We start from the raw sequence: 70,522 nt of genomic DNA, 5'->3' as shown, positions 1-70,522 counted from the left end.
TCATTTATTGTTTATTCTTTTTCTCCAACTTTTTGTCAAAAAAAAAAAAAAAAAGTTGCCGACTAAATCTAGTCTTATGGATGTGGTTCACGTACTAATTTTCTTTTTGCAATGAATTTGACATCTGTAAAGTTTAGCCATTTACAACGAAATGCAGTCTAGTTGGTAAGACGCTTTATTTGAAATTTACGGGATATACGAGATCGAGTCACAAAGGGAGTAAGTGGCGAGCCACTATTAATCCTTTTCGTTATAAGAAAAGATAAAGTTAGCCCTTTACAAAGCTGATTGCTTTTCATATTTAATACAATTGCATTTTTAATTGAAGATAAACAATTGGAACTATCTGCATTTTTTTTTTAAACAATACTCCAACAAAAACTTAGAATCACATATTATTGTCCCGGATATTATGCATACTCTTTGAATCAATTCCTCTTCGACGCTGCAAAAAAAACCCTTTCCCACAAAAACTTTATGAAGGGTTGCAAACCTATTATCAACAAGTGGCATCAATAATGCAGGTGGACTGAAAAACTCTATGAAGGGTAAGTAAACTCTAGGCACGTCACAACTCCAGGAAGAGTTCTTGGGTCCTTGATGAACCAATGATGGAACCAATGTTTACAGCTGCACTAAGAAATGGGATCAAACCTCATTTTCTTGTACTATCACTTTTTTGATGAAGAAGCTTGGAATCACGTCCGTTCAATCCCAACTGTTTAATGCTTGAAAGTCAAACAGAACAAAGCTAAAGCTTTGGGTCATTATTAACAGCATTGACATGGTTGAGTGGACACATGGCATAGTCTGTAGATAATGTGGGAATAATAATGAATTCACAAAATCACGAGGAAAAATTCTAGTGTCAATTTGTCTCTTTAGAATGATGAAGTTGCCTAATCTTCAGCTTTTTAAGCCCTTAATTTATTCTTCTTTTCGCCTTTTGTCTTCAAAGTAAGGTCAAAATTTTCAAGGCATGTCAAAAAGGAATTGGATTAACCATGTTGGACGTGACAGCTTCAATCCATATTCCATAAGATTTTAAGTCTCGTAACCACAAAGTCCTTTAGTGGAGGGACAAAGACTGGCTATAAATGGAATTGTAGAGGGCTAAAGTTGCTGCATCAATTTGAGTCCAGTAGCCGATTGAGATTCAGTACCAACCAATAGACAACACTTGTATACAATTATACAATATACAATGTGACATTTTTTCTTTTGTTTTTGATGAATTTTGATCAAAATCGTATAGTATATGATCACAAAATACCATGTAGCACGATGGCCATATGTTTCCAAAAAGCTTGTATCAGCTCAATCTCCGCTTATACCATCTAGCACGAGAGTTTTGTTCAGTACGCATGTAAGTTGTCAAAGAGTAATCTAGCTAGGTAGTTACGTCTTGGGCTTTATACTACTTCTTTCTTAAACTCTTTGTATTCATGCTACTGGTTAATAAAATTAGGGGTTGGCATCCCCACCCTGTGTACAGGATTTGCCGCAAAAAAAAAAAAAGCTTAATCTCCGCTTAATTGTCACTTGCACGATCTGAAACTAAAATAGATACCTAATGGTAAATCATTACTAAAATAGATATCTAAAAGTAAATCATCTAAGAACTATAAGTTTGTATACCACTTTTTATCTGAGTCAGAAAAAAAAGAAAAAGAAATGTAGAGATACAATTGAGAGATAGTGACGAAAAGTCCTCCTAAGCCAAAATTTCTGTTTAAGCTTGAACCTCAGAATCTTACAGGAACTTCAGATTCCCAGGCCAAGAGGTTTGACCCAATATTTTGCCAAGCCTTTCCTGTATGCCCCAGAAACATAGTTGGTCCTTATTCTAAAACGAGGAATATATTCCACCATGTCGCACGGTGACAAGTGGTTTTGAAAATTACGTTTTTAGGTCAACAGATGTTGAGAAATGAGAAGGAGATGCAAATGCTGAACGAGTGTCAATTGGACTAATGGGGAACGAACCACCATGCTGCGCTTGGTAATGATCTTGTTGGCTCATTTCTGCCTATAAATACCTCAGCATTGGTAAGCAGAAATGCATTGCTCAAATGGGGTGGAAGAGATGTCTTGTATGGTCATCAAGAGTCTTGTTAGGTAGCCAAGGATGACTTGCCTAAAGCCAACTCAAGGGTTTAATGCCCTTTTTTTCTTGTTAGTATATACTGCTCAATCTCACTGTTTTAGCTGTGCCCCTCTGAATCCAAGTGTAGGATCCAATGATTGAATTAGGAGCCCTAAGCTTGTTTCTAGGCGTCATCCTTTGGCTATCCTGACTGGCTCTTATTGATCATGCTAGACTTTCTCTTCCATGGATGGAAGCAACTTCTGGAGCAACCAGTACCTTCTTATGTAAATTCTGCTCTTATTAATCAGGTTTTAATCCATCCTTTTCTTTTCTTTTTCGCATAATTAATGTCATTCAATTTCTGTTAAGCTCTGCAGTTTAATAAATTGCAGCTCACAACAGAGGTAAGTCCCATTTGAAGTTTGTCATAGAGTTTCTCCAACTCTGAGCACAGATACCTTAATTTTTTTGATCGTCCAAAAAAAAAAAAAGAGTTAATTGGGTTGATTTTTATTTTTTTTTTTTAAAAAAAATTTTTTAGTAGGTTTTATTTTTTAATTCAACATACATTTTCCTGGACAACCAGGATATTTGCATGAAGCCATGAACGATATTTCATGCATAAATAAATAAATAAAAAGTAAAATCCAGAAATGGATGACTAATGGCTTCTTGATTATCTTTGGGCCTGCATCATTACCCATTGCCAAAGTGGGCCTGGTTGTACGGGTTGACAAAGTCAGGGAACTGGGAATATCAGCGAGCTCGTTTTGGGTTTTCCATTTTTTTGGTCATATTATTGAAAAGAATAACTTGCTCAGCCACACAAAGAAATCTGTTTACAAGTATGGTAGGAAGATTTTTTTTTTTTAAGAATAAAGTGGGAGGTTTTGAATCCAGAATCTCCTGCTTACAAACATCTTGCATCAAACAAACGAGAAATTGAGCATTTTAATTGGCATTTTTGTATCATCTATTTCGTAAAAGTGTATCCCTAATGAAATGAATCACATAATATTATTCTAGATTGCAAATATTTCAAAGTTTGATAATTAATATCATTTTTAAATGGAAACATGTAATGCATTGAATACTCCTAAATTGTTCATAAAAATTCTAGTTTATTGTCAAGTGAATATTTGTCCAGAAATTTTTTTTTAAATATATTTTATTTCACATATTCATCACTCCTATCACTACTGCTCTAACTTGATCATAATTAAAACGAAAAGAATGGATACTACACTTTCTACATACATGGTTAATCTCTCTCTCTCTCTGTTTCCCAACTTTATATGAATAGTCTTGCAAGTTCTTTGTCTGTGTGTGTGTGTGTGTGTTTCTTTCGAGTTTAACTTCCATTAACAACAGGTTTTATGCAAGCTATCCTATTATGGAAGTTTCATATCCTGTTTTACGGTTCTATGAATTCTATTTGATTTCCTGGGTTCTGAAAGCATTCCATCCGAAATGGTTTATGAATAATTCTGGATGAGCTTCGGTACGTGAATTTCCATGCATCGTGGGGGTTGACCAAAAAAAAATAAAAAATTTTTTTTTTTCAAGAAAAATATATCAAATCTCGAGGTTGTACTTTTCTAGCACTTCTATTTTCTGAATAAGATCCACCCTTCACTACAAGGTTATTATTATTGTGTTCGAATCTCAAATAATCTGACTTCAATTGAATTAGGCTTGTAATTTTGTTCTCCCTGTAAAGAGACATAAGAAAGTCTGCCTTAGCAGAGTTAAACTAGTCCTGACTTTTCTAGTCTAGATTCATATTTGCCAAGCAATGATTTAGTGATCTTGCTACATTTATTCAGCCATTAAATGGGAAAAATGACTTTTTTTTTTCCTATCACTCGTTCTCTTTTGAACATCCAAGAGTAGGATGAGCAAAGTTGATGCAGATCAAGTATGTGTCATCTTTAATTTTTCAGACCTGGTAATTTTTAAGATCTTTTGGTCTGTTGCATGTTTGATATATTTCTGCCAATAATCTGCATTTGATACAGTGGAATTATGATGATTATATATAAAAAAAAAGTATGTCTCATCTTTAATGAGTTCGAAAATTGTATTTGAGGTCAACTTATTTATTATTTTTGCCAAGTTTACCCCAGCTTGTAATGGAAATATATCATTGTCCAAGCTATTTCGCATGTATAGTTACCTTTTTTTTTGGGAGATATTACATAAATTAAAACCGGGTATGACTAATTTATTAAAATGGAATTGCGTAAGACCTACTTGTTTTTGTACGAGTTCTTACACTATGGTATTACGCTTCATATTTCAGCACTTTGTTGATTCTTTTAGATTTGGGCAAATTACACTTTACTCCCCTGTGGTTTAGTGTTTGTTTACATAACCTTCTTATGGTTTCAAAAGTTATATATAACCCTTTCATGGTTTGTATTAAAGTAACGGAATTTGCAATCTATAATAGAGTCAACTAAAATATCAAAAATACCATTATGTAAATTTGAAAATTATTTATTAATCACAGGGAGGTTATGTATATATATTGAAAATTATAAGGGGCTATATGGTAAAGTACTAAATCATAAGGGAGTTATATGGTAAAATATAAAATCATACGAGATTAGAGTGTCATGCATATTATGTTTATATATTTTGATTATTTCAGCCATTTTAGTTTTTAAACAAGATAATTTTGATATTTTCATAGGTTCCATTACGAATGATTATTTTCGTTACCTTGACACTTTAATTCAAACTATGAGCGGGGATTATTTAAAACTATAGGAGGATAATGTAAAAATTAGCTATACTACAGGCGGTAAAGTATAATTTGCCCTTTGAATTTCATGCGGATCAATCGAGTTAAAAAACTGTATAAACGTAATTTTATCTGTAAATTCCACTCAACCTACTGATATTTGAGGAAAAAAAAAAATAATCCAACTAAGTTTTTGCCCATGTAGAATTCTGATTCACTATAGCAAATTCTGCAACCACTCTCTCAATTCCTTCAATATAACTGCTGTCACTTTATGTTTTACATGTAAAAGGTAGGGATGTGTCATCTCGTAGCTACGTACAAAAAAAGTATATAAGCGCCCTTGATACCATATATGTTGCTTCTTGTTTCTCCAATTATTCATACGTAATCTTCCTTTCTCTTTGGTAAGGGGAATTACACTGCTCTGGTCCAACCATAGCCTCCTTGAGACCTATTCAGTAATTCAAATGATGGGCAAAAAAAATCAATCATAGATTTAAGTAATTCACAAGAAAATCAACTTCAAGATAACTCCATAATGCCTCCAAAGCTAGTGATATTTTTCATCATACAGAATTCACATCTATTTTATTGCTCCCAAGATATATTGTACGTTTTACCTAGGCAGTGCACAACTTTTGGTCAGGACAAAATTACTGGTGCACATTAAAGATGGCAACACCAACATTTTCGACCCAAACATTAACAGAATTTTTAGCATTTTTCACCAATTTGGAATGCATGGGTAGCATTAAGGCGTACCATTGATAGTATTGAGAGTGAAAGACACATATGACTCTTAATTGTTACTCTCCATCGCCTGATATTTAGAAAATCGGATGAGAAGATGTTTAGTTTACGGATTAAGCAAATAGTTTAGCGGCATTAAGTAATAAGGAATAGTTGACTGATGTTTGTAATTCAAATACGGTTCATACCTCCCAAGGTGTAAATTGTCTGAGATAAGAGTTTTGGGCACTGATTATTTGCAAGATATTAGTTGAGGGGTTTTTCCAATGTCTGCAAAAATTCTTCACCATTATTCTTTTTTGATAAGTAAACTTTCACCAACTTACCATGAAAGGTTTACAACTAAAGATCACCAGGCTTATTTCTTGAATAGACTCGACGATTCAGCAGGAGTTGGGTTTGGATTGACGATGTGGCTTTTAGACCCCATTTTTCCAATCTCACATCCAGATGTGGACTGGATGTGATTGTACCTGCTGCAGAGTGGAATATATTCCCCCATGCACAATGGGATAATTGCATTATTGTCAACTGTGTTATGAAAACTGAACCAAATAAAACAATGACAGGGCCAAGTGAGCTCAATTTGCGGCATTTCGGATCTAATTTCTTTGCCTTTTCGCCCATATATATAGTCAGTTATATTATACCACTATTGCAAGGGTGAGTGCAGAGCTTGAAAAAAGAGGAAGAGAAGTCTTGTATGGAGATAAAGAGCCTTGTCTGATATCCAAGGATGACTTGCCTAATTTACTCAAGGGTTTGGGTTGGCAAGACAAGGTGTCCTTTTTCAAAATTTTTTTTTCTTTTGGTTATATCTTCAAAAAAAAATATATATATTTTTTGATGTGTGACGAGGAGACTAGGGAGGTTATCATTTTCGTATAAATCAGAGTTTAATGGTCTTTTAGTACTCAAACTGAGTATTAAATTGTCCACAAAACTACAAAAAGCCGAAACGGAACATAAATTTAATCGAAACGTAATATTAGCAATCAATTAGGAGCCATAAGGCTTACCCCAAAAAAAAAAAAAAAAGTTAGGAGTCCTAAGGGGCTTTTAGGGCCTGTCATCCTTGGCTATTCAAACCAGATCTTATCAACCATGCTAGGCTTTCTCTTCCATGGATGGATCATGCGGATTCCTGACTGGGAAGACAATATCTTGATTGTACAGACAGGTCTTACTTCGCCATTTATTTCAGAAGCATATCTTAGATATGTAACTTGCTGTTGTCTCACAAATTGTACACACAAATACATAGATGTGTTTGGCTCCTGCATGTATCGAGAGAGATGACATGTAGATACAACTTATGTTATAAATGGGGCATTTCTGATTCCTAATATTATTCATTTGATACACCTTTCTTGCTTCTCTTTGGTGAATCAAGAAAGTTGGTTTCTCTTTTTAACACATCATGCAAGTAAAAATCTTTAACAGCAGAAGTTCGACTCCTTCTTAACCACCAAACATTTGATCGAACTTAATTAATTAAAAGGTGGGATGAATAAAGAATGTGAAGAGCTTCAGGAAAATGTTTATGAACATGTAGAAGAAAGGAAACAGCCAAATCACAGGTTGAACCGGCGGTTCCATTCAGGTCAAAATGCTCAAAATCCCTTGAGAAAAATTGTACATCCAGTCCAAAACTGGTTTTGATTTGCTTATCCGATTCTTGTCTGGTTCATTGACGATCTTAATTAGTTGAAATTACTACCACATCTGATGCCTGTTTACCGCAGGATCAGCCAATTTTGTCTGCTTGAATTCCTGTGCATAATCATATTTCATTTTCTTCGACTTTTAACAAAAAGGAAAGTGAAATGAAAGTATGTACATAAATCCTAATTAGATAAATATGTAGTCTTAGGTGGTTAGGGACCCATCATACCTGATGGAAAAAAGAATAGAACGAAAAGATTTGAACATCACAACATATCTGTTATGAATCATTACTATTATTTTTAACCATACTACATTTGATATTATATTCATCTCCACTCTTATGATAGAATCAGAAAATTTCTTTTTTTCTTTTTTTAAACAATTGTTAGTGCTTATAGTGCATATAACACAAGCAAATGAAATTTGGTTTATTGATCAAGATTGAGGCCCGAATATCTAAAAATTTGGTTTATACATCACGGCTTTTTACAGGTGTTCTTGCTTAATTGGACAGTTTATAGAGAAGTATCCCTAACACAGAAGAGCCAGCATGGAAAAGAAAACATTTCGTGTTGAGTAAATTTCTACCTAGAACATGTACAAAACAAAACCATGCTCGTACTAGACATGCACAGGCACCCCAATTCTGCATTAGCACGCCCCAATGCATCCGTCCAAAGTATTTATATGACATCAATCATAACACAATTTTTAAAGTCAAACATTTTTTGTCCCTTTCCCAAGTACTGCAAGAAAGTTAAAAGTAGTTATTTAATCCTGACTACTAAAATTCCGTTTGGGGCTGCGGTGCATTTATAAAAATAAAAATGCTTTTAAATACTAAAAGCACTTTTAGGGTGTTTGATAACTAATTTCTCGTAATTTAAGGAGTCCAGTTTATGTTATCTTAAAAGTAATTTTGTTACAAAAAACTTGTATTAGAAGTGCTTTTTTATAAGATACTACAATGCCAAACGGGATGTAAGTCACTTTTGGTTGATGATATAACACTCATTTTGGGTTGTCATAACACCATCGGCTTTTAATTTATTTCAAAATATTGGATTGAACTTCTAGTGCACTGCACTCCGAATTATAGACAGAGCCGCAAAATTCATCTCGAGAGAGTATACCTAAACTTTTTATGCATAACAAAAAATATTTTTAAGTTTTTGTGGGGGTGAAACTTTAAATATATAAAGAATGCTCTAAAAATTTCTAATTTTAAAAGGAATAAAAACTGGAAAAGGGGAGGGCCCCTCCTGGTTTCCCTGGATCCATTACCTCTCCAAATTCCATGTTAATGCTTTACAGAAAACAAACATTTTGATAGCAAATGACAAAAGATCTGATGTAAAACTTGAGAAGGGAATACTATATCTTCAAAAGCCCAAGAGTTCCTTGTAATGAACGTCAAGAGAGTCCTAAGAAGCTTCCATCACAAGGTAATATGGTATCCATATTCATTTGCAATTTTTTTTTTGGTGGTGGGTATTTAGCTGATAATTACAGGAACAGATTAGTGCTAAAATTTAGTTCTTGGATGTTCTACATCAGCGTCCATGCCGATCGATGTGGACATATGTATTGGCAAAACCGGTACCGAATTAGTTCAAAGCCAAGAGTTGAAGGCTTGAAAGTGAAGCAAAATAATACTAACCAATGTTTGCTTACTACTTGGAGCATTGACATTTTAAGTCAAGTGGACATTTGTGATGGATTTTGATTGCTTGGGGAATATTGATCAACATATATGAGAATAAAATTTCGAATGTCAAAGCAGAAAACCAGATAGAAGTCGACAGATCAGAATGTCAACCATCTATTATCTATAGGCTCTAACTGTTACATTGATGGATTTATAGATAGATAAATTGAGCAAAAACAACATCCCACAATTTGTTATTTTATTTCTCAACTTCTATAACTAATCAAACTTGGCTTCTTTTTTTCCCTTTTGTTATAAAGTATTTTTCTTGGATAGTCTTTTTATAATGCGCAAGAATGGGATTCAACCAAGTTGGAACAAATAAAGTAGTATATATATGTTGCTTTCCCACCAAGTTTTTCCAATCTGGAACCGCAACTGGACATGGTTCTTCCTTTCAAGAGCGGGCACATATTCATCCCATGCATATGGGGATAATTATACAAGAAAATTTTGAAAACCATAAGAGATAAAAATTTTCTGGTTATGGAGCCAAGAGGGCTCCTTGTGTGGATTCTCGGATCTCATCTCTTTCACTTCTTATTGCCTATAAATTTCCACTTCTATCTTAGCATTATTTCTAACTTCTAAGCATCATTTGGAAATAGAGGAAGGAAGGTCTTGTATGAAGATAAAGAATCATGCTGGTAAGCCAAGGATGACTGGCCTAAACCCACTCGGCTAAAAATGTACCTGCTTCATTTCTTGCATTTCGAAGTGTCTAATTACCTTATAAAATTGGATCTTAGGTGTCATCCTTGCCTTGGCTTAACCTGATAGACTCTTGTCAATCATCCTAGACCTTCTCTTCCCATGGTTGGTCAGAAATCAGGGGTGCTTCGGAAGAAGGCTTTATGGATGTTATGTCAGGAATTTAAGACATCAATTTTATTAGAATTTAGCCGTGTGATGCATATAGAATTGTCTTAACCTTCTTACTCTACAATTTTATATGTACGTGGGTATAATTTTTAACCTTCAAATGATGAACTTGGCTCCCATAATTTTAAAGCCAACGCTTAACTGAAATTTCAACTTAGTTTAAATAGAAAAGCTAGATTAAACAGTAAGATATTTGCCTCCTAAGAGACTTTTCTACAAGCCTCTAATCTATGAGGAGTAAAAAGTAGAACATGGGGAATAACGTTCACACCTGTAACTTTTATGAATAAAATGAGAAGATTGTACATATTCCTGCGGTTACTTATAAAAGATTTAATCATTCGATTTTTTTTCACTGTAGATAGTTCATGATGGTGTACCAAAAAGTGTTTTCTAAACGTTATTTACACTATTCCATTGAAATGATATTCATAGGTAATTTTTAAGAATTAATCTTTCCTACGTTATTAATATATGTTGATAGGTTTATACATATGCCATGTTATCTTAATTTGAATTTGAATATCAAACTTTGCATATGCTATGCCCGTATCTCTTTGCATATGTGACGTGCATTTAGATTCCTCAGTGTATAAGATTTATCCAATTTTTAAACTGAACAAATAAAGGGTTAATATTCGTTATATGTGTCCTAATTGATGGAAAAGAAAATGTTACTCTAGAATAATTGATAAAAGGATAATTGTATAAATCTGTTCATAATTAATATAGAGAAAGTAATTATAATATTTTCACCTTGATGGGCTCTTAACGAAAATAATTTTTTAGTATTAAGAAAACTTTAATCAAGACTTTAAAGAGGTACATGTGTTTGCATTTAAACTCATGATATAACATTTTCTTTCTGAAACTAGAAATAAAGAACTTCTGGAAACTTGAAAGGTAAAAATAACTAAATGCCAAAGGGCAATAGCAGAATCTTTGCTAAAACAGAGAAAAAATTTTAAGGAAAAAAGTGATTTTGGAAATGTCTTAAGCAATATAAGAACATAATAGAATTGCATGTTAGATCTATCTACAATTTAGAGAATATATTTGTCCAATAAACACATATATTAGACAAAGAAATTGGGCATGTGTAATGTCTTGGTACCAATTTCATAAGAAGTTGGTATGCGTAATTAAAAAGGGTGGGCTTTATACATTTTTTTCCCATTTCTCTTCTTCTTCATTATTCTTATATTCTGTCAGCAAAATCACCAGTATTATTAGTCCCTAGCCTCCATCATGATCAAATGTCAAAATAGTAATTTTTTTTTTGATAACTTTAAATATCTTCTTATTCTTTTTCAGCTCTTATTTGTTTATTTATTTTTTTGATATCAAACTCAATAATAAATAAAAAATAAATGGGCCAAAATCACTAATAAACTATAATAGTTCTACCACTTGACCAATCCACAAACTTTAAAAAAAATTATGGTGACACTTTTTTCTCCATCTTAAAAAGAATCTCTATCTTTAATAATGCACTATTAAAAGAAGCTTATCCTAATGAAATTTATCTTTGTATTTTATTATCAAATAATAAATATCGGGCACAAAATACTTGAAACTCATTTCTTTGTAATTGTGCTAAATTACAATTAATTGTTTAGAATAATAAATTAGACTTTATTAGATGAGAGCATTTTAGGGTATTCATTAAATTTTTGACCTATTTTAACGTTTGGTCACTAAAAGTGTCAAATTAGAGGAGGTGAGCATAGTTTTAAAATCTTGAAGGAGCTTCGTGAAATTGCTAGAAATTTTAGGAGAGGTTTCTAAAATTATCCCTTTTTAATTCAAGACAAGCTATTGGAACCATCTCATTGGGATAATATGATACTCCAACAACCTAAACTTTTCTAAAAAGGTTTGGAGTTTCAATCATGTTGTCCCGGATATTATGTCTCTTTCAATCAATTCCTATCAGACGCTGCAAAAAAAAAAATAAAAATTTCCAACAAAAACTTTCTGAAGAGGAGGAAACCTATTCTTAATGAACAAGTCGCATCAATAATGCAGTGGGACTACAAATCAAGGGTAAACTCAAAGGTACGTTGCAACTCCATGGAGAATTCTTGTGTCCCTGGCGAACCCATGACAGAACCAAAGTATACAACTTTTATTCAAGAAATTAGGGGATGGAAATTCATCTCTTCCATCACTTTTTTGATGGAGAAGCTTGGAATCACGTATTCAATCCCAACGGATTGAATAATTAAAAGTCAAACAGAACAAAGCTAGATGAAGCTTTTGGTCATTATTGAGATTTAAAGCGTATTGGCATTGTTACTTGTTGATTGGACAATGGACATATGGCATAGATTTCCTTCGATGAAAGTGGGAATACTGAACTTACAAAATCAGGAGGAATATTGCAGTACAAGGGTGCATCAATTTGTCTCTTTAGAATGATGAACCTGCCTAATAATCAGCATTTCAAGCCCTCAATTTATTCTTCTTTCCGGGTTCTCCTTCAAAGTAGGGTCAAACTTTTCGAGGCATGTCAAAGGGGAATTGGATTGACCATGCTGGAAGTGACAGCTTGGATCCATAAGTTTTGTCATATCCACAAAGTCATACTATTTCACTATAGATTGTGTAAAAAAAGTATTGCTGAACGGTTCTTAGTGAAGGACCGAAAACTAGGATAAATGGAATTCTAGATGGCTCAAGTTGCAGGCTTGCAGCATCAATTTGTGAATCGATTATTGGATTGAGATTTAGTCCCAAATAATACACAACACGTATATACAATAATTAATGTACGTAGATAATGAGTCACCTTTATAATGAATTTTGATTTGAATTGTATAGTATATGAGAAAATACCATCTGGCCCAATCAACATATGTTTGTTAAAGGGTTATATCAGCTTAATCTCTGCTTAATTGTCAGTAGCACAATCTAAAATTCACCTAGATATCCAAAGGTAAATCATTTCAGACTTAAGTCTGTATGTCACATCTTTATTGTGCCAGAAAAAGAGAAGAAATGGAATTCGGAGACACTGTCCAAAATCAAGATTATATCTTCAGGCAAGTTTACAGTAACAAATTACTAGACTATCCTAAATCCTAAGCCAATAATTTTGTTTAAGATTGAGTCTCGAAATCTTTCACCGACTTCAGATTCAAAACAAAGTTAAATTCCCAGGCCAAGAGCTTTGCAGCCCGATTTTGCCAACTTATTATTGCCTTGCCCTTTCTGTATTCCTAATTCCCCAGAAATATGATTGGTCCCTCTACAAATGGGAATATATTCCACCATGTCATATGGTAACAAGTGGATAAAATGTGTACGTAGGTCAGCCGAATAGAGAAATAAGAAAGAGATACAATTGCTGAACATGTTTCAATTCCTATAGGACGACTAATGGAGAACCACCATGCATGCTACTTTTGGTAATGATATTTTTAACTCCTTATTGCCTATAAATAGCCATCTGATACTTCAGCATTGGTAAGCAGAAATGCATTGCTCAAATGGGGTGGAAGAGATGTCTTGAATGGTCATCAAGAGTCTTGTTAGGTAGCCAAGGATGACTTGCCTAAATCCACTCAAGGGTTCAATGCCCTTTTTTTCTTGTTAGTATATACTTCTCAATCTCACTGTTTTAGCTGTGCCCCTCTGAATCCAAGTGTAGGATCCAATGATTGAATTAGGAGCCCTAAGCTTGTTTCTAGGCGTCATCCTTTGGCTATCCTGACTGGCTCTTATTGATCATGCTCGACTTTCTCTTCCAAATTGGCACAATTTAAGTATCATCAACCTGCACCATCTTATGTGAATTCGGTTTTCATTAATCAACTTCTCACTTTTCATTTTATTGTTTTACCTAATGTCTTTCAATCTGTAGAGAAATTGAAGCGTTATGAATGTCAACATTTCACCATTAATTTCACAATATCATGTATCACTAGAATCAAAGTGTGCTAAATTGGTACAACTCCACGAGTATAGATACCAGAACTTTTTCAGTCGCCCAGTAGAAGAGATAATTGGGGGCTGCCTACCATTTTTTTTTTTTTTTTTTGGTCATTTTCCTGGGCAACCGTTATATCTGCATTAAGCAATCGTCCCTCACGTAAAGTAGAATATGGACAATGCATGCATGATATAGTGGTTTCTTAATTATCCATGATTAATAGGTATATATCTGCATTAATAAGCCATGATTAGTAGGGTTGAGCCACATAATTAACTCAGTAAACAAGTTTGGCATAAAGAAATTGTTTTTTTGAAGAATACTATTATCACCCATGTATATTAGTTGGTACATATTTAGTTTTCTAGTACCTGAATACATAAACAATTTGCTTTTTTTCCATTCCTCTTGTCTTGTTTTTGTAAAAGTAAGCAATCGCTTTTCATTGCTCTAGATTGCATTCTTTAGCTAAACTGGGTTGTATACAAGGGTGAGCTATCATTCCAGTTCGGGTTGGGAAGGGTGTGGGGAGAGGTGGGAATTCAAAAAAAAAAAAAAAAGAAGAAAAAAAAGGAACTAACATTCATTAATTTTCTTTTGTTAATTTCAAATATGTAATGCGATTAATGCACTTAATTTGCTTATAAAGGGAAATTTGCCCAAAGCATTTTGATGTTATTTTACATATTGATCACCCCTGTCTTTGCTTATTTAACTCGATCTTAGCTTCAACTTTCTACCATGGTGAATTTCTTGTTTTTTCCCTCAACTTTATATGACAGTCTTTTTAGTTTAATTTCCATCTACTGGATTTTATGCAAACTATCCCTAGTTGAGACTTCCATACTCTTTTTATGGTTGATTTTTTTTTTTTTTTAATAAAGATTCCAAGCCAATACGGACTTGTCGGACCAAAAGCTCCTTGACTGGGCCCTAGAAAGGATAGCATTGGAATGGCGGAATATGACCAAAGTAGAATAATTCTGCATGGGCTTCCATACATGAATTTCCATTCATAAGCATTTCGAGAAATTTTTTTTAATTATTAAGGCTATACTGTTATTTCCTGAATAAGATTTACCCGTGATAACAAGGTATTTGATTCTTGAATAACCTGATAAAATTGAAGTTTGAAAACTGAAATATGAAATCTAAAGTGTGAATCGATTAAGTTATTGAATTGTTAAATATCAAATTTAATACATTTGAACGCATACCACATTCAGTGATAAGTGAATAGGTTATCACTTAATTTTGAGAGCATGTTTTGCCTAGAAAATTCAATGTCACTTAATTAATTCAGATGTTCAATATTTTGTTATCAAACGGTCTGAATATGTTAAGTTCTGAATCCAGTAAATTTAAGTACTGAATTGGATTATCCAACAGGTCCTTAAACTATAATTGAGCTTGTAATTCTCTCGGATAGAAACAAAAGAAGGACTACCTTCAACAAAGTTCTCGGAAGAAGCAAAGTTCAACTAGTCCAGAGACGTTTCAAGTCTATATATTTCCATTTATCTTTAAGCGGAAAAAATGCCTTATTCTTATCTACTATCACTTATTGGTTTTGAACTTTCACGATCCAAAGTATTTTTAACCTTTAGCCGTCGAGCTTGAAAATTGTATTGAAGTCAAATTCAGTTATTAATCTTTTTTTAATAGAGAGGTTAAACCTTATATGGAAAGGGAAATGAGAGGGTGTTAGAGTCGAGTAAGAGATTTCACAGTCATTTGATTACTGTAACTATCGAACAACGTCTTAGGGGTAATAACTGATTTATTATTTTTGAAGATGTTAATTACACCAGCTCTTAAAACGAAATTTAACATAATCCAAGGAGTTTGACAAGTATAATTATCCATTTTTCGCTAATTGATCGCGTTGGAAATGTGCTTGACTAATTTATTAAAGATGCACTCGCCTAAACATGGCTATCAGTACGTAACTCAGTTCCTGTCCAAGTCAAATTTCCTAATTATGGAAAAAAATTCTCGAATACAAAATTCAATAACCATTCTCTAAATTCCTTCAATCAATAGCTTTTCTGTTAATTTATCTTTTCCTTTCCTTGCAAAAGGTAGTGGTATGGCATCTCGTACCTACCTACGAACAAAAAACAAGAACATAACCCCCTGTACTATGTTAATTATTTCTTGTTCACCAATTATGCCTACGTAATCTTCCTGTCTCGTTGATGAGGGAAATCACCTTGTTCTGGTCCAACCATAGCCCATCTCCATGAGACCTGTTCAGCAATCCAACCGAAAGGCAAGCTCTATATGACCTAAAGAGAGCATCAAGTACCTCAACCATGCCCAACTCATTTCGGATAATTTTGTTCAGGCGAGTGTTTTTTTTTTTTTTTTTTCGATAACGGCACATCTAGTCTAATCTACTCCTACTCTCACTCTAACTTACTCTAGGGGGTGGCCCAACTAAATCGAGAAAATCAATGAGAACTGAACCACTATCAGATCATACGGGTGCACCACGCACCCGTATAGATTTAGAAGAAGTCACGTATATAGTTGCACATTGATAGGAGGTAAGGTAAGATTTAAACCATTGACCTCTTATCCCACAATATAGTGGCACAGGTGAGTTCTTTTTTGGATGAGACCAAAATTTGCAAGCCAAAGAGACTTATTAATAATAATTTGGTATGTATGACCAGTAATTTGCTGGATATCAGTCCACGGGTAACTTTTTCCCACCTCTGCACGACATTTTAACCAATTTAATTACCATGAAAGATTTACTACTAAAGAACACCAGGCTTAGCTCTTGCATGGACTTAAGATTCAGCACAAGTTGGATTGATCTTGTGGCTTTTAGACCCTATTTTTCCAATCTCAAATCCAGATATGGACTGGGTATGATTGGTCCCTACCGCTTAGTGGAATCTATTCCCTCATGCATAATTGGCTGATAGCATTAATGTCAACTGTGGTACGAGGTCTGAAAGCAAAGAATATGCTGAAAATGTGTCAATAATTATGGGGCCAAGTTAACTCCATATGCGTGCGGCATTTCGGATCTAATCTCTTTTCCTCCTCTCCCCTATATATAGCCAGTTGTATTGTGCTGCTACTTTAAGCATAAGTGCAGTGCTTGAAATGAGAGGGAGAGAGGTCTTGTATGGAGATAAAGAGTCTTGTTTGATAGCCAAGGATGACCTGCCTAAATCCACTCGAGGGTTTGCCTTCTTCAAATGATTTTTCTTTTCTTTTCTTTTTTTTTGGGGTAAATTTTAGTCTATATCTTCACAAACATTTGGATATGTGATAAGGTTGCATTTTAGTACAAAATTGTGTATAAAACATGTTTTAGTACTTTAGCAGTCTTACAAGCCGAATGTAACATAATTGACTTAAGCCAAATGTAACAAAAACGATTGGTTAGGAGTCCTAAGGTTATTTTTAGGCAGGTCATCCAAGGCTTCAGATTGGCTCTTATCAATCATGCTAGACTTTCTCTTCCATGTTTGGGAAGACAATCTTGGTGAAACAGAAGGCTTGGAGTTGTACAGAGGTCTTGTTTTTCTGTTTGTTTAAGAAACAAATTTTGGATGTTGAAGTTGCTGTTTTCACAAAAATGCTTATGAAGGTACACAAACGTTTATGTGTTTTTGCGCCTGTGTGTGTTGAGAGAGAGAACATATAAATACAACAACTTATGTTTTTTTTTTTGAGTAATATAACAATTTATGTTATATTTGGAGCATTAGTGATGTCTAATATTATTCATTTGATGCGCAATTTTTGCTGCAAAAATTCTTCATTGAGCAAAATGCTTGTAATTAAGAATTTTTCGTAATAAAATTTCAAGTTAGCAATTTTACACGGTAAAAAGTTGCAATTTTTCCTAACATTTGCCAGCAAAATGTTGTATAATAGAGGTTCAACTCTTTTTTTAACTACCAAACATCTGATCGAACTTAATTGAAAGGTGGGATTGATAGAGAATGTGCAGTTGTGAAGAGCTTCAAGCAAATGTTCTTTGAAGAAGAAAGGAGCCAGCCAAGTGACTCCTTGAACCAGTGGCTTCATTAGGTTCCAAAAGCTCAAAATCCCTTTTTTTTTTTGGGGAAAAAAAAGAAAAAAACCAAAAAAAAAAAGAGTGTATATCCAGTCCAACGCTGGTTTAGATTGCTCATCCGGTTCTTGACTAGTTCATCGACGATCTTGGTTGAAATCACTACTTTTAGGCCACATCTGGGACCTAGTTACTGCAGAATTGGCCAAATTTGTCCGACATCAACAACACTGCTTGAAGTTCTGTGCCTTCATCTTTCACTTTCTTCGACTCTTAACTGAAAGATAGGAGATATGGATATATGTAAACAAATCCTTATTAAACGAATATTGTAATATTAGTTGGTTAGGGAGCCATCGATCACACTAGCTAGCTTGACGGGGAAAAAACAAAGAAATCATTTGAACATCATTACGTTTCTGTCATCAATTATTGCCCTTCTTATTCTTAACCAACCTGCGAGTTCATTTGATATTAGTATTTTCATTTCAACTGTTATGGTAGAATCTTACAATTTTTTTTTTTTTGGGTAAAAAAGAAAAAGAAGCAATTGTTAAGTGCACATAACAAAATTAACTTTGAAGCTCATGGTTCTATAATTTCTCGAAATTAAAAGCTGTCCTAAATACGTTGAAAATATACCACCAACTCACTTCATCAAGATGGAAACTCCACAGCTCTTTAGATGTGTTCTTGCTGCTTTTATAGAGAAGTAATTAAACTTAACAGAATCGCAGCCATGCAAAAAATATATGGCTATGCTTTTGGCTATCAGCTCAACCATTCACATATCTAATAGTCACAGGCATTATTTTTTCCAACTTTTTTGGGAAGATAGAACATTAGGAATTGAGGTTGTGAAATTCTACCTCAAGAACCAGACATCCAACTACTGAATTATCAGCCCAAGCATTGATCAAAACTGCATTATCTAGGGTGCAAATTTGTGGCTACTAGATGTAGACACACACACATATAAACACACACAAAACAGCTTCGATTTTTGCATTAGTACGTACGTCTAAATGTACCCGCCTAAGGTATTAATATGAGGATGATCATACATATCAGAATTAACATGTTTCTGTGGTTTCACATATTAAAAGTTAGACATTTTTTTTGTCCCTTTTCCAGGTATTGCAAGAATGTTAAAATCACTTATGTAATAACTCATTTTTGGCGGATGATGTAACACTGATTTTGGGTTTTCACAAGTGCATGCACTTTATTTTGTTTCCAAGTTTAGACTGAACTTCCAACACTACCCTCCGAATGGCATATTAATATTTTAGAGAAAATAAACATTTTGATAACAATTGAAAATGGGATAACATAACGACGCTATGTAAAACTTGAGGAGAGGTCGTTCTATATTTGTATTAATAAATGTCAGAGAGAGTCACTAAAATTTTGCATCACATGGTATCCATCCTTATTCATTTGCACTTGATTTTTATCTCTTTAGCCGATAATTTTCAGAGCAGATTAGTGCTAGATTTTAGTTCTTGAATGTTCTGCATCAGCTTCCATGTCCATTCGAGCCCACGAGAACATCTTTGTTGGCAAAAACAGCTAATGACAAAGTGCAAAGCCAAGAGTTAGATGCTTGAAAATGAAGCAAAATAATGCTAAGCAAAGTTTGCTTGGTACTTGGAGCATTAACATTTTTATTCAAGTGGTCATTTGTGATGGAATTCGATTGCTTGGGGAATATTAATCAGCATGAGAATCAAATTTCGACTGTCAGAGCAGAAGTGTAGCAAGAAGTACACAGATCAGAAAGTCAACCATCCGTACATGCATGGGCTCTAACTGGGATGATGGTGGCTTTATGGATAAGAATATAAGATTGAACAATCAAAAGGAAAAAAAAAACCCCCAACAGTTTGTTATTTTGTTTCTGTTTTTTTTTATAAGATTGTTATGACACAATATTTAATGAAATGACTATGGATACTTACAACACAATGATATGACAAACTATTCCGCTAATAATGTCAAAAATACTAACGTATAACTATATTAAACGAAGATTTGAACTCGCATACAGTCATTTTTCTTCCTCCAATTGTTGGAATACTACAATCCACAAATCGTGCGACTGCATCAATATACATATACAGTGCATTGCAACTTAAGACTGTGTGAGACTAACATTAAGGTAATGTGGTACTGCAACTTATCCTAATGAGAGTTCAGACTGGGATCAGTCAACCAGTTATATTCAAAAGGGAGTAGCCATATCCGAACGTTCAATGAAATTTAGAAATTTTGAGTGATTAATTTCCCAATTAACAGTGACAAAAAAAATGGGGCATAAATGCGCAAAAATGGGATTCAGTACAAGTTGGGATAAACATGCTGCTTTTCCACCTCGTCTTCCCAATCTCATTTCACAATTTGGATATGGTTCTCCCCTTAAACAATGGGGAATATATTCATCTCAAGCAAATGGGGATAAAAAATCACAAGATAGAATTTTGGGGTTCACAGTGTCAAGAAAGCTCCTTACGCGGATCTAATCTTTTTGCCTCCTTATTGCCTATAAATAGCCACATTTATCTTAGCATTATTTCTATCTTCTAAGCATCGATCAATAGCAGGATTTAGAACTAGAGGAAGGGAGGTCTTGTATGAAGATAAAGAATCTCGTGGGTTAGCCAAGGATGACCTGCCTAAGTCCACTCGGCTCAGAATGTGTTACAATATTTCTTGCATTTCGATCGTGGTGGCTAACAATTACCTTTAAAAAAAAAAAAAAAAGTGGTTCTTCGGCAGCATCCTTGGTTGACCTGACTGACTCTTGTCAATCATCCTAGACCTTCTCTTCCAACTTTAATTCGAACGGCGGTCGAAGTCGGTCGGAACGATGCGGAAGAAGGTTTTCTGGATGTCATTAATCTTTATCATGAACTAGCCCGATGCTGAATGCAGAATTCTTTTTATTCTTTCTTCTTTTTTTTTTTTTTTTTTATCTAATTGTATAGTACTATGTATAATTTCATGGTTACGTGTATATATGAATTCTTCTATTTATGAGAATATAAACATATGGGATACATAAATCGCATAAACCGCAATGAAGTTATGGAAATTACAATTGCCTCTATCTCCCATAAGGTTTTGAGTCTGCCACTATTTGTATGTTTCAAGAAATTCCGTTCGGTTTTGATAATAGCTTTTAAGCCAATTAATGCTTAAACTGAAATTCCAAGTTAGTTTGAAGATTAATGTAGCAAGCTTGAACACTAAACTCTTATGAGACTTTTTTATTTATGAGACAAAAGTAGAACTTATAAAATAACGCTAACGGTTAATATGTAGCTTTTGAAAATACAATGAGAAGAATGAACACATTATTATAGTAGCTATCAAAAAATTTAGAAATTTACTTCACTATGGTGTACACAAAGTTTTTCTTTTTAACGTTATTTACATTATTCAAAATTTTAATTATTTTTAGATGCATGGTATTGTCCACTGTTAACGTTTGTTATGTTTGCCTTAACATAACAAACATATAAACTTTAAAGCACACATACACATACATATACATATATGCATATACATATATGCATATGCATATATATATATATATGTATATATATATTGTATACACACATATTTGTACACACACACACACACTCTCTCTCTCTCTCCCCCTAACCAAGCAGAATTTCAAGCAAGAAATCTGTTTACAATGAATACAATATATATATAGGAAAGCAAAGATATATATATTATATTGTAAAAGATATATATAGGAAAGCAAAGATATATATATTTACAAAGAAATAACTCACAGACACTACAAAAAAAAAAAAAAAAAAAGGAAAGCAAAGATAATGTCGTGAGGCAATAGTAGAATGTTTGCGTAGACAAATTTTCAGTAGTGAATTGATTTTGGAAATGTTTTAAAAAAATTAGAAACATCATAGAATTGAACGTTAGACACATTTTCTGAACATTTCGGAGTTTGTACACAAATCTCGTGCCAGAAAGAAAAAAGCTGATAAATTGACTGAATCACTAAAAGAGAAAAAAAATTTGGAGTTAAATTGTAAGTAAATGCTCAATTAACAAGGAATTATTTGTACCTTGTACGTTTTTAAACTTCACTGTGTAGGTTAAACCCAAAATTTCTTGGAATATATTGAGAGAATTTTCTTCGATTGTAAACTTGATTTCATGTCAGCTGCGATATTCTAGAAGCATGTCCTAGTGGATGGGTACACCTCTAATTTAATTTCTTATTTTGCATTGGTTCTCAATTTGGTCCAAAAAGTAGTCCAAATGTCAAAAATATTGGGGCCGAAACCTTGCAAAAGAACCCCCAAATTCACGCATTACACGACACAGAGCATGGTGATTAAAGTTTTTTCTCATATTAAATATTAGAACTATTTTCCAAGAAATGGAAGATCAAATTCCAAGTTCGCATTTTTCACAAATTTTGTCATTTGTGTTTGAAGATAGAAAGAGACAAAAAAAAAAATTGTGAATGAAGACTATTCATAATGTAGCTGGCATTTTCCTCTGGGTCTATCTAACGAATACCCAATAGATGGACTTCAGGTGTTCATAGTTTAGAATAGTAATGTTAATTAGAAAAAAAGTATATAAATATAAGATAATATAATAACTGTTAGTATGTGAATTCATATCATAAATTAGATGTGATCTAAGTGTACTATTCAGTGTTCATTGGGCACCTGTAAAAAAAGCCTTTTCCTCTACCTAAAAAATGGATAATATTGCAAGTACTTCAAAGCCCAATAGACCCCATATGCATGCCATTATATACACTTGAACCTTTTATATTCAGAAGAGCATTAATTATCAAAAAAAAAAAAAAAGAATTCAATTGTACTTTTCCTTTTAATGAGCCAAGTGAAGGGTTGACAATCTAGATATCGTGTTGAGTCGCAAAGATGCTTTTCTCCTATCTTCGCACCAAAGAATTGAATTCTAAAAGTCAAATAGGAGAAAAAAGGAACGGGAAAAAAAAAGGAATGTACATAATTGAGAGCATTGACATCGTTTCAAAGTGAAGCTACTTACACATGTGGCATATATTGCCGTAATACTGGAATATATTGATTGAGAGTTCCTAAAGAGAATTGTGATGGAGAGGGAGTCAACCTGTTTCACTTGGCCCAAATTTTCTCACTTGTGTACTTCTATTCCTCAAACGTGCTTCTTAGTTTATATTCTCAAATTTGTTCTCTATCTGATTCTTTCCCAAACAAAGGCCAAAATTCTCAAGGGTATGGTATTGTGAGATGTGACACAAATGGAAATAGATATGCTTAAGGCTCATATGAAAGACACTAGACAGTGTGGTCTAAGTATCAAAAAACCACCCATCCCTCCACTTGTAGATCGAAAAATTCTTTTTCTCGCATCATTATGCTAAATATCTTCAGAATAAATTATTGTAAAGAAAATGAATGAAACTTTTAAAGGTTGAGATCCCAAAAATTAAAGATTTTGGGTTCAAATCTCTCTTCTCCTTCCCCTCCTCCGCTCCAAAAATCCCACCTTTCCCCTGCTAATTTGTTTTTTCAAACGAGACTTTCTTACTATAGCAAAAGTGAATAATTAGGTTGATGCTATGAAAAGTAAAGAACTCGGCTCAAGTCTCGCTTGTTTGTGCATTATGTCTAGCACATAACATGTCATTACAACGTTATTAGGTGTATATTTATCAATCCAACAAAGACATAAATAATGGCAGATTATAAGATTGCACAAAATCTTAACTGAAGATTTAATTTTATCTTACACACCACTTTAAAGTATAACACATATAAGCTGTCTTGTTGATGTTGATTAAATTTGTGTTCAGCTTGATAGCACTTGCAAAATTTGTGTCCGGATTGATATATAGCACTTGCAAAGTTTCCCGGCCAATTGCTGCTAGTGTTGTATGAGTGTGAAGTCAATATCCGATTGTGAATCTACAATAAATGGGATAAATCTTAACGGATATGGTAGGCCCCTGGTAATAACTGGAATATATTCCCAGCCCCTAAAATTTTTCAAAAATTAATGTACAGAAAATTCTAAAAAGACTGCTAAATCTTATGGGGAGGGGGGCAAAAAGAAACTCCATCATGTGATAGTTGGAATCTAATGTTGTCTATTTAAAGCTCTTTTCATCATAGAAATTTCACCATTCCAGTCAAGAAAGTGCATTTTTCAACACGAGAGGAAGAGAGGTCTTGTATGGAGATAAAGAGTCTTGTTTGGTAGCCAAGGATGACTTGCCTACAACCATTCAAGGGTTCTTGAAAAGGCCAAACATTGCCACATATCTATCTTGTAGTAATTATCATATGGAACCTCAACTTGGTTTCTAGGCGTCATCCTGCGGCTATCCTGACTGGCTCTTATCAATCATGCTAGACCCTTCTCTTCCATGCACAAATAACCAAATGCAGCTGAAGCAGCTCCTCATCAGCTGGAGTACTAAGATAAGCATATATACTTGACTCTGCTGCAAACGTTTCTTCTCTTTTTTTTTTTGTTTTGGAAAATTTCTCTCAAAATTTTAATATTTTCATGTGATTAGGGTTTGGGTAGTTAAATTAGATACATGCTTATAACCAGATATAGAAGTGAAAACTGCAGCTTAGAAAGTTGTTTGAATAAGAATGAATAGGAATTGGTTTTGCTTGAAAACCACTAATTTATGAGCTTTTTTCAAGACGTCAAAGCCTTGTAGTCCTTACTACAAACGTTGAAGTGGATAATTACGGTTCTTGGTCACATCCTTTTTTTTTTTTGGTTGTTGGACTATAACAATCTGTTGATCTTCGAACATCCAACCATCTTACTTGGCTTATTTTCTTTGCATTGCAACTAGAGCTGTTAATCGAGCCGAGTATTTGGCTGCCGAGCTCGACTCGAGTTTAATTCGAGCCGAGCTTGACTCGAGCTCGTTAGGAAAACGAGCTTTAAAATGTGCTCGAACTCGGCTCGTTAAATGTACATGTGGCTCGAGCTCGACTCGTTTATCACAAACGAGTCGAGCTTCACGAGCTCGAGCTCGAGCTCGTGCAAATTAAGCTTAATAAAAACCTATAATTTTTAATTTTTATAATTTTGATTTCTAAAATGACAAATATACCCTTCATTAACGAGCTCTAACGAGCTACTCGAGTATCAAACGAGCCGAGCTTACTCGGCTCGTTAACTAAACGAGCATGTTTCGAGCTCGAGCTCGACTCGTTAACCAAAATTAACGAGCCGAGCTCGAGCCTTAACGAGCCGAGCTCTAACGAGCTTTCGAGCTACTCGATTGACTTAACAGCTCTAATTGCAACGTGCAACAACCGCTAAAAGAAGCCTTTCATGTACTATGTGCTGTCGAACACTACTTCGGATAAGCTTACCCAAAAAAAATAAATACCTCGGATCAAATGTGGATCATATCAAACCTGTTTAGCCATTGCTTAGTTATACTAAATTCAAGAAAAGAGTCCTTAAGGAGCGATTTCAAGAAAAGAAACCATCCCATCTCATCAAAGTACTTTAAGAGCGCCTGCCTCTTTTAAGACTTCTGAGCTTAATAAAACTACCTTAAAAGCTCTCCAAAAGAAAACTATGTAGAAGTACAGAAAGAATCAGAGAAAAACTTTCCAGGAAAGCTGAAGTCTACTTTTTGTTGCATCATGCATTTACATCACAACAAACTTAATTTTTTTTTGAAGAAATATAGGGTTAATTACATTTTATCCCTTTTAGGTATGGGCTATTTCTCACTTTACCCCCAACGTTTGTTTTTCCTCAGTTCATCCCCTCTGTCAGTCTAGCTAAGCAAATTCACCGTTGGAAATTTGAACATGCCGAAATTGCCACTGGAAATAGCAGTTTCCTTTGGATGACTAAGATACGCCTCAATTAGTTATAAAAGAGGGGGTGTCTGATGCTTCCATTCAAGTGAACTATTTTTTTCTCTTTTGTCTTAGCATATCCAGCAACACCTAAAATTTTTTTGTCAACCAAAAAGTATCATAAAAATGTCACAAAGTTCTTCAAATAACATTGAAAGATTGCCCCAAAAAATGTGTGGATGCAGTAAAAAGGCACCATTGTGAATCTCTTGGACACTTGAAAATCCAGAAAGAAGATTTTATGGCTGCTCATATTCCAATGTAAGAATTTTTCATTAATAATCTATTATTATTGTCTTTAATTTTGCTCTGTACGTGAATAAGCCAGAAAGAGTTTTAGACAGCTATATTTTCTTTTTATTCAGAACCGACATGCATGTGAACATTTTTCATGGATAGATTCCGAAGTTTGTAGTAAAGCAAAAGAAGTAAGTGCAGTGCTGTAATCTAGACTGTTGGAACAAAAGGAGAAACTAATGTACTTGCAAAGGGAGAATGAAGAATTGGCAAATGAGCATGAAAAATTGAAAACCAGATATGCAGCCTTAGAAACAGAAATCTGTGTTTTACAAGCTGAAAACCATGACCTGGAAGTCTTTGAAGTATTTGGAATTTGCATAATAAAAGTAGTTTTTAATGAGTGCAAGTGTAACAAATTCAGTTATAAATGCAAATAAAAAAGGAACTCACCATTGTAGAGTCAAATGGAATATATTTTACTTGTTGATACCCCTTGACCATTCCAAAGTCCAATGCCACGTAGTGGGCCATTGTTATGGTCCCAAACCCTACCCTTACCCTTGCCTCTACCTCTACCTCTCCAATTAGCTCTAGTTGAGCCTTTTGCAATAGTAGAATTAGTTATATCAGTACTCCTCCCAACACTAAGGAATCAAAACAGGTTCAACATTATTTCTAAAGTGGCCCCAACTAGCTCCCCTTCCTACATCTCTACTAGCACCATTTTTTTCACCTCTATCTTGTGGTAGAAGTCTAGCAGCTCATTTAGTAGGTCCTATATACCTTGCAACACATCAAAAAGTGACAGTTAGATGTAGATATAAAAAACCCAACAATATATATTTTAGCTTTTACCTGTGCATTCACTGGTTGTTTTTGCCTCACAAATGAACAACCAGTGACTTTGCAACTTTTGGCATTATGGTTAGTATGACCACAGTGAATTGGCAGCCCTATTTTAGACAGTTTTTCAACATGTCCTCTAATGAAGTCTTTCTTCACATTTTCTTAGGTCTGCCAGGAGCTATCCTCTTATGAGGTGGGAGTAATGAATCAAATCTATGTTCAGCCAATTTGCTTGGTCTGGTATAGGTATAGTAACTCTTGCATATGCCTTTTTATATGTTTCCACTGAGTAGCAATTATCAACATATGCATATGGATTTTTATTGTCTTGCACAAGTCCAGCACATGCATGGACACATGGAATTCCAGCACATGCATGAAGCGAATACTAGTTGTGTTAATGAAAGAGTACCCGTTAGAATAACCCTTCTTAAAAATAGTCTTATTGAAAAAAGTTACTCTTTACTTTTGGAAGTTGCATAAGTTACTGCGAGTACATAAGGTGTCACCCTTGACACGAGAGACTTTTATGTGCATGAAATTAATGCTTTATGGTTCTTTTTTCAATAAACTATCCAAAACTTCTATGGAAACATTTTTTAGACTTCTAGTATTACTTCCTTGCTCTGGCTTTAGAAGCTAATCAATTATTTAATCTATATCTATCAATATATATATGTATACTATATTTTTTCAAAAAAAAGTTGGACTTCATATTGTTGTTTTCTCTTTCCAATACCAACTTATGCTATATATGGAATAATCATAATTATGCTATGAATCCAGATTCAAACACCATTCAAACATTATTGAGGGTATTTGTTTATTTTACAAAGAGAATATGGAATAGAGTTAGATTTGGAAATGAAATTACGTTAAAGTAATTTATATATGGAGAAATTTGAAATTCCCAAGTAAATACCCATGATATTTTGTCTGGTGCAAAACTGTATCAACTGCTTAATCTTATGACTCAATTTGAAATTTATTTTGCCTTTCGTTATCAATTATAGACCTAATAATGAATTATTGTGATTGTCAATTCTAGTGAAAAAAAATTCATGGCTTGTAGTTCTTATTTCTTTTACCCTTAATCAAATTACTCAATTTAAGATTTTTTTTTGCCTTTTATTATTTTGTAGACCTAATAATGAGTCATTTTGACCGTCAGTTTTATTGGAAAAAATTCATGGTTTGTACTTATCTTTCAATTACTTCATAGATTAACGCTATGTATTAATCAAACCTCCTCCCAGAAACCGCGGAACATCTTATGTCATTGTTTGAGTTTATTAACTGATCGTTATGTGGAAAAACATGAAAAGATTCTTAGAGATGTTTTGTCTTTGTTTTCACCCTTTGTTTCTTAGAGATCTTTTGTTAATGATGGTTGTAGGGAGACTTGTTTCCAGCAATGGAAATAATTATAATAGGATCTGTATTGAAAAAGAAAAAGTTTGTTTCAAATGATTCACAAAACAACTTAAAAAAAGCTAAATTTAACCAAATGAGAAAACCTGTCAAGCAGGGACAAAAGTTGGCATTAGTGATCTCACGATGCCGACTGGAAGAGCGGTCGTTCAATGGATAAAAGTTACTCGCCAAGGCCTACTTCTTAATTTCCTTTTCCAAATACTTGAGCAATAATTTCATAGACCTCCCATGATGTTTCTGCAATTGTGGTCACTATTTTTGAAATTTGAAAAATTACACTTACCTTTCTTAGTGTTATGAAAAAACTTTAATAACCTCTGCGAAACTTACAAAACGAAAGTGAAAAAATGAGTTTAAAATATAATGAACAAAACTCTTTCATGCTGATTCATTTCTTTTAATGGACTTCGTACTCAATTTTACAAAGAGTCTACTAGCAATTGGGAATGCAGTTGACAAAATGAGCCTCTTCACAATTAATTTTTAAAAAGAAGTCAAAACACCAAAAAATGATGCATTCAAAACATGGCTCAATTTTTTCTACAAGGAACTATATTGAATCTAGCAAGTAACGGTGATGATTAACTTATTTTGACATTCAATTTGTTTTAAAGATCAGATAGATGCAATACAGAATATTTGTTAGACTTTTTATGCTTACATCACTAATTTTACCAAGACATACTTTTTAGAAAGTTTATACAATTTTTTAAATCTCAGGGGAGGTGGTTACAATTATCAGGAACATAAAGGGTGGTTATTTGAAATTATCTCAGTACTTAAACCCTATATCCTACTTTTTCTATGCTAAATCTCTCTTTGTCAGGGCATCACACAGCGTCAACAGAGAGTATCAAATCAATTTAGGAAATAGGAATGGCAGAGGCTCTACCTTCCCTACTCAGTACTCCTATTTTACTGCTCGCCCTCATACTCGTCGCGCTTTCCGTTTTTTGTGCCATCGCGCTTTCAGAAACCCCATTTAGTTTGGCCCACAAGAAGGCCAGTCTCACAAAGCTCAACTCCGGCTGTGAACGCGTCTCTGTCACCATCGATATCTATAATCGTGGACTGTCGTACGTTTATCTCATTTCCCCAGTCTTAATTTTTGTTTTAATCAAGTACAAATGTAACTCACCCTCGGGGTTGGATCGGCTGGTGCTGGGGATGCCGCCTTAGGTCCTAGTATTGTGTGGTTGCAGTTCGATCCCTGTTATCGCCTTGTGTCTTTTGGAGGGTGGGGGCACAAGCGGAGTTGGAATAGTCGGGTCCGAAAATATAATCCGTCGAATCTTGGATATCCACTACGTCAGAAAAAAAAGAAGTACAAATGTAACTCTTGTAATTGGAGTTATCTCTTTTTAATCAAGCTCGTGTTGGTGCCTTAGATGTCGTTCATCTAAATGAGACAACTCAAATGAGTATATTTACTACTTTATTGAGGATAAATAAGGACAACTAATTTTTTAAAAAAATTTACTCAACACTTGACTTGATAAAAATGTGCTAGGGATTCATAACAAGATTCAACTGTGTATAACTATAATGTAGATTTTTCAAGCCTAAATCGTGCTACGACTCTTCAAGCATAAATTGTAAAAAATTTACGTATAAATAAGATAAGGTTCTTGAAGTTGGCTCAACAGAAGAAGCTCGTTAGAGATTGCATCAACATTAATTAAGCCAAATAATTGATCCGCAATTTCTAAAATCCTTACGGATCCAATCGTAAATTTGAACAAAATGATGTTCACATTAGGTCGTTTAAACTTGTTTACCCATCTAGCAGTCAATTCAAGCAATTGGGATAACCATGTGGATATTATTAAGATTGGATGTTCTTGTTTATCTGCATTTTTACACCTCAAAAGATGGTGATTTGAGAGAATTATATGACCTCTCTTGGACCCTTTGCAGCACTGTATATGATTTAAGTGCTGCTGATGATTCTTGGTCTTTGGATGTCTTTGATGTGGTGACCGGCAACACTTCAAAATCATGGAAAACAGTTGATGGGTAACCTTCCCATTTCTCCATTGAATCATCTAAGTTATGTAATTATCTTCTTCACTATGTCTCTGATCAGTCTGACATGAATTTCGTCTGCAGGGGTGCCCATGTTTCCCACTCTTTTGAGTTGGAGCCCAAAGCAAAAAGTGTTTACCATGGTGCTGCTGCTCTGATAACATTTCGTCTTCCTACTAAGTCCAAAAAGTGTTTTGACTAACTTGTCCATATTGGGATGATTCTTTTTCCAACCTTCGTTGATAATTCACTGCTACATCATATTGCTCTCCTACTAGGCCTTTTTTTCTCTTATGATAATTTTCTTTTTGCAGAGACTGCCGGCAAAGCATGGTTCCCATATTTTAGTGATTCTCCTCGTGGGTTGTTTTGCACACATCATAGTTTCTCCATCAAAATCTAGCACTAGAAATGTAATCAAGAAAAGAAACTGAGGATGCTTATGTATGTTTTTTTTGTAACAGATTGAAATCATAGAAAACGTTTTATTCGAGATCGAGGGAAAATAAGATTTCGTAGCATCTCGAGGGTTGTATTGTCCAAATTTTATCTATTGTTTCTTTACGTTTGTAGTTGAGATTTCAAATTTTATTTGTTGTTAATTTCCACATAGGCTATAAGTCTGTTAAGAGTTTAGGACACATTATTGAAATCTAAACAGAAAAGGTAATTTGATCATTGAGAAGTTGGACGGGATAATTTAGGATTAGTGACAATAAGAGGGGCAACTTTGCAAGTCACCTAAGATAAAATGAGTATTTTAATAAATTTTTTTTTTTTTTAAAAAATGCAACGAAAACGACATCAGCGACCAATTGAACGACGAAGCACGTGGGCTGTCCAACATCTGTTCATCAGCCGCTAATCCAACTGATCCTAATCCTTAATGGAATCTTTACCTTGGATCTGGTGGGCCTCTTGCAGCCTAAAAATATATATATATATATTTTTATATAATAGCCCAAACAAAGTTAGATAAAGTTGTGAAAATTATGAAAACCATAAAAAATTTGTAATGATTTTGGCCTTTTTTTTTCTTTTTTGTAAGCGGAAGGTCATGAACCCCATATATAATGTACATAGACTAAAAGCCTAATATCACTATTAGGTTGTGAATAAAAAAAGATCTTTTAAAATCTTTTGTAAATCTAAATGATCTTTTAAAATCTTACTTTTATTTGATATTGAGAGGATTTGTCAACATAAATCATAGATGTGATTTTTAGCTGTCTTCTCTTTGAATTATTCTTGTTGTAGAATCAATTCATTCAATTGTTTGAAATTTCAAAGTATATTTCAAAGAAAAGTTTGCATATAACCATTGGGATTAGTTTAATGGTCAGAGGAGAACTCTTAGAGTACTTTTTAGTGTTAGAGTCATAATTCAAATCCTAAATGTGACGGTTGAAAATGGAAAATGCGTGAAGAGGGAAAAGGGATAAAAAAGAAAGAAAAAGAAACAGAAAACTTTGCACAATTTTTTAATAATTGGAATAGTTAATCCCCCGTTCTCCCTCACATCCTTCTTTATGCATTCAATTTGATTTCCATTAACCATATACACAACTCCATCAATGAATAAGACGACACTCAAAGTTTAATCTGTTTTTGAGTTTCTTACATAGGAATTACAAACTGGTCAAAACAAATCAAGAACTGTCATCATATGTAAACTTTGTTGTTTAGGTAATTACATGAATTCCACAAATTGTATTTGAATTCTAGACCAATAACTACCTAAGTTTAGCTCGAAGTTGATAAAAGTGAGTTGAGTTAATATAAGTTGATTAAATTGTATTTCATTTCTCATATTTATTGAGCTAATCCCAAAAGTTAACCATCAATATATTTCATTCAAATTCAGATTCATTCACGTTCCACGCCTAATTTTAGGAGACATGTTTGGATGAGGTATTAATTGAAATAATTATCGTAATAGTATTTTTTTGTGATGCAACGTGCGTGAAATAAAAATAATTAACAATACAAAAATTTTTTTTTGAAGCAACAAAAAATGAAGAAAGGACAAAAAAAGTTTAAAAAATGGTTTTGAATCATTATGTAAGTAAAATAATTTTGTATGGGGATTTATCTCTTGAAGTAAAAAGACAAAAAAAAGGGAAATTTCCTCTTCCAACATTGGAAAGTTCGACGGATCCGACAAGGGTAAATGCAAAATAACACAAGGATAACTGGCAAAAAAAAAAAAAAAACATTCCATATCTCCTTAAAAAAAGAGAAACCATAAAAAAAAAAAAAAAATCAGCAGGAAAGGAGGAAAGGGAGGACTGGTCAAACCCAATCCTCTCCCTCCTCTTTTGCTTCTCTCTCTCTCTCTCCCTCCTCTGCTGTTCTCTCATCGGAGATCTCTGAAACCATGCCAAAATAATCCCTAAAGATAATCACCGGTCCGCCCCTTCTGATCTCCTCCTTCTCCTACTCCTATTCCACCTCCGCCGCGGCGGTCCTGGTCGCCGTTGATCTTCCTCCATCAGCTCGGATCTTAACTGCTGGTCCAAAATGATTACCATTCCGTATCTGACCGCCTTAACAACTTACTTCAGCTACGGCCTCCTCTTCGTCTTCGGCCAATTTCGTGACTTTTTCCGTAAAATTGCGGATTGGTGGCTCGGCAGCAATCTTCAGGTAGCCGAAATTTTTGTAATGCATGTTATTATTTTGGGATGGATTTTAGTGTTTACGTATGTGAATTCTTTAATTTTGTGATTGATTTGGGAGAGCATTTATTGATTGAACCCTTTTGGTTAGGGATATGCCCCGATCTGCCTAGGGTTGGAGGATTTCTATACTCGGCGGCTGTATCTTCGGATTCAGGTAAAATTTGAGGAAAATGAAATTTTGTCTTTATTTATTTTTGTCTTCTTTTCTTTATGTGTTGATAATGTTGCATTTACTGCAGTGATTCATTGGAGAATTAAGAATTCAGTGATAAACATTTTAATTTGGCGACATGTTGAAACTGAAATTTATAATAGTCAGTGATGCATTAATCGTATGTGGATTCAACTGCGAACTTACTAAGATTACGTTGGTAGTAAGTGAATTTTTTTCCTGTTGGAAAGTGATTCGGGAGAACTTTGCATACGAGGTCGATATCTAGATATTTTTTGACTGTTCAGCATATGCAAAAGAGCTGATAGGTTAGTTTGTGATTATGCTTTAGGGCTTGTTTTTCTTTAAATAACCGAAGCTATTGTTATAATCTTGTGAAAGTCACTTTGACAACCAGTGATGGTGGGATAATGTAGTCAAGATTAAAATGGCATGGTAGGTTTTGTATATACATGTGGAGGGAGTTTCATCGATGTAAGGCTGGTGAGGATGGTAGAGAAGAGGGTATAAAGGTCTAGTTAACCCTTGGTCTATTTATTTTCGCTGTCATTAATTTATCCTTTATACTAACAATGGATGCAGTGAACTACCCAATTTTTATGTGACCTTTAGCTTGTGATGCTTTATGCTGACAAATGAAGTACTACTTTTGATACTTGTGTAATAGGATTGTTTTGGACGACCAATAGCAAGTCCTCCGGATTCTTGGGTTGATTTGGTTGAACGTGTATCCAAGGACAACAACAAGACGCTGCAGTGAGTAGTAAATTTGCTTAAAGTTTTCAGGATTGTTCCTTTTGTGTTCTGATTCTTTCTCTTGCTCCATTTGATATGCACATGGTTATAGCTTCCTATTTAGCACTTTCATTGAATGAACTGTTGCAAGTTAAATGGTAAGTAAGTGGAAGTTTTCGACCAGTGCACCAACCAAATGCATCTTGTGCAGGCGGACCGCAAAAATTAGTAGATGCCTTAACTTGGGATCATATAACTACCTCGGGTTTGCTGCAGCAGATGAATACTGCACCCCCCGTGTGATTGAATCTCTGAAGAGATTTTCCCCAAGCACCTGTAGTACTCGTGTTGATGGAGGTAGGCATGCTAATTTGCAATCTTCATCCCTGTTGAAAAGGGTGATAGCTCCGGTCCATGTTCTTTAACTAATGAATTTTCATGATCAGGTACAACAACGCTTCACAATGAATTGGAAGAGGTTGTGGCAAATTTTGTTGGAAAGCCAGCTGCTATTGTTTTCGGTATGGGTTACGTAACAAACTCAGCTGTTCTCCCTGCCTTGATTGGGAAGGTATAACAATTTTCTTAAAAATGGTACTTTCTGTCTTCTGTCTTCTGTAAGATGCAGTTATATGTTTTGTGCTCTTTTGTGTCCTCACAATTAACATGCTTACTCACAGGGAGGCTTGATTATCAGTGATTCTCTTAACCACAATTCCATAGTCAATGGTGCTCGAGGGTCAGGGGCCACCGTTCGTGTTTTCCAACATAATAGTAAGTTTCTGTGGGCACCTTTTGTTTTTCTTTTTGTACTGCATGCTAATATAGAATATATTTTTATGCCATACGTTCTATAGTGCCTGACCATCTGGAGAAAGTCCTAAGAGAACAAATTGCTGAGGGGCAACCAAGGACACATAGACCTTGGAAAAAGATTATGGTTTTAGTGGAGGGAATATACAGCATGGAAGGGGAACTCTGCAAACTTCCAGAGATTGTTGCCATATGCAAAAAGTATAGGGTAATGCATCTTTTTGATGGAACTCTTGTTTGAGATTTTGTGCTCTAGGTAGAACGAGGCATGAGAAGTCTTGCATTGTCTTGGCGTAAACAAGTCCGTTATCTGGAGAAAAAAAAAACTTTTACAAGGAATTGATTAGAAAATTTTTCTACCCAATAAAGTTATCAAGAAGTAGAGATGTGGCTTGTCAATAATATAAATCTTCTGGTTCATCGAAAGAGATCTGTTCTAGTTTGTTTCTGTTTTCTTGTTTTTCTATTTGTTGCATCACATTCTTTTTTCGTGATTGGTTGAGAACTTCTTTTAATTGCATCTCCATCTATACTAGCCTTTGTTTTTTTAATTTCTCTTTCATATGGTTAATTGTATAGTATTTCATCTTCTTGCTTTCTGATTCTCTTATATTATCAGTTTTACTGACAGTCAAATTTGTTCTACTCTTTGTTTCTAGGCCAAGGGTCAATTTTTTACTCTTTGTTTCTAACTCAATACTCTTTCAGGCGTATGTTTACTTGGATGAGGCTCACAGCATTGGGGCAATTGGCAAAACAGGGAGGGGTGTTTGTGAGCTATTGGGAGTTGATACAGCAGATGTGGATATTTTGATGGGAACTTTCACAAAATCGTTTGGGTCATGTGGTGGTTATATTGCAGGGTCTAAGGTTGGTTTTGAGCATCATTCTGATAGAGATCTATAACTTCGCACGCAGTGTTTGTGAGAACAAATTTCACTTCATTGAAGAATTAACCTGCCACATGCACATCAACCTCCCAGAGGGCACAAAATAAATCACAATTGCATCGTGAATGATTCTTGATGACGACTGTGTTTTAACGTAGTTGTCGAAATGAACAGAGTTAGACCATGGAAGAGGATTGATATAATTTTGTTGAACAAGATTGAGTCTTATTGTCCTAAATTATGCTTTCCATGGTTTTGTAGCATTATTAGAAAAAGCAAGTTTTCAGTCTTCGGGCAATATCTCATTGTATTATTTTGCACTGGTTGGTGCAAATATTATTTACTGTGTAGCAGGTTTCCTTTTTATGAAGGCTAACATTTCATGTTGTACTTGTAGGAACTTATTCAATATATGAAGTATTCTTGCCCTGCTCATCTGTATGCTACATCGATTTCTCCTCCAGCTGCCCAACAAATTATTTCTGCCATAAGGGTCATCCTTGGGGAGGATGGTACTAGCAGAGGTAGGAGACTTTCCTGCGCTGGATCATATCTATTGTCTTCTCAAGCTTGTTGCATCTGGCCATATTTATTTTTGGTAACTGCATTAATGTTGTCATGGCTCTTGTAGGCGCTCAAAAGCTAGCAAGAATACGCGAGAATAGCAACTTTTTCCGTTCTGAACTACAGAAAATGGGATTTGAGGTTTTGGGAGATAATGATTCTCCTGTAATGCCTGTAATGCTCTACAATCCGGCAAAAATACCTGCTTTTTCACGGGAGTGTCTCAAGAATCAGGTAGGGTTTTTTGTCCTTTTCGCCTTGGTTTATTGTGTAACTTTTGACATTTGTAATGGAGGTTTTGAATTGCAGCAACATAACAGTTTCAATGGGAATGCCACTTGTTTTGTGATTGTCCAATTTGCTTTACTGGCCATATTTGTTCTTATTTGCACTTTCTGTTATTGCAGGTGGCTGTTGTTACGGTTGCGTTTCCAGCTACACCTTTGCTGTTGGCTAGAGCTCGCATCTGTATTTCTGCTTCACACACACGGGAAGATCTCATCAAAGCCTTAGAGGTAGGGGCCCTATCTCTGAGATTTATATTCTTTTGATTTAGCACTATTAATACCTGCACCTGTACCTAGGACGATAGGGCACCTCATTTACAGGTTTTTTTTTTTTTCTTTTTGGGAGGGCTGTCGTGGCCTTAGAAGTATCTACTATCATCTCTTTCTTTTGTCCCCGGTCCCTTCACGTGTGTTTTTGCACCTGCTTTAAAAGTTTTAACTCTTAAAGCATTTATTCCTTTAATTTGCAAAATTATTGTGGATGGATCAAAATATGTGGCAATATTATGATGCTAAATTGCAGTGTACCGGATTTACGTATCTAAATCCTATACGGAAAACTCATTTGTCCTTTTTTTGTTTGGAAAAAGGTTTTCAGCAAAGTAGGAGATCTAATAGGCATTAAATACTTCCCCGCCGAACCCGATAAACAACAGCAAGATGATGGCAGAGTTAAGTTAGAGTGAGGGGGCGAAGGAGCTCTACAATTGCTCTCCGCAGTGCTGGCTACCACGATTTATGATTGGCTGATAAGTGATACCTTCGTGTGAGGTGCTAAATTTTGTCTATTTGTGTGTACAGGGTCCGTATCTTTTCATGTCGGATGTTCAAGTTGTACTTTTGGTTAGTTTTTTCTTTTTCTTTTTTTTTTTTTGGAGTACAACAGTGTTACTTTAAGATTAAATACGCAGGTTATGTATTGCTATAATTGGCGGTACGTCCAGATGATACTTTGGCTAGTGTGTTTCAGTTCTTGTGCGAGTTCAGACCTGGATCATAGACACACTCTTAAGTAGCTTTCTTGGGAGATCGAAATCATGCTAATGTTAAAACATTACTGTTCAAATTTACTATTGGCTTTTTGTAAGAAAAACAGTAAGAAAACGTCCACATATCGTACGTTTCCAAAAAAACTCTTTATCAATCGCTTGGTTGCCAATCTTTAAGGGATGATGTAGAATTTTGATTCGAATGGCTTCAGTAGATGACTCGAGTCACCAGAAACATAACACATTTTTATCTGGGACCAGACTTTCAGGTCTTTTCTATTGTTGTCTAAAATTGGTACCCCGTCCACGTTCTTAATTAATATTCTGGAAAATAACTACAGTATCACGTGTGAGAATAGTAGCAATAAGTAGACGTATGTATGTATGATGGATGATGCTTGCAATTTGTAAACAAAACAAATGTGCATGTGCAGACACAACACATGCAAACAAGTATTGTTCCATGTGCTGAGCATGAAAACGTTTAGATGATGGATCTTTATTGGTGTTGCATGTACAGCCTTTCTTTGCTCAAAGTCTCTCAAAAGAGAAAGAATCACGTCTCCGGATTGAAACACCAACGCAAGCAAAATTATTATTACCTGGGTTCACAATCTTTTGTTCAAGCAATAAAGTGCCCAAATTTCGGTTCATCAAGAACACATTGTTAAAAAGCCACAATGAGATTTAAAAACTGTAACCAGATGGTAACTGGAATACGATGCATCGATAGAAGAATACCTTAAAAAGCAGCCAAATCTAGACATGCATATCTAAGCAGAACTGAAGAGGCTATGAGGAGGTTTGAAGGCACTCATTCATATACAAACAAATTTTTTTTTTTTGAATCTCTTTTTCTTCCCTTGTCACAAGAGAAACGCATACCAGAAATTTAGGCAACAGTAATGCAAGAATGCTCCAAAATATTAACACCAATCCCAACTCACAAAGATCATATTAGCGCCATTTAGTAGCCAAAAGCAAATAATTGTCGAGTCTAGGAAGGTCCAATAAAACTCATCTATGTACAAAATTTTGTACTCGTTAGGTCTATTGGCCGTGGATACTTTCAGGCTTCAATATCAGAGGAATCCAATCATAAGTACACCCCACACTCATGCACCAGCACAATGAACCGGGTTATAGGGAAAAACAATAAGGCTTTCAATTTATATCCCCAGTTTTCTCAACTCATCACAAATCTGTAGAGCCTAGTCCAAGGCTAAACATCCCTTAAGCAGGTAAACATCCCTTAAACATCCCTAGAGCCTAGTCATTTGCTCTGTTATAACTAGTGGACATGAAAATTAGGCTCCCTCACTAGAATAGAATAGATTGCGGACGTTTTATTCTCTCTAAATTTGATTTCCAGCTTATGTTGCCCACAGAGCAACCAAATTCTAATTACGACAGAAAATCATAGAAGGCACCTCATTCATTTTGGTAGCAATAAATTGCAACCTGATCTTCAAGCCAAATTATTCTCCTAAGTGTGGTGCACACAACAATCACAAAGAAACTGAAACTGAACCACTTAAAAGCAGACAAGCAGCCGCTAGCTGAGCCAAGTAAGAAGAGGACTCTTTGTGAGCTTCTTTACTGCAGACAAGTTTGTAAGTTTTGTGTGTGTGTGTTTTTTTTTTTTTTTTTTTTTGTTGTTGTGGGGGAGGGGAGAACTTGCTCATCAACTTGCGCAAGTCATAATCTTGAAATATTCTGGCCTACACTGCTGTGGTCATAATGTGACTACAAACCGGAAAATGACAATAGTTCAAGATGCTATTAATTCTGGCCCAATCTCAATCATATTACTTTCAATCAAAGATTACTATATATATATGCATTAAAGGTACTCGTTTCTAGTGCTTAAGTATGAAATAAAAAGATTAGCAACATAAAGCATACTTAAGTTGAACAATACGCATAATGCAGAGGACACGCACTAGTTCAGAAGAAAAAGCCATCACAAGCACTAGTTCAGAAGAAAAAGCCATAAAAAGAGAGGAGAATTTTGTTGAAGCAAAAGAGAGTCTCATCACAGAAGTTACAGCAACTATTATCACATAAATCTATCATCACTCAGTTTGACCTTGCGGTTAAACAGTTATTGGCATACTCTTAACTATGAACTACCTCAGCAAAGTCAAGACTAACTAGAACAATATATACCATGAGCGGACATCGATTAGAAAAAAAACACAAAATCTAGGGAAATTCATAAAACAAAAACCATAATTCTGCAAAACTATTATGTTAGGCTGCAAAGAAGATACCCCCAAATGGTTGCTGACCGCCCAACCCTCCTAGTAAACTCTTGATGCTAAATCTTCTCTTTCCACATGCCAGAAACTTCATCATCTAGGAGAATCCCTTATTGAGCTTCTGAATTGAGCAATACATTTTCCTCCGCGTCCCAACAGCATTAATTCCCATATCCTTCAAATCCTCCAGTGTCAACATTGGCAAAACCTCATCATCCACCTCATGAATCTCGAAAACTGGGGCATATCTCCCTAAGCCCAACTGGTTCAACCAAGCCTTCACTCCATTTCTCTCTACCGAATCACTAGGCCCCTCCATTTCATCAGAAACCCTAGTAGTCACTCTCCTGTTTTTCTCCCCTACTTTCAAAAACCCTCTTTCTCTATCCACATCAATATCCGCATCATTATTCTCAAAAGAACGAATTGGGCTCTCATTTCTGTCCACCTCCTCATCAGAGTTTTCACGTGCAAAATCCCTATCCATCCCATCATCATTGTCCAAATGAAAACCCTCTTCCCCATCCCCTTCCCCTTCACCTCCACTGGTCAATAATTTCCCACTTTCATCAACTTTAGACGAAACCCAATTCGACCTAACCCTCTTCCTAATAGAACCCCCTCTCCCCCTCTTCGATTTCATCGACGAATCCCGAAAGGTTTTCCAGCTCCCAATAGCAACCCTATCCAAATCCATATCCCCTTCATTACCTTCCTCGCCTTCATTAACAAAACCCTCAATCCCATCTTCGCTATTGCTAATCCCATTCTTATCCACCGCTAGGGTTTCATTATTTCTCAATCTCGAACCTTTCTGCTGCTGCTTCCATTGATACTGCAGCTGCTGCTTGGATGAGGCCCTCCTATGTTGCTGGTGCAGGTGTTCATAGGCCGCCAGTGGTGGGTCGCCTCCAATGTCGCCTAATCTCACACTCGGCCTTCTCTGCCGCTTCGTCGCCGTCCCCACCATCGTCTCCCCATTTCCTCCTCCTCCTCCTCCGCCGCCGCCTCCGTTAATTTGTCCGTCAAGTGGGTTTAGCTCGGCCATTATTCTCACCTATAAAATTAACTCTTCAGCCTCCCTAATCTCTGCATAAAATATACTACTCCGGGAAAATGTTGACTTTAGATTAAACTGTATAGGACTGGGGTTCTGGGGTTTGATTAATTTAATTGGGATTTGTGGAAAAAGTGAAGAAATCGGAAAGGTGAAAAGTAACTACTACCAGTAGTTTGAAGAGGGAGTTATGCAGCTGAGATTGTGAGAAAGAGAGAGTTCAAAGAGGAAAGAGATGTATTGGGCAGCCTGAGGTTTTAATGTTAATTGAATGATGTACGGTGTTTTATTCATATTTATAGTGGGGGTGGTGATGTAATTATTGTTCAGTAAACTTTGGTAAAGGGGCGGATGACACGTGCTCTTGAAGAGAGGGGATAAGAATGAATGATTGTGAAAGAAATTTTTTTTTTATTTTTATTTTTTAGCCTCTTACAGCCTTCTGAGCCCCTTTTGCTACCTTAAAATTTCTCCCTAGCCGCTGGATCGACCCCGATAGTTAAATGGAGTGAGAAAATGAATGTTGTAAATTCTTAATTTTCTCCAATTAACTGATTGAGGGAATAATAAGGGTGACAGGTTGGTACTGGATTCTTGCACGTGTGTTTGGACAGAGCATTATTTGAAATAATTATTGTAATATTTTTTGTGACGTGATGCATGTAAAATAAAAAGATAATTATAAATATAAAAAGTGAATTAAAAAATATATTTATGATGTAAGCGAAATATTATTTGACAAATTTGAGCTATCCAAACATAGAACTTGCTTGCGATTATTTCACTATAGCTTATATCAATCTTGATGTTGGATAAGTTTACAAGGACTTATAAAACCAACAACCTCTTGGGTTCTTGGTAACCATTAAGACTTTAAAGCCTTGACAGAAGTGCGAGGTCAAGATTTTAAAATCACTTAATTGTGACTGTCACTTTCAAATGGCTTCCTGGTTAGGTTCACTTTCTCCCTAGGCTAGGTTAAAGTAGCTTAAACAAATATTATCATTGCGACTAGGAAAAAGAAAAAAAAATAAAACTTTACAAGGGCTTATAAGCATAACCGCGTAGGAAAAGAAATGTACAAAGTAGCTGAGTTCGAGTAGAAATTTGATTCCATCAAGTCACGTTAAAGTTCTAATTCTTGTATGTTCAATTGAAGCACCAACAAGATTTTCCCAGTCGCTGATAATCCCTGCAGTTTCAGCCAGGTGGTATTGGTTTAGGCCCTTTATGGTTTATTTTTCCCCCCAGAGAAGTAGTAAACTTGCTCTAGAATCAATAATATTTTGCTGTGTGCTCGTACAATTGCTTTGGACTACATTTGCAAGTGTTCATTGCTTTGACAGCTACAAGCAAATCCATTGGCGAGTAAATAACTCCCCCCTTTGTAATCCGATTGAATCAGATAGCGTCGAGTGAGAGCCTATAATTTGCCTTCAATTTGATCAAAGGGGAAGGTGAGATCTAATCCATGAAACTAAAATCCCAAGGCAGTAATTAAACATTCAACCTTTGACCAATCCAACAAAATAAAAATCCACATCGGGAACTAAGGGCAGTGTACATTTAAGATAGTACTGTGACATCCGTAAGTGTGAGTTTTACATGTCAGGCGTAAGTGTGAGTTTTACACGTCAGGCTGTTCGTATTAGTTGCAATGAACCGGCTATGCTAAGGAAACAATGGACGAATAAGGGTACAAGTATCAAACCTGTAACAACCAGTGCAACAGAAATCAAGCGCCAAAACTGAAGCAGTAGCCACCAACGTTCATCATATCCTTCCCTCTAATCATCGAAATTCTCTCCACAGCAAAACAATCTGCATTTCACTGACCAAAATGATCTGCATTATCAACTAGCGGTAGTGGGAGAGTGCCATGAAAAATAAGTGAACATGGCAGTTTCACTTCTGCAGCCTGTAAAAGAACAGGTAGTTCATTTTCCCGACCATCCAAATCTCATGCAGCGTTGTCAAAGCCTGATACGCAGAAGTCAACCAATGAACTCAATCTCTTGGAACTGTGCAAAGCAGACCATGTCCTGGATTATGTTCCAAAGGATACATAGTGGTAGCTTTTGCATATTTTTGATGCTCAATTACTGCACTTCTTATGCTCAAATCCCTTGTAGCCTTTCTTGATGATTGCTTCTTGATAATGGAACACCCAGAGAGTGGATCTCCAGATCCTGCCCCAACCCTCCTATTCACATGAGCAATATGCTGAATTACAGAACTGCTGCAATAACTAGTTTGAAAGCATTTGATTTGTAATGAAAGAAGTAGAGAAACAAGAGGGTATAGGCATTCAAAGAGATCCAACTGAGTTCCATGGTTGATAGCATTAAACCTAATGTAACTAGAGAAAATGGTGAAAGAAGGGAAATATAATAAGGATCCTTGGCACATAATACAGAGCATACACCCTAAACCAGTAACAAACTTTCCGTTGTCAGCACCCCTAGTATATTGAAAGTATTAGCACAGACCTTGTCAGACAAATAGCAAAAGGCCCGTAGAGAGCCATTTAACAAGAAAAATGCTGATGCCTTCCATCATTTTCTTCCAACAAGTCCTAAAACTATGAAAGATAGAAGAAAAGGTTCAACTGCAAAAACTAACCATAGAGATGATAAAGAGAAGGAAACAACTGAAAGTTAGGTTACCTCAATAGTTTCTCTGATGCAATTCTGGCAGCAAGTATTAATCTACGGTCTGGTACCCACTTCACAGCACGATTAGGATTGGCACGCATTGGTGAATGAATTCTGATAAGCTTACATAAAAAAAAAATGGAAGTGATCAACAAAGGAATATCCTCGAGAAACACACATTAAAGCATGACAGAGTGATAGATATGATTCTGGTAATCATGTTCATCTTCCAAGCAAGCAGTTTTCCCTGGAGAATGATTCACTTTGCCCAGTGTTGTTTGGCATTCACGCATTTTAATTCACAGACCACACACTATTGGCAAAAGTAAACAGAATAACTACATATGATACATATATGAAGTCTATATTGCAAAAGCTTGAAAATTAAAACATATCTCAAATCAGTTTGATTGTCTTAAGGCAATTCTTTACTTGGAGGGAAAAGAACTCGAATTTAGAAAGATAAAGAATCTATAGACTTACTCCCAGACATTCCATCATTTGGTAATAAGCCCTGCCCTGGAGAGGAGTATGACCTTGTCGAGACTCGGAGAAATATCGCGTCCTAAAATGAAGTTTGATATACTCATGAGTTAATACTATCTTACGATTGTTAAAAATCAATGAACTACCAAATTCCACTCTTACAAGTGTCTCAGTCACAACATACCACTCTTTATAGCCAGGATCAACAGTAAAACCATACATGTCTACACTATCACAGATGGAGAGTGCAAATTCGAGTGCCTTCAGCCCTGTACCTTTTGCTGCTGAACCAAAGGATGCACCCAACATGAGATATATTGGGTTGAGAATTGGAACTTCCTATAGATCACAAAAACCGAAAAAACTGAGAGCATATTAGGGCGTAACAGGACAAGGGGCAAAGTCCAAGACGTCAAGTTATTGACTGCTATACTTTTCTCATCAAGCAAGTTGTTAACATGATATGAATTTGGAAGGATAGGTTCCAAGAAAAAAAAAGGACCAGCGAAAGAGGATTCCAGCAAAATAAACATGAAAATGGACAATTATATTATCAAAAGTTAATTGATCATATGTGAAAACTAGCCTTTCCATTCGTATCCCTCTCCTTAAAAGAATTATTCCATTTAAAAATGCAAAATTAGATAAGAGAAATTAAAAATGCAATCCATTCATCCACCTTGTACAAATGCAGAAATTAATGTACACAAACATCTCGTTGTGTGACTTTCACTGTTCTTTATAATCTGTAAGATTGGCATCTTAAAGACACTTTAACTTTACAGTCATGATATCAAACATATTCCAATCATAAAAAATTTCCAGAGGGCAAAACATCAAATCCATAATGTCAAATAGCTTTATCATTTTCTAGGGCATCTTTCAGAAGGTTACTTCCTCAGAAAACCTGAGTCCTTTTAAGATATAAACCACTTCAACAAACAATTGGTAGTCAATACCATCATTGTCAAGATTCTCATAATTGAAGAACTTGACATTCGTCTTCTTTTAGGTAGCACAGCTGCCATCATTATACTCAAGCTAATTAGTTCTCATAACAAGAACAGCACCTTTACTCAAAGTGTATTTATTAATCAGTCACATGCATTAGTCCCACACATACACTTAAATATAATTAGTCACATCACAATCGCATGCCATTTGTCCCATACATAAATTATTCCTCATGTGACATCAGACCCCTAAAGTTTAAAAGATAAACAGCATTCCTCCATCCAAATCCACCTCCACAGATGACAACTCCAATGTTATTTATATTAGAAAGTCAAACCAGAAGTTGTTTTAATTGAAAGAGAAAATGTACAAACCCGAATCATTTTGTTCATGATGTCATGTATCGTTGTTTTGATTATGAGAACCTCCTTTCCTCTCTCTGCATGGTCAAAATCTTTAGTTAGTTGCAAATAGCAGAGGGAAATAAAAACAAAAAGGCCCGTGCAGAGAGCAGAACAAAGTAAATACCATATAATTCTGCGACTTTATCAAGGGCTTTGGCAGATCCTCTATTCAGAAGACGAAATGTACTTTTTGTACCCACATATTCTGTAAAGTTCTGCAGATCAACAACAATAGAATGTATTAGCTAGCACTTTATTAACCAGTTGACAACACAAAAATACCAACAAAAGTGGATAAAATCCACAAGGTAGCTATACAAACCTGGATTGGGGCTCCATTCTCCCTGACAACAGCATCATAACCATCGATTTCCTTGCCAAATTTGGTCTTCAATAGATCTCCAGAATTACCAATGACAGCACAGCTGCCAAACTGCCTTGGCAAATAGGGCGGTCTTTCAGGAAGCACCAAAGAAAGTTTCTCCTCACAGAGTGTTCTATTTGCACATTGATTTCTGTGAGAGAAGACATGAAGAAATTGGAGTTTACATGACCAGCATAACACAAAAAGCATTATTTACCCATACGACAAGGTATATAATGTTGAATAAGCACTTGCAGAGGAACTTGAAGTTTTCCATCATGATCTAACCTTCCTATTAATTTCTAATTGTTCCATTCCAAAGGTTAGAGATTCTCTAAACTTATCTCTTGTTAGGTAAGAAAGAACCGGGAAAGTATGATCCTTTAACAGATTTTACAAGCATTACTGGAGAGAACAGAATACAAGCATCTTATGAAGTTCCAAGGGAAGATCAGAATAATTTCATGCTATTGATGCAACTATAAATGTTTTTTATTGCTAAATCAAATTAATTGCTTGAAGGTAGTTTTACATCCATGCACACTCAATAATACATATATCTACACCACTCATTTTCATTCCTAATGACATATTACAATTGCTACAACATTGAAGAACAGCAACACCACTTTAGATTGATATCCATGTCTAATCACCATATTTCTTTCCTTGACTTGCTGGTTATCCTTCTATAAGTTCGATAATCTAAAGATACTTACAAAAGAATTCCTTTGTTGATCCTCCGCCAGGCATACTCCTTCCATCCATTCGGTAAAGCATCAATGAACTCTCTCGTAAGTATTGTGGTGCTGTTCCTAACCTGAGCAAGTCATCTCACTAAATAACAAATAAATGGTAGCACATAAATAGCACTCCAAACAATCTAAATAAAACATCTTTTAGGTCAACTTGACAAGGATAAGCCAAAGAACATAGGAAAAAAATTTGACTTTTAAGCTAAAGGAGTTAATTGATACACTTGGAAAATAATGGTGAGTAACAATCTTAATGGTTCAAAAGCTGAAGAAATTATAAGCCGAATGCTCCCAATATGATTTTCATGCAGTTGTGACTAGTCCTATAACTAAAGAAAACAGAAAATTTAGTGTAACTTTTGGGTAAGAGTTGACTATCTTCAAGAACACTGAGATGGGTTAGTTTTTATCTGCATGTTATGTTCATTTTCCATGTTGTACTGCATCAACGTTTTATAGAATTGTAGGAATTCTCGCCAGTTAAAAGTAACTTAAGAGGGTTTTGTGCACTCTTCCAGTTGTCGCTTGTAAAGTATTACAGTCATATGCTCATCTTGACCTTTTCCCCGTGACATATCTCCGTAAGTGATTAATTGTGCATGTTCTGAAAGGACTCTATAATGATTTCAAAGCTTGTATCTGAGAAACAACACAGAAAAATGAATCACAGACAATTACGCATAAATACTGACCTGTTCCCATGTAGCCACAGCTTCACATAAATTAAACTCAAATGACAAGCCTTCAAGTTCCCCTGTTTTTGGATCTTTCTGTTCAATTATCCATCAAAAAGCCAAAATTAGCTACCAAGATAGCATATCAAACTACAACAAATTCAGTTTCCGTTCTTTCTGCAGTAGGCACTGTTTCCGTATATACAAATACAAAACTATCTCGTCGAGGTCTTATAAAAAATTTAGTGCCCTTAAGATAGGATCATGGAGCTGTCTTGTCACTGTCAAAACTTTTTCAGTTACAGTATAGCTGAACTCCGAAGAGACCATGCACTGAAAATATCCAAGGATCGGACGAAAGATAGACAATTGTTAGCAAAATGAAGGGACCTACCCATTTGGGAAGAGTGTCACTAGGAAATCTTAGTGTAACATCACAGTAACCCCTGCCACTGAGAGCTTCTAATCCTAATCCATTAGCACTCTGCATGGACAATTAGTCTGATGAGTAAATCGAAGAGGCATTATTTGATAGTTAGAAGATAGCAAGAAAGCATATTTTAGGCATTTTCCAAGTTCTCCACAGAAACATAAGGGCAAAAATTGCTAACTCAAGTTTAGAAAACCCAAAAAACAATGGATATCCAACCATGATCTTACATCAACACCATGTGGATCTGGGAGTATACACACACACACACACATACATATACATACATACATACATACATACATACATATATACACATACATACATACATATATATATATATGCATGTGTGTGTGTGTATTTATATATGTAGATCCTATCTACCAAATTTTAAATCTGTCAAAAACAATGAGAGATTGGCACCACAAGCCAGGCTTTTTTCAGAGTTGGTTATACTGATGAAATTTTCCAAGCAGATCTTTTCAGATTTAAATCATGCATATACCATTTCAATTAAAGATATTTTTCTAACTTATCTGGTTTTATCCATTTCTGGATCATTACACACTATCTTTTTCAAGACCATCTTTTTATTCTACAATAAAACATTTCCATTATGTGTTTTTTAACCATATTTGGCAATATTTACTTCTCCCCTGATCCTAGGAACATAGTTTTTCTACATAGGATACAATATCAGTTACTTATGCATTCAAACTTAAACTCTGAGAAACTTAGGACAGGTTCGAGTATTTCATGTCCACAAAAGCTTAAAAGATGTAATAACTCATGAAAATATCATCAGTATACATTGACCACAGGCCAAATATTCAAGCTACGGAAATTAAAAGGCATTGTGCTAAAGAACAACAAAGATGCTCATGGTGTATGTTGAGAAAATGCAAATCACTTGATCAATGACCAAAAGCTACAAAGTGTGAAATTAAGGAACAAAAAATCTATATTGAAGCATAAAATCAATGACCAAACAACAGACATATCAGAGCATGAAATCAAAGAACAAGAAAGATACACATTGTGTACAATTGAAAAACAAAATCAACTTGGAAATCCAAAAAAGACTGACAAAATTCTCACTCAAGCAATGGTAGATATGCAATTACTATGTAAATGTATACTTATGTATACACAAATGCATGTTCATACACATGATAAGCTCTACTACTTCAACTCATAAATCATAGAAAACACAACAAAATCTCCCAACAACAATAGAATACGACTGCAGCATCAAAAGTTTCTTCCTGTTGACTATTTAAGCTTTTTCCACAAGCCAAGACCATTATTTGCCATGGTCGATTCCAGTTCCCAGAAATTTAGTCTTTATATCCCAGCCAAATAGAATTTAACAACACTCCCCACAAAAACACAAAAAGAAGGACGAAAAACACGAAAATTTTAAAAATAAAAAATAAGACTTGCGTTCCTAGAACTTTTAATTAAAAAAGAAGAAGAAGAACTAACCACACATTTCTGGAATGTAGTTCGCAAATTGCGTAAAGCCTCCACATCCTTGTCCGACAGATGAATTGCAGCATCTGTATCCATCCATTTACACAGAAATTAATCAACAATTAAAAAACATAAATTAAGAAAGCGAACCACAGAGAGGATCATTCATTGAGTACTTTGGAAGGAGACGCCATTGATGTAGATAAGGCCATTGAAGTAGATAAGAATAGCCGTCAATCCAGAAGCTAAAGCTATAGCAAACGCAAATCTTAACAGCTTCATCACAGTTCACTAGCCCTAATTTCTCTGTTCTTTTCGATATTTCCTATCCTTCTGTCTATATACACAACACGTATGTATTGATCTGTGGAGACGTGCGTATGAATTTATAACTAAAGAGAGTATTGGCACTGACGGAAGTTCAGATGAGTCCTGCCGCCGTTTAGTTGCCGGCGGTGGTGCTGTGACCCAGCACAGACAGCTGAGGAAAGAAGCCGAGGGATTGAAGTCTGAGTTCCCCAGGGAGCAGAGAAACGCAGTAGATCTCAAGGGGGAGAGATCGGTCGAGAAGAATTCGGACTTAAGAGAAGAAGCGTGTAAGCGAGTGTTAGCTACAAAGCGCTTCTCAGCATGGGTCCTTGAAGGAGTGAGCTAAAACCACTTGGTCTATATTTTGGTTTTTTTTTTTTTGGCCTTTTTCTTTTCCCTACTAGAAAATTAAATTTTAGGTCCAAATGCGGACCGAACATCCCAAAAAAAAAATTTAATAAAATGGAACATTGCCAGCCGACGTGGCACCATCACATCCACAAAACGGATTTCAAGTGGGCCCCGTTCCTGATTTGCTTCACTCCATTCGACCACTAGAAGAATAACATGGGAAAAAGAAGTGAAAAATATCGACAAAATATATAGAATAAGGTTCAATGGCGACTGCTTGTGCTTTGACGCCTGCTTCTGCTGCTGTCATCAGAGCTCCCCGGCTGCAGCTCGTCCGATCAAATAAAAGTTTGAAGGTTTTGCCGTTGTACCAGAGAGGCGCTGGTCGCATTCACGCTTCTTTGTCAACTGCAGCGCCTTTGTCATCAGCCAAGCCAGATGACCTTGTGGCCTCCATTCTTTCCAAGGTTTGTGCTATGATAGTGTATAATTTATTCAATTTCTTTGTCTTAGTTTAAAGGATGAATTGGCATTCTTGGGCTGTATTTGTTTTTTCTTTCTTTTTTGCTCAATAATTTGCAGAGTTGATTTGGTTAATTGAGTTTTGGCCACTGCTTGGAGATTTTATAGCGTATGGTCATTTTCTTTAGGTAGTTGTATGAATATATGGATTATGAATTTGTCAAAGATGGTTTAATACTTCAATCTCAAGGATGGGGAATAAGAAGAGAAAAAAGAATAAAAGGAAGAAGGAAATGGAAATGTATCGCTTTAAAAAAAATTCTTTATTTTGGAAACTTACCTAAATTAACTTCAGGATTGGCACAGTCTTGTGCAAGATTGAATTTTTAGATCCAGGGTTGAATATAAGACTAATGGTTCTATTAGAATTTTAGATTAGTTTAGTGCAGGGAAAAAAATTTTTGAGTGCTACTAAAAGTTCATTGTCTTGTATTTGATTGATTTTAATCAAATAAGAAGTAAAGTTTATTATGCATGGTGGATATTTGAATGAATATCGATATCAGTGTTTTTGTGACAGAACTATTTTCCTCTTGTTTACTACAATTAAACATTCTGCAGTTGCTCATTATGAGGTCAATACAAGTCTTATTACATGATAGGTTATGCAAACAGACAGGGGTGTATTGCTGATGAGGAATGAGCATGATAAAGTTGCTGAAGTAGCCCGTGATTTGCAGCAGTATTGTGTGGATGAGCCAGTAAAATGCCCTCTTATTTTCGGAGGTAAATGATCCTTGTTGATGTGTTATTTGTACGAACAGCTGATGTATGTCCTCTGTTGTATGGTATTCATGCATTTACACGTGCCACTTGTCCATTTAGTTGGTTTGGATTCTGATGCATATTTTACTATTATTATTGTAGCAGTAGGAAAATAAATAAGCAGAAAGAATTTAATTTTGATATTTTCTGATTAAGAATGTAACATTTGAATGTGCAAATAATGAGCCAAGTTCTTTGCAGAGTGGGATGTTGTGTATTGTTCGAACCCTACATCACCAGGAGGAGGCTATAGGAGTGCAATTGGCCGCTTATTCTTCAAAACAAAAGAAATGATTCAGGTTGTTGAAGCTCCTGATATAGTGAGAAACAAAGTGTCCTTCTCACTTCTAGGGCTTGTTGACGGGGAGGTCTCTTTAGAAGGTAATAAACTTGGTTTACTCTTCAATTTTGTGTCTTCCTCCTTATCTGTGCTAACTCTGGAAACTTTTTTATTGGATCTTTATTCAGGGTTTCTTCCGAAAAAGTATTTTAACATTCCTGAGCATGTTACATTCAGTCATTGCAAATATAATGTTGTGTTCATGCTCAGTTTCACATGCATTTAGAGTGAAGCTTCTATTGTTACGTTTCAAGTTGTATGATAGGACACCCTTGCCATGAATTTTTGATGGTTGTTTAAAAGGCCCATACAGACACAGAAATGCACCACTGTCATAAACTTGAATATAAGCTTTTGAGTCATAGTTGAGGCTCATTGGTTGGGTAATTACAATATTTGAGCTGGTTTTATGCGAAATTGCACAATAAGAGCGACATAGTTGTTTGAGAAAGTACCTTAAAGACTGCTTGGAATATTACATTATGTCCAAATTTTCCAATATTAGCCCTAATAGTGTTTAAGTGTACTAATGTTGTCAAGGAATTGGATATCCTTTTTTTTTTTTTTTAATTTTCCTACCCCTCCCCACACCCTTCCACCCCCAACTGCCAAGCAGAAGTTAGCATCCTGTTTCTGCGGTCCTGTTATGCCTCAGCCAGTGCAGTGGCAAATTTGAATTGCAGGAATTGATTGGTGCACATTAATATAATCAGAAAATAGATGGAACAGAAAATTCTGGTGAATGTGTGATGCATACATGCTAAACAAGTAAAAAGGGATGCTCATAGTCTAACGTCAATTGCAACTTAGACCTACTCCATTGTTACATATAAGCTCCAATTTCTTCTGCAGCCAAGTTGATTTAAAAAAATTTTTTTTGTCACTAACAGGTGTAGATGATAACTGCACATAAACTTGGCATCCAAATAAGCTAAAAATCCTGTGTAATAGTATGCTTGAGACAGGCTTGCTGAAGTCAGAGATGTAGTGACTCAAGCCTGTGAATAAGAGGTGTAGATGATGCTTGCACCTAAACTTGGCATCTGACTAAGCATACGATTTTGTGCATTTTTATGGTTGAGACAGACTTGCTTAAGCCAGAGATGTATTGACTCGAGCCTGTGCTTGTAACAGTTGAAGAAAATTTGGCTCTTAGCTCCAGTTTGCACCTTTATGGGGCATTGTAGATGGTATTTTGTCTGTCCCCATCCTCTATCCCCGCCCCCAGCCCATCCCAAAACAAAGAAAGATTATTCATGGACCCCAGGTGGCAGTTGCAGGATTGCACCTCTTAGCTTTTCTTTTCCAAAGATGCTTAACATTATCATCTGTACTAAGGAAACTGCCATGTCATTCAGTAGTTAACAACGATTAAGCTTTTTGTTGGTGCTAGTAAATGACAATGGGATTTATTACTAGTTATAACTGACTGCACTTGTTAGGCTGCTCCTCTTTCTATGCTGCTTTGCAATCCATCCATTTATCCAACTAAATTTTCGTCTCATATGCAGGGAAACTCAATGTCCTGGATGAAAAGTGGATACAAGTGGTATTTGATGCACCTGAACTTAAGTTTGGAGGACTAGAGTTTCGGTATGGTGGTCAGAGTGAGGTAAAGCTAGAAATCACATACATAGATGAGAAGATTAGGTTGGGAAAAGGCTCTAGGGGTTCTCTATTTGTCTTCCAAAGACGCAAATAACCACAACAAAACAATCAACTTGCTGTAAATTAGTACTTTGACGTTGTGGACTCCACACAAATGATGAAGTTGATTCACCTAGAAAGTAAAGAACAAGCAAGTAGCAGATATGTTTTCGAGCTACTATTGTACTGAAGAACTTTTTACTTGATTCAACAAAATAATAATGTATGTGTTGTAACAAAATTCTAAACTGGATGCAGCCTAACCAGAAAATTGAGTATATCTTACCTGATCAAACGTAGGGAATCTCTGCAGAAAGACAGCATTCATTGAGCCAGGATCGACTATTAGTGTCCTTAAGATGTGCATAACAGGATTTGGACACTCCATTGAGAGGTATGGTGATCTTTTGGCTGTTCCTGATGTTTTGCTAAGGTGAAAAAAAAAAAAAAAAAAAGATACAGAAGTCTGTCAGTAATCCAGTTCTTTGTTTGACAAGTGATGTGGAATAGTCTTCATAATGAATAGATCATTAAGCATGGGCTAAAATGCTGTTTGTTCTCTTGTACATCTGAGGTTACCTCCTTGAACGATCAATTTGTGTCAAACTGCATAGGAAGTATCTTGACATGTTGAGATTACTTCTTTTAACACCTCGAAGGTAAAGCTTGCAAAATAATCTGGAAACTAATCTTCCTTCTGACGAGGCAACTACTGATCCTGTTAGGATCAATTGATGTGGATTGACAAAAGTTTGATTTCTCTTGGGATGAAAAGGTAACTTGAACTCAAACTCTCATTACTCTTGCATCCTTTGCTTATGGTCATTACATGGCTTTTGCCCATTCGCTAAACCAGAACATTGGGGGGTTGTTTTTCTTTTTCTTACTCCAGCCAGATGAATGATAACCTAGATCAAGTCTTAAAAGAATATGTACATATAAAAAAAAAAAAAATCAAAGGAATATCCAACGTAAAAAGCTTGTTAGAAAAGCCTCTGGCCCATTCTCCTGATTGGTTTTATAAGTAGCAAGGAGTAGAAGCAAAAACTTGGCATGTTTGATCCACGCCTTAATGCCACGAAATTGGGTGGTCCAGAGATGGCTTTACTACCCCATTTGTCCCTCCCTAAAGGACTGAAAGCTCTCGATAACAGTCCCATCCAGACATATTAATTCCTCCTCCCTCCTCCGGGGTCGAATAGGTTCTTCACCTGCCCACAACAAGGTATGGTCCCTAACCCTAACTCATAATATCCAAATCAATCAGTCAAACTCTTTACAGATATTTTTTCCTCTCCTATATAATATGTACTTTTGCCATTGAAAAATGAATGTCTTCTTTGATTTTCATATGTATATATCAATAAAATTTTCAAGTCTTTGAGAAAACCCTGATCTACTAAATCAATGTAATAAGATATGCACCTCTATATATAGTATTCCCTGATGATCATCCTTTCTTCTTTTTTTTTGATAAAAAGAGAATTTTCATTACTAGGAAATCGTCCAATAGCAAATGATTGATAAAAGTAGGGAAGGAATTCTAAAGGGATTCAACAAAATCAGAAGATTTGGCATCAAGAGTCATGAATTCATGAGGGACTTCATTTGCATCCCTTGAAACCCAATTTACAATAACAGAGCTACTGTATGCCAAACAAATGCGAATGTCATGAATCAAAGTTTTATCATCTTGATCAAACTAATTTGGGATTAAGCCAAAGATTACTTTATGAGCGTTAGTTGAGATCCAATTATTCATCAGGATTGGTCGCTGAATTTGGTCTTGTACCAACAGAAGAGAACACAATACAATGCACTAGAGCATCGCGTGTAGCTTTCAAAGTTGTACCACCTTCGACAAGTCGGCAAATTGGACAACGCCGCTTGTAGCTAATGTTTCGTTGGTAAACATATTGTGATTGATGACAATCTATTTTGTTCCTATCGCCAATTTGAGTTTCATCAACTGTACATTCAGTTGATGTAATTTAATGTCCTCTAGATATTTTTGTTAGAATTAAGTTGATTCCACTATTTTTTTTTTTGTTTTAAATTATTTTTTTCTAACAGGGTAGAGGTGGATTTAAGAAGCGGAAAAGCAGAAGGGGAATTCGAAATAAACTGATCTCACTAATTTTAGTCTTAGCTCATTTAACTTTCATATGCATGATAGTTGGAGGAAAGCAAGTGATTATACGAGTCCAGAAGTACTTTAAAACAAGTGTAATACAACCTAAGCTTGTGTACTTTTGAGGGGAGTTGGATTTTGAGAGAATTGCAATTTTCAATAGAAACCATTCACTTTTTCATCCCATCTTCTCTTGGAGCCAAATCATCGTCTACTTCTAAACTTAATATGGATCGAGCGGTTCTATCAAACGGGAGAAGTGGCGTGTATAGAAGGTTAAAGGCCAACCATGAATACCGATGGGGCTCGAAGAATACTGACGAGGCTCGAACCTACATGGCAGTACTGTGTTTTTGGCTGCATTATGGCTGGTACAGTTTATACTGGTAAAAATGATAGTGGTCCTTCAGCGCGGCTAAATTTCTCCAGCTCTTGATTCCTGAAAATCGGTTTGTGTACGCGGAAATATAAAGAGTCCAAGTCTAAGGATCCTCCGGCTAGATAATCCACCAAAATTCAAGGTCTTGGTTCTGATAGCAACTTACAGAATGTGGACATAAGTAACGGATCTTTTTCCTTTTTTACTGATTGTGATTTTTTTTTTTGCGCTATCAAGAAAATTGCTTCTTTAGAAAATTTTTTTATAAACGCTTCCTGAAAAGCAAAAGCTACCTCATTTTAACAAAAATTATTCGTAGAAAGAAATTTTAACTTTTAAATCAAAATTTTTATGGCGCAAAAACATTTTCGGATGATATGCATTATTTGTCATAAAAAATATGAAAGAAAATTTACAGAAAAGAGTGAAAAACAACCATCAAGCAAGTGGGATCAAGAGTTTAGTCCAGATTTGGACAGCCCATGTCTTAGATGCTACACATGAGGACACTGCGTACCTTATTGAAACAACAGTCAAGCAAGTGGGATCACACTCTCTCTTTGGACAAAGGAGACAAGGGAATTCAATTGCAAATGATCCTTGCCATGAGGGGTAGCTAGCTCCTTCCTCGACCGGATGGAATGTTGTGGACACTGGATTTGCTTATCTGCTCATCTTTATCCTTAATCTAATAATGAACAAAGATCATAAAATAAATTTTGAGTAATTCATAAAGGAAAATATACATCTAAAATTCACAAAAATGCACTAAATATGGATATTGAAGTTGTTATAATTTGCAAAAGATTAGCTTAATATTAAGAGATTAAATGTGTCACATTGATATTCCGAGTATTTCAAGCACGAGTCTTAAGAGACTAAATACCTCATATTGATATATCAAGGATTTCTAGCCACACTGATAAAATTTTGGACCACTCTACTGATTGCCAACTAATTTTAAGATGGAAGTTTAAATTCTTTGTCACTTAAAGTGCTCCTTAATTGCCAACTAAAATAATTATATATGAAGGTAAACTAGTCATACATATGTATGATTTATTCAAGGGTAAGCGTTGTATGGAGCTGCCGAGAACACGAGCCCCCACTGTTTGTAATCTTCTGCTTCCGAGTAGCAAGAGTTGTGGTCCAAGTTATTTTCTTGCTCAATTCGCTTTGAGTATAGGCAACAATGAGGTGAGGACTTGGGCTTGTTTTGGCAGGAAATGTTTGTTTGTGGTGGGGGGGGGGAGGGGAAGGAAAGAAAAGGGGAAAAAAAGAATAGAAAAGAAATCAATAGAAAATGTAGGGAAATGGTTGTGGTTGTTCGGTTATGTGATTGAAAGAGATGGTGTTGATGGAACTTAACAGTCTTCTTGTTTGCTTGTGCCATTAAGTTCTGTGGATCTTTCTAACTCGTATTTTTTCTGCCAATGAAAAGAAATAAATGAAAAGGACAATAAGGTGAGATTTAACACAGGAAAAGACAGCAGCTAGAAAGAGAATCTTGTGAAGAAGGAGAATATATTTTTCGTTTGATTGTTATGTACCGAAAGGAAAAACAATATGTGTAACCCGAAATTTCTCTATATTTCAGTTCACTTTTTGTATCCTTGACTTTGTCTTTGTTTTCACGCTGTCACTTGCAGAATGAACTTCATTTTAGGTAAACCGCTCCATTAGCATTTCCGGGAAAGTGCTAATTAGGGTAGGAACAATCTTATCCAACAAACTGGATGAGCAAAATAGATTAAGAGCAGTATGTTGTTTTCTGCTAAAAATCTGACTTTATTAGAAATTGTTACATACTTTTTGGTGTACAGAAAATTCTTTATCCTAACTTTTGAATCAGACCCTACTATCTTTTTTGGCTTTTGTTTAAAATGCTTGGAAACTACTAACATTGGTCCACATAATATGGCACAACTGTGGCACTAAAGCAATGGAGTACATGAATGGGCGAAGGAAAAAAACTAGTCAATAGCTACTTTAGTTTCATAGTATCATATAGCACATATTGACTAGGTGTACATGAATTAGGATTATACATTTATCTTTGAGATTCAACTATTTAATTCTCTGAGTTTTTGTTTCTATAAGCAATTTCTTGCCCCAAAATAGGTTGAAGGTTTTAATAGTTTGCATCTTCAAATGCATATGTAGTTTATAATCCAAGCGAATATTTGGGTTTGTTATTTTTGTTAGCTCTTCTAAAAGGTCTTCTCCTTCCAGCCAAACTTTTCTTGCAAATCAAAAAAAAAAATGGGAAAAAAAATTTCCCACGGACTTCATTTTATCTATTCGACCTTTTAAGTTTCATGTATCAAGTTTAGGCCTGTCAACGGTCCGGGTCTAGACCCGGATTCGACCCGGATCTATCAATTTTTTACGTGTCCGGGTAGGGATATAATTCCATTACCCGAACCCGAATCCGAATCCGTTTTGTCAAACAAAAAAACGGGTCAAATACGGAATATATCATTCCGGCCCGTATTTGACCCGTATCCGGATATAAAATAGATATATATATACCAATAATATATCCCAAATTTATACCCCAAATTTACTTCTATACCCCAAAGGCCCAAACAACTAAATATTATCCACGGACATGCAGAGCCTTTGGCATATACAACACCTGTTGCAAAAGCATGAATTTGAATCTTACAAAAAGTATTTATCAATGCTAAACATTATATCTAGAAGATGTTAATTAACACATGCAATATAGCCCAGCTAAGACTTTAACCAAGTGACAACATTGAAATAATACTTGTTGGACAAAATTAAATTGACCTTTCTTAATAAAAAAAAGTAGTACTTTTTCTAATTTTGTTGTAAAACAAGTTTTAGCTATTTTTTCGGGTAGACCCGGACCCAGATCCGGATTCGAGTAGACCCGTCGGATCCGGGTCCGGAACATAGAGTAGAAGACCCGTCGGGTAAACGGACCGGATACGGAACCGGTATAGTAGTAACAAGTCCAGGTCCGGAATAATGAATTCCGGCCCGGATTCGACCCGGTGACAGGTTTAATCAAGTTTCCAAGAAAATCTACATCATATGAAAGGAAACCCTCGTTTTAAGTCAAAATTCAGGGATCATAATCTATACATGTTTGGCCAAACTCATGAAAACCAGAACTTGCAGATTAAGTTTTAATACTAGCCAGCCAAGATATATATGGAAAAAAAACTGAAAATTCACATCACATATATACTTCTCATGGGCCTGCATTAGCATCAAGTATGATATTCCCTACCCATGACATGGGATCGTGACTCGTCAAAAACACTCTCCTAAATGACTAGGAGAAGTGGGATTATGGACAACAATGACTTTTCATGTCATATTTACACACTTCATCATCATCAATAAAAAAAATATGGCAGAATTCTCTAGACATAAAGTGCTTCTGCATGGTATGCTGTTCAGTTGGCAAAAAAAATCGTAGTTTGGTCCACCCTAGTCTCGTCAAATTTTGGGGTCTCATATGCTTTCAACAATTGACATGTCTTTTTTTTTTTCTAGTAAATTCGTTTATTTTTCTTATGTATGTGAAAAAGGTTGGCATGAAATTAGTGCTTTTGCCACATTGTGATTGTATATATAGATGCAAGCTGTGTGATAGTGTTAAATTATAGGATTAATAATCACCTATTGATAATAGAGGATATATTAATAGTCGTGAGTAGGGGTGCAAACGAACCGAGTTCGAGTCGAGTTTTGGCTAATCGAGCCGAGCTTGAGTTAATTTTGTGAAGCTCGAACTCGAGCTCGAGCTCGACGAGCTCAAAATATCAAGCTCGAGCTCGAGCTCGACTCAAATTCGAGTCGAACTTAAAAAATAAAAAAATAATTATTATTATTTTATTTTTTAAAAATAAAAAATAATTATTTATTTTTAAAAATGAATAAAACAATAATTTTTTTAACAAATAATAAAATATTAGGAATATATATGTAATTTTACTATTAAAATAAAAAATAAAAATTATATATAATTGAGCTCGCGAGCCAACGAGGCTAATGTTTTTTAGCTTGAGCTCGAGCTCGAGATCGACTTAATTAGCTCGAGCTCGACTCGAGCACGTATTCGAGCCGCTCGCGAGCCGCGAAACACCCCTAGTCGTGAGGACTAGTGATCAGGGAGTTGAACTATGGTAGATCAGGGTTCGATCCAGACTAATAGGTTGGAGATAGGGAAGGAATAGGAGAGTGAGGGGAGAGGTAGGAAAAAAGATGTATGAGGTGCTACATATTTTATGAAAATCAATGCTCAATCAAGAATTTAAAATTAATAGAACAAATGTGGACACGAAATATGACGAGTACATAGACATTATACAATGATTAATGGCATTAACAGATATTTTATCATCAGAATGAAAAACAAAGGACATTGAAGTAACGTTCACAAGATAGTAGGGTTGGGGTTGATAATTGATTAGGTTCTGTGTGTATATCAATCCAAATTAATAGGACACTTTGCAACATCCTTTGCTTCCACGTCAGATGATATGTGGATGCTGATCTGTCAAAAGAAAGAATAATATAAAGCCTAAAGCATTCATTTTCTGATCAGGGGACATCTTGAGTGGAAAGTACAAAGAAGATGAAAAAGAGAAGGAAAAAAATATTAAAGAAGCCAGGATTGGTGATTTTAATAACGCAACGTGTATTCCATCTATGGTTCAGTACTTTCTTATCCTGGATGTTGTCGAGCCTTAATATGGAAATGATCGGTCATTGATTTGCACATTGCAGCTAATCGCAAATACTAGAAGAAGGTTGGGAAATTTTTCTGCAGACTCTCAATTGTCAGGCTTTAAGTTCTGACAAAGAAATGTCAATCTCCATTTTATTGCATTTCCAGAAGACACAAGAACAGTACTTAATATCCTATGCTGCTGATTTGTTACTTCCTTTGTTTTTGTTTCAGATTGGCAATTTCAAAAGACAAGGGTTTATTTAACAATTGTCCTTGGTCGCCAGTTGTCCTTACTCAACTTAGTATTTTTGAAATAGGGAAGATGAACATTCAAATATTCATGAAAATGTGTAAAAATATGAGAGAACAATAATGATTATGATACCATACATATAGCAAATTTCATTAACAGATTGTTTGAAATCGTTCACTATGATTTGATTTACATTACTGCTTTAATGGTAGGTTAAGCATGCATTAGAAATTACAGAGATCATGCATTAGAAATTACATATCTGCAATTTAACATATACAATAAATCCGAAAAAATTAACACCAGATCTGAAAAAATACAAGAAATTTCACAATTATTTTCTAATAGATAAATCACTGCAATTCCCTTCCGTGCATGTTAGTAACTAATGTCCTGGTATTAGATTTTTAATTCATCTGTTCGCCAATAATTTTTACGCTCATGATTTGCTTTAATAGACTTTCTGATACCCTTATTCAACTTTGGCGTGATTGCTCTTTTCAACTTCCCTTCTCTTTGGATCTTAGCTTAATTTGTCCTGTTTTATTGAACAATTTCGGCTTGTAACAATGAATCTTTCACTGTGGACGCAATTTTGATTTGCACAAATGTCACTTGCCAAAATTGGAAGTGCATGAACCATGAGTACCAAATCCCTCCAGCCTATCAACTTTCCTTATCTTTGAAATATAAAGCTCGTACCTCGAAATTGCAACTCTATTGTCAAAGATAATTTGTACCAAAACAATTTTGTCGTTGACGTGCAAGAAAATCCAATCTGGCAAGATATAACGGCTTCAGGTGGTGGAATTGAACGTATCAAACACATAGCCGTTTTATTTTTTAGCACACAATTATTGATGCCAATTTCTTCATGTTTAAGGAAATTTTCCAACAAAGACAATTGAAAAAGTTGGAACATCCATTTTTTTCCTTAAGCTAGTACATGGCCACGATGCGTGGCGCATAGGGCTGTCAACGGGCCGGGTCCGGGCCGGAATTCATTATTCCGGACCCGGACCCGAATTACTATCCCGGATCCGGACCCGACCCGTTTACCCGACGGGTCTTTTATTCTATGTTCCGGATCCGGATCCGGCGGGTCCCGGATCCGGATCCGGGTCTACCCGAACAAATTTACCAAATTTTATAATTTCTAATAAAAATGAGAAAAAAATATATTTATAAACTAATTTCTAACTAATGCAAAGAAAAAACCAAATAAGAAAAGAAATCAAATTAATTTTATTAAAATACATCACCCTAATCAAATTATATTGATAAATATATATTTTTTAAATTATTAATTCATTTATATCCGGATCCGGGTCTAATACGGGTCGGAATACTATATTCCGTATCCGACCCGTTTTTTGTTTGACAAAACGGATCCGGATCCGGATCCAGGAAACGGAATTAAATCCCTACCCATACCCGCAATAATTTCACGGATCCGGTCCGGATCCGGGTCTAGACCCGACCCGTTGACAGGCCTAGTGGCGCAGACCTTGTTCACATGAAAAAGGTGTGGCTAGTTAAAGAAGAATAAGGGTATAAAAGAAGAGAAATTAATCCATTTGCATAAGAATTGTCATCATGGATTTCAAAATCGAAAACGTTTTTAAACGATTATTTTCCAATTTCAATGTTAAGAACCATTTACTGCCTCGATCAAGCACTTAACCAAGCTTTAATGTTCGACCGATCCAAATCAGGAATTCACTTGTATTATTATATGAACATTAGAAATATAATTTCCTCATAAATTTATTCTTAGACTCCAATCTGAGCCAATGATCATAATGGCCAGAAAGCTTAAAGAAGCAAGTTTTTGGTTCAATCAATAGCAGACAGCAGTCTGACTTAATCTAAGAAATGGGACCAAATGATGAACATATTGATAAGTTGGTGAACTGCACATATGTTGGAAGCAATTTTTTTTTTTTCGCAACGATAATAGTTGTATCATCTATTCTAATCTAATTTAGGGAGAGGGGGAGTATAATCAACGGAAAATCCAGTCCAAGAAAGCCACTCAAAAATAACAGTCACAATTAAGTAGGGTTACCAACAGCCCAAGAAGCTGTTGGCCTGGAAGCAATAATGATTATGGCAACATTTACAATCCAGTTGGCAGTACTATGCTATTTTTAACAATTAATTTAATTTTTTTTCTTTCAGAAATAGAAGAACAACAAAATAATATATGATAAGACATACACTTTTAAGACAATTGCAACGTATTAAAGTGACTAAAAATTTGCAGAAATATATTGGTGGTGGGGGCATATTTGTTCATTGACTTGTCTTATCTTTCATCTCTAGGAAGAAATAGTTGGGACCCTAGTCATGGAAATCTCGGCAGCTGGAGGAGCAGCAAAGGCCGAGAAGCTAGCAACACGTCAAATGTAGCTAAAAGCTCTTAGATGATAATAATTATTGTAACTATGATGACTCATGGATAACGAGACTCTCTTTAGTAGAACATTCTTGGATTGGATTAAAAGAAAAAAATCCACGTAAAAATTATTGCCGACTTCTCTTGCAAATTTGTTAAAGTAGTTCCCCTAGTGGTAACAGTGATTCTTTGGAATACAAATGTCTCAGGATCGAAATTGTTCCCTAGGCATCCTGTGACTCGCTTGGGTAAATGTTGCGTGGGGCTGCAGCGTTGCCCTCCTGTTTGGTGTGCCGGTTCGGATCCAAAGGATTCAGGTCGAAACATGATTCGGGTTACCGGAAAAAAAAAATTTTGTTATAGTAGGAAAAATGTAAAGTTTCTAAAATTTACAGTACTTCACTTTTGATAATAATTTCTACACTATTATGATCTACAGTTTTATTTGCATGTGGTTAGGCACCGTTTGAATTGAAGGAAAAGAAAGGATACCAATAGAAAATAAAGAAAAGAAGAGTAGAGAAAAGTGGCTTTCATCCATCTTATTTGAATTATGTAAGAAAGGAAAGAAATATTGAATTTTTGTTTGGATTGAAGAAGAAAAGAAAGGAAAGGAATAGATCAAGTGTTACTTTACTGGAAAAGATATGAAAAATTTTATCTTTAAAAAAAATTTAAATTATTTAAATTAATTTAGTTTTATTTTCCTCTTTTTTTTGCCCCACTTTTGAACGAAAACCATAATTCAATAAAAATAACTAGCCCTCCCTATCCTTTTCTTTCCCTTCTCAAATATCAATCCAAATAATAGAAACCAAATCCCTCCAATTCTTCTCCTTTCCTTTCCCTTCCATTCCCTCATTCCAAACGGTGCCTTACTATATCTAGAACTTCAAAAAGGTAGTTATGATAGTGCCAAAGACTTTACAAGTCATTTATGTCAAAAGGAATTGTGATGATATTATTTATGACTAGAATGATATGTTCATTATATACAAAAAAACAAAAAAAAAAAAGAAGATTGGCATAATTGCAATAAATTTCTAGTGAGACAAATATAATAATGCATGACTTTTTTTTTTTTTTTTTGGTTAAGAAAACGATAGTAATTCTTCAAGAGAGAATGTAAATAACTGATCAATCAGAGTAAAATGCTCACAACCGGTGCCAACCAGCCAGTTATTAATAACACGAGAAACACAGGTACCACATGGAATGTCCGAAGAGACTCCACTCCACTTGACCATGTCAATCTATTGAACATGAAAGTCAGATGGTTATGCCAATGAAGTAATGCAGTTCAGTTTACCTTGTCTGATATGGAAATAAAGACTTAATTATTCTACCTGATGATTTTTTAGGTCCACCATGTACAATTTCCCCATTCTTGCCGCTTGCTGTCTTGACAAGCAGTACGTCTCCAGATGCTGTTTTTCACCATGCCATCAAAGTTTCTTCAGTTCAATTTGCTCCAAATTAATCTTAATTCAGTTTAGCTTGGAAAAGAAATGAAGAATCAGTAGACATAAAAACTACTACTACTACTACATGAAGATCTGGATTATTAGAGAGTTGGATGATACATTTTTAGGGTTTTAACTTCTTTACATCATTCAGTAATTTTACAATGACTTATCAGGTTAACTAATTTATATGATGGTGGAACCAAGAAAAATTTGTTTGCCATAACAGAAAAATACACATACAATATTAAATTTCCTTTCTTGCTCTTTTTTTTTTCCTTCTTCTTCTTCTAACCATTACTATACGGGGTTTTAAAGTCCATTAATCTGGGTTCTTGCATTCGTTTCCAGGGTAAATCTCTATAGATTATCAGTCGTTTTAAGATTAAGAATCAATTGGTTGTTTACCTGTTTTCATGCTTCCCATGGTTACTGTCTTTTCAGTGGTGAAAGAAATAATTCATGGACCTGTCAATAACCGTTAGGTCCGTTACTATGATTCATTTATCAACACGCAGTCACACAGTTGAATTGATTCCTTCGTACGAAGCCATATGATATGGGATGAGTCTTGTCACGTCAGTACCAAAAAATGAAACAGTAATAGTAGCAGACTCGCAGTGCAATTCAATGTAACAAAGGGACAAGAAAACTACAACGGTAAAAACTATCTTCTATAACAGAATTACAGTGACAATACTAAGAAGAAGAAACGCAGGACTACTAGACTACTACCAGTAAGTTACATGCAACTCAATATTATGATACCTTAACAGATTCTTTTACAACTGTTTACATTATATTTTCTTGGATTTACCTCATATTAAGTACATATGTAAAGCCAAGTCTCTAGCTAGGAATTTGTGCTTCTGACAGTTGGGAGTCAAATTAGACAGGAACAAAGGATCTGAAAAAGATCTAGTCTTGTTTGGTCGGTTGTGTTTGTCCTTGTGTGTCCATTGATTTCTATCCTCTTCATGCCCTTTTACTTTGCTTTTCTTTTTATTCATGTGATCAGAGAGATAGAAGACCCCATTCCTCCAATGAATTCAGAATCCGAGCTTTGAGGTGATCAAAGTAATATGCAAGCTGAAACCCTTCTCCATTAGAATTGATACTAACGAATAAGAAACTACAGTAACATTTGTCTGGCACTACCTTTTTGCCCTTCACAAATCTTGACAAACCTGTGGTCATTCATCAAAAAACCAGGAGCAAAATTACCAAAAGAAGAAAACATACAAAACCTGCAACAATTCTCTGTTTTTTTAGGGTTATATAGCTAATACTTGTATCTATTTGTTCTTCTTTTCCTTTTTTTTTTTTTGGATAATTCGTGCAAGTAAAATTTCTTCCATTGAATGAGACATGGAGGTAGTACGTAGGACCATATGAGACTCTGTGTGCCTTGTCGCATTATCTCTAAACAATTGTGGACTACAGAGAAACTCAGGTGTTCAACAAATATTTCGTCAACATAAGTGAACTAATTCAGTTCGGGACTTGATCTTGCAGATTGGGTATTTTATATAATTGTAACATTTGCATTATTATTTATACCATCTGGAAAGGTAAGAGCAATTAAGGCATGTAGGTTTAATAGTTTAAATCTACCTGAGTAATTAATTCCCAAGTGATTAAGCCCTATGCATGCACGTCGTCCGTTCTAATTAGTTTGCTTTATGCTAAACAAAAATGGCATACGGCCCAAATAACCAACTGAGATTTCTCAAATCTCAAATGGTGTGAAAGCCAGGAAAAAGTATTAAAAAATTCAAATTAAGGGGCATGAAAGGAAGCATTTCTGATAATGACTCTATGTACATATGTCTCTTAGCTCATTCGCAGTTGTCACTAATTTTTATTAGCATTTGCTCGTATTATTTGAGACAGCAATTGAAGGCTTACCAGATATGTGTAGGGCAACTCTTGCCCTTTGGTCTTATAATTAATGAAACGAACACAAGTTGTTGTTGAACCCCGTCTGATTAATAAGTTTCTGTCTTCGGTCATCCACATCCCACAAGAGCTGTCCATTTTCCTGAAAGTGATATTTTTGTCTAAGCCACAAAGATACCGACCTGAGCATTTATTTCTCCATGGAAGAAAGAAAATATTCTTTTACTTTAATGTTTCTTTAATTTTATCAATTAGTATATGCTTTTCATTCTACTATTGGTGGCCATGAAAAGTTAAAAGCACCTGAGAGAGAATTTGAGGGATGTGGTGGCTTTGTTGAATTAATAATGCTGAAGCTGAAGAATCCAACTGAGGATAGTCATTGGCAGTATCAGTTCTCAAGCTATTGTTTGTGGCAGAAATGATTGGTGCCTGCATTGGATCACATTGTTGCATATTTTGAACCGGTGATGCCATGTTACTCAGCGTCTGAAGATCTCATCATTAAAGAAAGAAAGAAAAAAAAGACATAATTCATCAGGATAAGTATGGACGACAATGGTGAAACATTCTCTGAAATATAACAACTTGGTACACAATTGTGTTAGAACATTGTGCAACATGTACCGGTTCTGGTCTTGCAATATATGGATCCAAGTCCATGCCAAAATCATAAAACATCGGATTTAGAGAAGCAAGCTTCATGGATAGAAACTGCAAGAATTTGAAATATTTTGCATGGATTATATAACAGCAAGCTTCAAAAACTTTACCAAATAACAAGTCTATCAAAAGTTTTACCTCAACTTGATTTTGTAGGGATTGGACGTAATTGATTATTTCATCCAACATGAGGGCCTTTCCGGTTACCTGTTTATCAGTCGAATTCACTTCAAATTGTCAGAAAAAAAAAACTTTAGCGAGACAAACAAAATAAAGACAAGATGCTGATGAAAAAACTTCACCTTGTCACAACCTGGAACAAGTGCTTGCAATATTTTCATCCTTTCACTGATTTTCTCTCTCCTCACCTGATATCAATTCCAGAAAAAATTTAGCTGATACATGAACTTAGGCACTATTGGGATCCCAACTGCAGTAATTTTGGTTTTGAGTGGTACATGTGACAAAATTTTAATCATGGTTTGTGTGCTAGACAATATAGTTATTGCCTTAATTGTTTATGTCAGAGAAAAGTAAGCATTTAAGGGTTTTTATTTTCAAGAACAATAACTAGCGATGATTATTTAATGGAATTGTACCCTTTCAGCTAGGCTGTGGCTGTCCGTGGCTTGGCCCCTCCTTGCTCTTACGTGAATGTAGCCTGTGGGGGGAGCTTCTTCAGCAGCTTTCTCTGGAACTTTTTTATCCTCATTAGACTTCTTGTCTTCAACCTCTTTCATAATTCTGCCACATTTCCTCTGCTTTTTCCCTTTAGCTAATTGATCTCCTATAGCCTAATTAAAGAACATATAAGACATATAGTCTTGAAACTTAAAATTAAAAGGGAAAAAGGGCTCGTAGATGTATATGAGTAAACAGTTTTGATAGAAAATCCATGATGAAAAATTGAAAAAAAAAATGGATTAAGTACTTTTGATTGAGCAGAATTTACAGGAAGAGGCCCCTTCTTTGTTTTCCTCTTCTTGTCCATGGCTGCAGCATGTACCTTCTGAGTAACTTGCTCCCCACTTTCAAGTTTATCAGTTACTGATGAAGAATCGGTGGAAGTTTTGTTTGTTAAGGACGGCCCATTATTGCTAAAATGAGTAACTTTTGTGCAGCTCTGGTCAAAGATGGAACAAGTACTTTCATTAACATAGGATTTGGAAGGGATTTCCTGATGCAGAAAATGATCAGGCCTGTAGAATTGAGGGAAAGAAGTAGTGGTGGTGGTCATTCTTGTCATGTTTGGCTCCTCAAGAAGGCCTGCAGACATCCTCATTTGGGAGCTGCTTTGCAAAAACAGTCCTGATGATGATTCAAGATGTAAAGGTTGTTGTTGGTGTTGGTAGGAAAAAGTTGCCATTGATGCCTTTGGAGTTGGAAATGAATGAATGGCTTCAAGAGAAAGTGATGGAAGAGACGGATGGAGAAGAGATGGTGTTGGTGAATGATACTCCTAGTTGAAGAGAAGACTGATGTTGCTGCAGTCAAGGAAAAGTTGTGGCTCTGAGACAAATCTCAAAGGTCAGGTCAGGTATATATAAACTCGAAGAGAGAGAGAGCAAGGCAAGAACTTAGCTGAAAAACCATTCTAGCTCATCCTACTCATTTCATGCATTCACACTTCTACTACATTTGACTGGTCTTATCCTCTCTCTCTCTCTCTCGGGTGGTGGCATGATATACAGAAGGCTGTAATAGATTTCGTTGTCACTAAGGTTCTCAAGTGCATGGCTGTTGAGTAATTAATTATGGTCTGTGAAAATTTGGCGAGTCATTATGCATATGCAAAAGTGTGCAAGATTTTTGTCTCAGTAACAAATTAAGTTAACCTAACACATACATGACTTAGTGCTGTACCATATTCAACTGACTTTTCGAAGTTGCACAACCTTTAGTCTTTATTTTCACGAGATTCCATCTACTACAGCTAGTACTAAAATTACATAGGATAAAAATTAAAATTTTTAAAAAAATTGAGCAGGGAGTGGCTGGTTATCCCCTTTACCACTCCGTCTTCTGCGATGGATTGAGTCGCATGCGGTTGGTTTTTGGTACAATTAGTGCGGTTGTTATATTTCTTTCACAGTGTGCTATTGTAGATACAATTGTATCTACAATTGTACTCGTATGCATGAACAAAATTCACTCATATAACAAAACAAAGTTAATTTATACTAAATCATGTAAAATATCCAAAGTTGCAAAATCGTACCAAAATCTCAACTATACCTGTCTCAGACCCCCGAATTCATCCGTATCAGAATTGCTTTACTCAAAGCCCATTCATGGTCGCACCACTGTGCATGAACAGTTCAAGGCATGGCGAAGGTGGGGGCTATCAAAGATCTGAGCTTGTATCTCCAGACAACTCCGTGCCATGGGTACTAGCTTAATTATTTATGAATCCTATGGCCAAGAGAAGAGTAAAAAGATCACAATTTACAACAAATTTGTCAGTAACTTTTATCAGTGGTCATTTTATTTTAATTTTTATTCAATGACCCTGTGTTAGTATCAGTGAATCAGATACTACATATACTGCGCATGATTCAGATGAATTAATTTGAAAGAACAGTCACAGTAATAATTGAGCAGCATCAGGGATTTCAACATAGGCCCTCTGCCGCCAGGAAAAAGACAGAATTGACATGCGGCTGCTTTAATAATCAACCAAAGGGGTTATTTTGGAATTTAAATAGACAGTGGGGCAGTCTTTTTTTTTTTTTTTTTCTCAAACGGTATTCTTGTTATACATATATGAACTTGATAATACAAGATTTTAGTTACATAAAGGGACATTCAGTCAGTCTTCCACAGCTTTAATAATCTACAAATGACTGTAGTTAGGGATGGAAATTGGGACGAGCGACCGCCTCACCGGAGTTAACAGAGCGGGGTTTAGGGTGAGTGGTGAGCAGTGGCGGAGCCAGAAAAAATTTTCAGTGGGGACAGAAGTAATTCTAAAATTTTTTATTTACTATTTTTCTAGTTTTTTAAGGGAAAAATATTCACCAACAAATACAAATGAAGCATATATTTCATGAAAGACATAAAAAGACAGACTCAAAATTATTAATGTAATAATAATTTTATTTCAAAAAGCAAATTACACCATTTACAATTGCTCATGACGAGCTTTCATATTTTGATAACAGTTTACAACCTTTTCATTTTGAACTTCATGAAGTATATTTTTCTCAATATAAATAATTATACAATTATTCATTCAAGTGTTTTCCATTCTATCATAATTGAAAAAATCCTTTCTATGGTAGTTGTAACAATAGGTAAAATCAAAGACAACTTTAAAAGCATATAACCAATAGATACACAAAACTCCAGAGAGCATACTTGAAATTATATCAAATTTTTATAGGTATTATAGAAATTTAAGGGGGTAGTGGGGGCCTGTGCCCCCAGTGTAAATCCGCCACTGGTGGTGAGGCAGGGTACGAGAGAATTTTTTTCCCCCTGTTTAGAGACGGGGCGGGGGAGCATACCCTCGCCCCATCTTCCGCCCCGCCACCCGTTAAAAAAAAATAAATATGTATGTATACAATTATATATATAATATTTAATTTAATTAGTTACAAACTTATAATAATGATATTATTAGTTATATGTATTATATAATGGACATTAGTATATGTAATATAATTGATATTATCAATGATACTAATAATTATACATGTCCACTAATAGAAATTATTAATTAGTTATACTAAATTTACTAATACATTTATAATAAATTTCTAATTACACTTAACACAATAACACTTT

The 70,522-nt window shown here is 35.3% G+C and overlaps 6 protein-coding genes across 21 annotated transcripts; 3 read left to right on the top strand and 3 right to left on the bottom strand.

Moving 5' to 3' along the window:
- Positions 1-29,070: 29,070 nt before the first annotated feature.
- On the top strand, positions 29,071-30,696 carry LOC113740677 (uncharacterized). The gene is made up of 4 exons (XM_027268212.2): positions 29,071-29,313; positions 30,155-30,253; positions 30,347-30,451; positions 30,579-30,696. The coding sequence occupies exons 1-4, from the start codon at positions 29,114-29,116 to the stop codon at positions 30,694-30,696; spliced, it is 522 nt and encodes a 173-aa protein (XP_027124013.1). The 5' UTR covers positions 29,071-29,113.
- A 1,842-nt stretch (positions 30,697-32,538) lies between these two features.
- Positions 32,539-37,474, top strand: LOC113742335 (long chain base biosynthesis protein 2a). Its single transcript, XM_027270162.2, has 12 exons — positions 32,539-32,908; positions 33,032-33,097; positions 33,783-33,871; positions 34,062-34,207; positions 34,297-34,421; positions 34,531-34,624; positions 34,708-34,871; positions 35,372-35,533; positions 35,951-36,077; positions 36,185-36,351; positions 36,525-36,632; positions 36,995-37,474. The coding sequence occupies exons 1-12, from the start codon at positions 32,783-32,785 to the stop codon at positions 37,088-37,090; spliced, it is 1,470 nt and encodes a 489-aa protein (XP_027125963.1). The 5' UTR covers positions 32,539-32,782; the 3' UTR covers positions 37,091-37,474.
- Positions 37,475-39,386: 1,912 nt separating this feature from the next.
- LOC113741517 (uncharacterized) lies at positions 39,387-40,970 on the bottom strand. Its single transcript, XM_027269047.2, has one exon. It carries the CDS (start codon positions 40,700-40,702, stop codon positions 39,752-39,754), a length of 951 nt encoding a protein of 316 aa, XP_027124848.2. The 5' UTR covers positions 40,703-40,970; the 3' UTR covers positions 39,387-39,751.
- Positions 40,971-42,183: 1,213 nt separating this feature from the next.
- Positions 42,184-49,556, bottom strand: LOC113742911 (sialyltransferase-like protein 2). 2 transcript variants are annotated; one of them, XM_027270935.2, is made up of 13 exons: positions 49,082-49,556; positions 48,918-48,991; positions 47,397-47,486; positions 47,021-47,098; positions 46,293-46,393; positions 45,532-45,724; positions 45,334-45,424; positions 45,180-45,244; positions 44,036-44,190; positions 43,849-43,930; positions 43,378-43,487; positions 43,201-43,292; positions 42,727-42,914 (listed from the first exon to the last, which is right to left on the bottom strand). In XM_027270935.2, exons 1-12 carry the CDS (start codon positions 49,185-49,187, stop codon positions 43,205-43,207), a joined length of 1,233 nt encoding a protein of 410 aa, XP_027126736.2. In that variant the 5' UTR covers positions 49,188-49,556; the 3' UTR covers positions 42,727-42,914; positions 43,201-43,204. The 2 variants fall into 2 exon arrangements, with proteins under 2 accessions (XP_027126735.2, XP_027126736.2); XM_027270934.2 differs by lacking the exon at positions 43,201-43,292 and having other exon boundaries at positions 42,184-42,914; positions 49,082-49,549.
- A 228-nt stretch (positions 49,557-49,784) lies between these two features.
- On the top strand, positions 49,785-53,405 carry LOC113740606 (probable plastid-lipid-associated protein 8, chloroplastic). Of its 3 annotated transcripts, none has more exons than XM_072047477.1 (5): positions 49,785-50,032; positions 50,690-50,813; positions 51,054-51,233; positions 52,704-52,804; positions 53,140-53,405. In XM_072047477.1, exons 1-5 carry the CDS (start codon positions 49,832-49,834, stop codon positions 53,206-53,208), a joined length of 675 nt encoding a protein of 224 aa, XP_071903578.1. In that variant the 5' UTR covers positions 49,785-49,831; the 3' UTR covers positions 53,209-53,405. The 3 variants fall into 3 exon arrangements, with proteins under 3 accessions (XP_071903578.1, XP_071903579.1, XP_027123956.1); XM_072047478.1 differs by having other exon boundaries at positions 49,786-50,032; positions 53,153-53,405; XM_027268155.2 differs by lacking the exon at positions 53,140-53,405 and having other exon boundaries at positions 49,789-50,032; positions 52,704-53,080.
- A 9,383-nt stretch (positions 53,406-62,788) lies between these two features.
- LOC113740599 (basic helix-loop-helix protein 80) lies at positions 62,789-68,268 on the bottom strand. Of its 13 annotated transcripts, none has more exons than XR_011813556.1 (12): positions 67,668-68,268; positions 67,336-67,530; positions 67,039-67,104; positions 66,875-66,943; positions 66,701-66,787; positions 66,377-66,562; positions 66,083-66,215; positions 64,992-65,361; positions 64,583-64,642; positions 64,058-64,138; positions 63,846-63,964; positions 62,789-62,992 (listed from the first exon to the last, which is right to left on the bottom strand). XR_011813556.1 is itself a non-coding variant. In XM_027268150.2 (8 exons), the coding sequence occupies exons 1-7, from the start codon at positions 68,100-68,102 to the stop codon at positions 66,123-66,125; spliced, it is 1,131 nt and encodes a 376-aa protein (XP_027123951.1). In that variant the 5' UTR covers positions 68,103-68,268; the 3' UTR covers positions 64,768-65,361; positions 66,083-66,122. The 13 variants fall into 13 exon arrangements, 1 of the variants encoding a protein (XP_027123951.1); XR_011813557.1 differs by having other exon boundaries at positions 63,871-63,964; XR_011813554.1 differs by having other exon boundaries at positions 62,789-63,964; positions 64,058-64,207.
- Between the last annotated feature and the right edge of the window lie 2,254 nt (positions 68,269-70,522).

The sequence above is a fragment of the Coffea arabica genome, chromosome 4e (genome assembly GCF_036785885.1).
Source record: "Coffea arabica cultivar ET-39 chromosome 4e, Coffea Arabica ET-39 HiFi, whole genome shotgun sequence".
NCBI lineage: Eukaryota > Viridiplantae > Streptophyta > Magnoliopsida > Gentianales > Rubiaceae > Coffea > Coffea arabica.
The sequence above is the reverse complement of the archived record's forward strand: the minus strand, read 5'-3'. Positions and strand labels throughout refer to the sequence as shown.

What these genes read in the sequence shown, in the direction of transcription:
- LOC113740677 (XM_027268212.2), top strand. Translation starts at nt 29,114, where the DNA reads ATGGCAGAGGCTCTACCTTCCCTACTCAGTACTCCTATTTTACTGCTC. An exon ending in ATCTATAATCGTGGACTGTC is followed by an intron (nt 29,314 to 30,154) that starts GTACGTTTATCT and finishes GACCCTTTGCAG; the next exon opens with CACTGTATATGATTTAAGTG. An exon ending in CTTCCTACTAAGTCCAAAAA is followed by an intron (nt 30,452 to 30,578) that starts GTGTTTTGACTA and finishes CTTTTTGCAGAG; the next exon opens with ACTGCCGGCAAAGCATGGTT.
- LOC113740606 (XM_027268155.2), top strand. Translation starts at nt 49,832, where the DNA reads ATGGCGACTGCTTGTGCTTTGACGCCTGCTTCTGCTGCTGTCATCAGA. An exon ending in TGGCCTCCATTCTTTCCAAG is followed by an intron (nt 50,033 to 50,689) that starts GTTTGTGCTATG and finishes ATTACATGATAG; the next exon opens with GTTATGCAAACAGACAGGGG. An exon ending in ATGCCCTCTTATTTTCGGAG is followed by an intron (nt 50,814 to 51,053) that starts GTAAATGATCCT and finishes AGTTCTTTGCAG; the next exon opens with AGTGGGATGTTGTGTATTGT.
- LOC113740599 (XM_027268150.2), bottom strand. Translation starts at nt 68,102, where the DNA reads ATGGCAACTTTTTCCTACCAACACCAACAACAACCTTTACATCTTGAA. An exon ending in TAAATTCTGCTCAATCAAAA is followed by an intron (nt 67,531 to 67,667) that starts GTACTTAATCCA and finishes TTCTTTAATTAG; the next exon opens with GCTATAGGAGATCAATTAGC. An exon ending in CCCTACAAAATCAAGTTGAG is followed by an intron (nt 66,788 to 66,874) that starts GTAAAACTTTTG and finishes AAATTCTTGCAG; the next exon opens with TTTCTATCCATGAAGCTTGC.
- LOC113742911 (XM_027270934.2), bottom strand. Translation starts at nt 49,187, where the DNA reads ATGAAGCTGTTAAGATTTGCGTTTGCTATAGCTTTAGCTTCTGGATTG. An exon ending in CAATGGCGTCTCCTTCCAAA is followed by an intron (nt 48,992 to 49,081) that starts GTACTCAATGAA and finishes GGATGGATACAG; the next exon opens with ATGCTGCAATTCATCTGTCG. An exon ending in TCATGAACAAAATGATTCGG is followed by an intron (nt 44,191 to 45,179) that starts GTTTGTACATTT and finishes TGTGATCTATAG; the next exon opens with GAAGTTCCAATTCTCAACCC.
- LOC113741517 (XM_027269047.2), bottom strand. Translation starts at nt 40,702, where the DNA reads ATGGCCGAGCTAAACCCACTTGACGGACAAATTAACGGAGGCGGCGGC.
- LOC113742335 (XM_027270162.2), top strand. Translation starts at nt 32,783, where the DNA reads ATGATTACCATTCCGTATCTGACCGCCTTAACAACTTACTTCAGCTAC. An exon ending in TAGTACTCGTGTTGATGGAG is followed by an intron (nt 34,208 to 34,296) that starts GTAGGCATGCTA and finishes TTTCATGATCAG; the next exon opens with GTACAACAACGCTTCACAAT. An exon ending in ATCTCATCAAAGCCTTAGAG is followed by an intron (nt 36,633 to 36,994) that starts GTAGGGGCCCTA and finishes GTTTGGAAAAAG; the next exon opens with GTTTTCAGCAAAGTAGGAGA.